The sequence below is a fragment of the Eleutherodactylus coqui genome, chromosome 1 (genome assembly GCF_035609145.1).
Source record: "Eleutherodactylus coqui strain aEleCoq1 chromosome 1, aEleCoq1.hap1, whole genome shotgun sequence".
In the NCBI taxonomy this organism is placed as follows: Eukaryota; Metazoa; Chordata; class Amphibia; order Anura; family Eleutherodactylidae; genus Eleutherodactylus; species Eleutherodactylus coqui.
The window spans coordinates 450,071,172-450,143,260 of NC_089837.1; the positions used below are offsets into that span (position 1 = coordinate 450,071,172).

The following is a 72,089-nucleotide window of genomic DNA, read 5'->3' on the forward strand; positions in this document are numbered from 1 at the left end:
AGTTTGCCTTAGCAAGTACGCTCGCTCATCTCTAGTCCTAGCAATCTGCCTTAATGTGCTATTGTGAACACAGTTGTGCGATTATTTGCCAAAATATTTCACTATTAAGCCCCTTCCCAAGCTGTGATTGATTGTAATCATCAATGTTTGAACAAAGGAATACCAACTAAACAAATGCCAGCTGGCTAAGAGGACACTCTTTTGGTATACATCCAGTGTTAGTAGTGTATCGGTACTTTAGATGTATAGGTTGAGTATATGCAGGCCTTTCAACTGTTCCGGATTCAGCGGGACAGTCCTGAATTTGGGAGTCTGTCCTGCCATCCCAGGAAACCTGCTGTATGTCCAGTGTTCCCACCGCCGGGCCCCGCTATCAGACATACGTCCACTTCCCTTCAGGGCAACAAGGTACTTCACACTCTCATAACTGAACATCTTCATTGTAATACTCCAGACTCAATGTAGTACTTCGTACTATTTCTCCAAGGTCTGCAGCCTGTCTACCTTGTGGTATCACGCACCTTAGGCGCAAACCTCATCTTACATCTCGCATAATGCAGCTGCCTCGAAGTGCCTTGTTCCCCCGCCACATTGCACTTTGCATCATCAATCTGTACATAGCATCACTCACCAACTAACATAACCGGTAACCCTAAACATGGCGTCATCACCCTTCGGGAAGATACTCCCCCAGTCGCAACTGTCAGTCATAGTCACTGTCCTTAGTGTGCGCATACTACTGTCGTTGGACTGGTGTCAAGAGCTCTTGCACTGCAGCCGGTAGCTCTCTCTGCTGAGCCATACAGGCCTCTGGACGAGTTCCCCTGCATAATTTAGCCTTGCTCCCGGATCCTGCTATCCAGTCTCTGCTCCGGCTCTGCCCTTTCCCTGATTAGGCTTGCTATATAAATCTGGCCCTGATCCCTCCTTCCTTGCGTTATTACTGTGCTCTAAGCCTTGATCAAGCTCCATTTTTGCCTGCTCCTCTGCGATTCTACAGAGAACTTCTTATACCGACTTCTAGCTTTCCTTCTGACAATGCTATCCGTCCCATCTATCACTACTGCAAACTGAGACCTCCTGTTGCTAACCCCTGGCTTCCCTTCTAGCTATTCTCCAACCCAGCGCCTGAAACTGCTACAACTGGTCTCACATGTCTAGCAGCGGTTACATCTTACTGGCGCTGAAATGGAGGCACAGGTGTAGTAGCCATACAGGTCACTGGAGAGTAGTCAAGATAGTCAGGAGTCATTATCGGAAAGTCACGGTATGCAGTACAATGGGATGAGACAGAAGCGTAGTCAAATGGAAGCCAGGGGTCAGCAGCAGGAGGTATTGGTGCAATCGCAGAGGAGCAGAAGGAAGAAGAGCATGGTCAAGGTGGTGGAGCACAATAATGACGCACTGGATCTCAGGCATGGTCAGGCTTTTATAGGAAGACCTAATTAGTAGCAGGGCGGAGCCAGGACAGGGAGATAGGAAGTGGATTTAGCAAGAAAGCATAGAACAAGGCTGGGTTTTAGCAAGGAACTGTCCAAATCCTGGATAGCCAAGGTGGAAGAGCTCCTGACTGGAGCTCAAGAAGTCCTGGGTTTGAGTCCTGACAGTAGCTTTCTTCTGCATCCTTTTGCTCTGGCTCTCCCTGCTGCAGTAATGCAGGTCCTCCTTTTAATAGTGTGCCACTGTGACGCCGAAAGCTTCCTGGGCTCCGGTCTGGGGAAGGGGCTGGGCTTCAGCCCTCATTATTTTCCTACTGGGCGGTGATGTGCTAGCTGCTCTGCTCTTTTGGTGCTTTAGAGCGCCTCTTCACCCAATGTTGGGCTGGTCACTAGCTCCCTGTTCACCTCCTGGCTGGGTCCCGGACAGGAGGGAAAGTGCCCTAAAATTGCTGCCATCGGCTACTGGTCACGAGTGTCTTTGAGAGTACCACTACACCCTTATACTGGCACCAGTGTGTGTAGTACATAGCATCCACTGCAGAAGCTGAGGAAGAGTTTGTATATTGGAGTCTAGTGGTGGTGCAGTGTAACATTAGGCGCCACAGAGGATAGTACTATAGGGAATACGTAAGGGAGTACTTTTGGGGCCATACAGAGGAGCACTACGGGGTGCCACAGGGTGGCACTATAACTTAGTGGGGGCACTGTTAGTAAGTCTGGGCTATAGAGGTGGTATTATTACTTTCTGTAGCCACAGAAGATGAACTAGCACCATGATGGCCACAGAGGGGGTATTAGTACTATGGGATTCTGAGAGGTCCATTGAGGGTAGTGGCAGGAATGGGAAAGCGTGCAGATATGAGTAGTGGCTGGAGAAAATTTTCATGGCTAGATGAGATAATAAGATAAGATAAATAATTAATTCATTGCAATTAATATTAATTGCATAATGCCAATCAGAAGCCACATGTGATCCCTAGAGGTAACTGCACTGTAAGCACCATCACTCTGTAGAACTGGTAGCTATTATTTATAGTCGGGAGAATACTGAGGGGCACTATTACCATGAGGGGGTCAATGAGGGGCACTATTACTGTGAGGGGGTCACTGAAGGGCACTATTACTGTGAGGGGGTCACTGAGAAGCACTATTGCTATGAGGAGGTTACTGAGGAGCACTATTACTGCGAGAGGGCCATTGAGGGGCACTATTACTGTGAGGGGGATACAGAGGGGCACTATTATTGTGAGGGGGTCCCTGAGGAGCACTATTAGTGTGAGTGGGTCATTGAGGAGCACTATTACTGTGAGAGGGCCATAAGGGGCACTATCACTTTGAGGAGGGGGGTGTCACTGAAGAGGGGATACAGAGGGGCACTATTATTGTGAGGGGGTCACTGAGGAGTACTATTACTGTGAGAAAATTACTGAGAAGCACTGTTACCGTGAGAGGGGTCATTGAGGACCACTATTACTGTGATGGGGTACTGAGGAACACTCACTGTAGATGGGGATACTGAGGAGCACTATTGCTGTGAGCGGGATACTGAGGAGCATTATTAATGTGAGGGGGTGGGGGGTAACTGAGGAGCACTATTTCTGTGAGTGAAATACTGAGGAGCACTATTACTGTGAGAGTGTTACTGAAGAGCACTATTACTGTGAGGGGTAACTGAGGAGGACTATTACTGTGAGGAGGGATACTGAGGAGCACTATTACTGTGAGGGGGGGTGGGGTACCGAGGAGCACTATTACTGTGAGGAGGGATACTGAGGAGCACTATTACTTTGAGAGGGTCATTGAGGAGCATTATTACTGTGAGGGGGGATACTGAGGAGTACTATTACTGTGAAAGGGTCATTGAGGAGCACTATTACTGTGAGGGGGGATACTGAGGAGTACGATTACTGTGAAAGGGTCATTGAGGAGCATTATTACTATGGGGGAAATACTGAGGAGCACTATTATTGTGATAAGGGTGTGGCTTAGCGTAAAAGTGCTGTGGGCGACTTTTACAAATGTTGTATTGCGCTGCGAGAGTCGCCCCTCCTTTTGTTGTTCAGAGGTTTGGAGGTGCGGGTATACGATGTTCGCCAGGTATACAATATTTGCCAGGTATACGATGTTTGGCAGGTTTGCTATGTTCGCCGGGTATACGATGTTCATCGCCAGGTATATGATGTTCGCTACGTATACGATGTTCACTGGGTATGTGATGCTCGCCATGTATACGATGTTCGCCGGGTATACGATGTTCGCCGCCAGGTATATGATGTTCGCCGGGTATGCTATATTTGCAGAGTATGCTATGTTTGCCATCTATACGATGTTCACTGGGTATACGATGTTCATCGCCAGGTATATGATGTTCGCTACGTATACGATGTTCACTGGGTATGTGATGTTCGCCATGTATACGATGTTCGCCGGGTATACGATGTTCGCCGCCAGGTATATGATGTTCGCCGGGTATGCTATATTTGCAGAGTATGCTATGTTTGCCATCTATACGATGTTCACTGGGTATACGATGTTCGCCAGGTATATGATGTTTGCCATCTTTACGATGTTCGCCGGGTATATGATGTTCGCCATCTATACAATGTTCGCCAGGTATACAATGTTCGCCGCCAGGTGTATGATGTTCACCTGGTGTAAGATGTTCGCTGCCAGGTATATGATGTTCACCGGGTATGCTATATTTGCCGAGTATGCTATGTTTGCCATCTATACGATGTTCGCTGGGTATACGATGTTCGCCGGGTATACGATGTTCGCCGGGTATATGATGTTCACCGGGTATACAATGTTCGCCGGGTATATGATGTTCACCGGGTATACAATGTTCGCCGGCTATACGATGTTCGACAGGTATATGATGTTTGCCGGGTATACGATGTTCGCTGGGTATACGATGTTCTCTGGGTATACGATGTTCGCCGGCTATACAATGTTCGCCAGGTATACGATGTTCGCCGGATATACAATGTTCGCTAGGTATACGATGTTTGCTAGGTATATGATATTCACGGGGTATACCATGTTCGCCAGGTATATGATGTTCACCGAGTATGCTATATTCGCCGGGTATACGTAGAGACAAAATGTAGCGTGTGCCTAATTTATGTGTTCCGCCTTTCTGTTGGTAAATACTTCAGCGAGGTGCCATGTACAGCACCCTCTGTACTCCCTCAGACAGGCACCTTCGGGGATTGTGCCGACGTCAGGGATACATGCGGGACTGGGCACCTGAGAAGCCATATCCACACTCCATACCCCGCCCCTGCCCTCACACACTTGTAGTACCCTCTCCCTCCCTCTCTGTGCCCGCTGTCGGGGCCGAGCCCTGGTATCGTGCCCGCGGGTGTCGGGAGTGCGCGGCTCCGGCCTGTCTGCTGGCGGTGATAAGGGTGAAGATGGCGCCGGGCGGATGGAAATCCTAATGACAGTCTCCAGGATCGCTTCTATCTGTACCATGGTAGGTGGCCGCGGCCCCTGCGAGGAGGGCGCTGCCTGCAGAGGGGGTAGTGCCGGGCTGGGAGGGCAGGCCGGAGTGCTGGCTGCGGGCCGGGGCGCTGGCTGTCCGGGACGGGGCAGTACGAGAGGCCGGGGATGCGGTGCGGCCTGGGACTGTGCAGTGCAGCAGAAACTTCTGGCCAGTCCTGCTGTGTGCCCGCAGCTGGCAGCACTAGGCTGGCACTGCACCCACAGGTAGGAGGCTGCAGGTGCCACCTGTGCCCAGCTGCTGCATGTTGCATGGGTTTATTAGGACACCTGTGAGTAGTGTCACCTGGGTCACCAGCGCAGGGTCATACATACAAGCCCTTGACGTGTCCCCTGTACGCGGGTGAGCAGGTTGGCAACCCCCATGCCAACTGCTGGCAGCTAGCTTTCTCACCGCTCGGGTGAGTGGTAATACAACCGCCATGCGTTGGTAGGTAAGGGGTTGTGGGAAAGTTGGGTGACTTTAGGTAGGTTTGCTCACACCCAGCTTTTCCGGACACGGATAATTCTATGCAGGTAGTAAGCGACATTGTTGGTCATGTGACCAAAGTCTCCCATATCCCAACCTTAGATAATATCCGGTCGGATCAGACGCTCGACAAAGTTACCCACGGTCACAGGGGACGGCCAGCATTTCGGGGTCCATTTAAGGTTCTGCGCAGATCTGGTATGAAATTGTGCTATTCTGCTTCCTACGGGCACCCGCCAGGCGGCCGAGCGCACCCATTATAATCTGTAGGCCCGTTAGGCGCCGTTTATAGCACTTCTGTCATTTTTACTGATCGGCTCTTATGAAGGCGCTAAAGAACAGAACTTAAAAGGGTTTGTCCAGGACTTTTACTGTCTGACCAATCCCATCGATAGTTGATTGGCAATTGTCCCAGCTTGGGATGCCCGCTGTTCGCTAGCCAGGAAGCAGATAGCGCTGTCCATATTGTAGTGGCCCGGTTTGGTACTGCTCCCACTGAATAAATTACGAGCCGTGCCAGCTGTACCAACCTGTTCCGCTGCAATGTTAACAGTGCCATCTGCTGCCAGCGTTGTCCGCACATACGGCTGACCAATGAGGAACCATCGCCGATCAGTTACTGGCAATCTATCCTGAGAACAGATCAGCAGTAGTAGAAGTCCCAGAACGCAGATGTGACCCTAGGCTGAAAGTGGCGCTTATTTCACGGCATATGCAGTTTCTGATGCGTTTCCCGCAGCCTTGTTCTTGACAGCACTGCATATCTTTCACAGTTGCCAGGTTGCCCTTATGTTGGGTAGTGCCCTAATTCATGACCGCATTGGTATGTGTCCCCTGATTCTGCCCGCACAGTTTTTTACAGAGATCTGCTCAGACCTTATTTTCCTCAATTTCCGGTCATCGCGCTTAATTTGGCATAAGAGTTTGTTGTAACGAGATACTCCACTTTATGGACTTTCTGAGTAAGTTTTCATGGACTGTTGGGTCAGTTCCTGTTCTAGTCCCTATGATGGATGAGACTAGGACCTGCAACGGGCGCTGTCCATGCATATTGTACAGCACATAGATGGGCCTCAGATTCTTGGGGGCGACTTCGCACCCATCTGAATGAGCCAATCTATCGGAGATGATCGCCTCCAACTGTAGCCGCAGTGGCCAAGTATCCTGGGAATGGAAGCCCTTCAGTAGGTGATCAGTAGTAAATCTGTGTGCCGTGATCGTGTCTCCCTCTTCTGTGGACCACTTCTAAGGTTTTGCAATTTAAATGGGCATTCGAGTCTTAATGAAAGGGGTATTCCCATCAGAATGGGAGAGACGTGGGTCTCGCCTGTGGCACCCGCATCTATCTCTGGTCCTGGCCTGGATGAATCCGGTGGTCGGGAGTTACCCAAGTAGACTGTCTTGCGCTGCCTTCTAACCCCCATGGAAACGGCAAAGCATCGCCTGCTCAGCAGTTTTTGTAGCTCCTTGCCACCGCATACAACCTGGCCGAGGGCCAAAGCTAGAGATGGATGCAGGTCCCACCTCTGACACCCATGACACCCCTTGTCAATATGCCATGGAAGTCTCCGATTGGAATATGGCTTTATCACTATATAATGAAAAGTTCAGAAACTTTTCACCGTCTTCAAGAACTCTGCTTACTGTCGGTGAATGGAACACTCTTGTTGCTGACACCTCTGTCTGCTAAAGAGGTCTTCCCATCACAGCAAGTTACCCCCTATCCATAGCATAGCTGATTGGTGGGTGTCTAACCGCTGGGACCCCCCACGGATCCCAAGATGGCAGTGGAGTACTTGCATCCAAGCATTCTCTCCATTGTCTTCAATGGGACCCCCGGAGATAGCCAAGCACAGTCCCATGGAAATAAGTGGAGGAGCGCAAAGTATAACAGAGTCTATAGGCCCAGAATGCAGCGTATGGGTGAGACTAAGGATACGTGTCTGTATACCGGCTCTATACTGGATGCATGGGGAGATGGGCCTGAGGGAGACTTACAGGAATGTCACAAGCTCTGTCAGAAGGTTGAGCAATGTCTGACATCTATTAACCCCTTTAAAACTGTTTTTTCTTAGTCCCATGTTCCAAGAGGCTTTAACCTTTGTATTTTTCCATGCGCTGAGCCCCGAGGGCCCGTTGTTTGCAGGGCAAGATGTGTTCTTTATTGGTATATAAGGTACTAGGAAATATTGAATAATTTCTAAAAAGGGTGAAATGGGCAAAAAATGCAGGTCCAGCTTTTTTCCCGCTGGTGAAGGGGTATCTCTTTATTCTGGGGGTCAGTGCAATAATGACAATACCAAATTGACATAATTTTATGTTTTACTGTGTTTATTTTTTTTGTTGCCACATTTTGGCCCCCATAACTTTTTTTTTTTTTCCCCACAGTCAACAAGGCTGTGTGAAAGCTTGTTTTTTGGGGGATGAGCTGTAATTTGATTGGCACCATTATGGGGTACACAGAACGTTTCTGGCATTACTATTTTTTTTCTTGCAGCATTCACCATGTGGGATAAATAATGCAGTATCTTCATAGTTTGGACCTTTATGGACACCGCTCTACCACTTTTTTTTCCATTGTTTTACTTTTTATATGAAAAATCAGAAAAGGGTTTCTTTTGAATTATTTTTAAATTTTGTTTTGTAATGCAGTGATATCTTGGGTGATACCTGAGTGCCTCAGCTTACAAGCTTTTTGACTTGAGAGCAGGCTCTCTCCCGAAGGTTTGCTCTGATTTAAGAGCAAAAACCTCGGTTGCAAGCCTTGCTCTCAATGGGGCCGCCGCTGCAGCCGGTGGCCCCATTAAAAGCAATGGCCTGCCGGCAATCTTATGCAGACAGCCGCGATTTGTCTGCGTGAAATTACGCGCGGAAAACAAATTGCGGCATGTTCTATTTCTGTGCGAGTCTCGCAGAGGCCCGCACAGAAATGTCACTCCCCGGCCGCCGGCTCCGCTCTGCGCATGCGCCGGCAAATAGCAGAGACTGAGGACACTGGGAGCGGGTGAGCCGCAGGCCTCTGCAGAATTCTCGCAGCGGTCTGCAGGCGGCCTAGCTGTAGTAAAAATTATATACTCGCCTGTGCACCGCGGCCGGGGTGGTGCTGAAGGATCCTTGGGTCACGGAGTTACTGGATGCAAATGTTTGTAGCTCATTCTGTTCAAGTCTATGGGATTTATGCAGCCGCCCCATAGGTGAGACCACCTATCAGACCTTTATGGTATGTACCATGGAGGACCATAAATGTCTATGGGCGAAAAACCCTAAAATAAAAAGTTCTGCATTAACAGGTTTGTCTCATCCAAACAACCAGTCCATACGTTGTGTTGGCATGTATGGTTGTCATATTCGGGGTCCCAGCTCTGGGACGGACATGAGTTGTCCGCTTATCACATGCACAGCCATTAATCTGTATCACTGCTATGTAGCGTTGTACATGCGACCGCTAATGTCTGGCTGACTCCAGGTATACACGGCAGCTCCTATATGTATTAGTTGTCTCTGGTCAGACCGCCCCTTTAAGTCCCTTTCAGTTTTAGAATTGCTGTTTGCTGTCAGTGAATAAATAATCTTCTTAGGTCTCATCTGCGCTTTTGTTCTTCATTTTAACTGTTTCCTCTCGGGAGCAGCAGGAGTTCTGTTTAAGTGGATTTTCTAGGCAGCGCCGGGACACACTGGGTTCGGAGTGGAAGCCGCTGCTCCGACCTCTGTGTAGTGGCCAGTGCTTGTAATTGCAGGCGCAGCTCCCATTGATTTCAGTGAGAAAGGTGCCTGCAGTTACAAGGGCCGGCCACTACACAGGTCGAAGCAATGGCTTCCGCTCCGACCCCGGTGTGTCCTGGTGCTGAGAGTTGGTGCTGCCTGGAAAACTCCTTTTACGTTCCCATGGATTTCAAAGGGACTCGTGCCTACAGTTCGGCTCAGATCGCCTCTGGACCATTGCTTTCCTTTTTTTGTAAACTAGAAATAATAGTGCAAGCTGTGGCGCTATTGTTTCTGTAAAAGATTGAAATCAAACGGATTTGGTTCCATTATTAATGTCCATTAAGGCCGGGCTCCCCTTAACGGATTTTGTCAGCGGAAGACCTGTGATCGTTCACGGAAAATAATTGCGAATTGTCGTGGAAGATGGCGGTTGTGAGCGGTTTTCCGTGCGGACGTATAGCGCATCGTTCATGCGGAAAAAAGATCTCTCTCCTCCCCAGTCAGCATTCCGACTTTTCTATCTATTTCCCATGAAGTAACATTTCTGCCTCTCGTACGCCATGGTAATTGCGTATGGGTGACATAACACTCGCATCCATTAACTTCAATGGAGGTCAGCCGTGCGGAATCCATGCTAAGGCCCAATGCCCATGGATGGATTATCGCTGCGGGAATCGCGGTCAGACACCTGCCCCGAATTTTGCAGCAATGACCGTCCATAGACATGTGTTAAACGATTCTACCCTGCACACGAGCGGAAATCAGCTGCGATTTTTTTTCTGCTCACGGGGGAGAATCGCTGCATGTTCTATTCTGTGCAGGAAAACGCACGGACGGCTTCCACTGCAGTCAATGAAAGCCGTTCGGCCCGCGATACTATGAGCACTGCGGAAGTATCGTGGCAATCCGCGTCACAGCCTAGCGCCAGCGTGCCATGTGCTGCACTGCGCAAGCACGTCGGCTCGCCGGACGGGACACTCCGGTCTGGACAAGTGAGTATAGGGTCACTGGGGGGTGCCGGGTCTGATTCCGCTGCCCCACAGAGACCCTATACTCCCCTGTCCAGATCCGCTACGAGTGTCCCGTCCAGCGAGCCGATGCGCAGTGCGGCACATAACATGCGGGCGCTGTGATGCGGATTGCCGCTATACTTCCGCAGTTCTCACAGTATCCGCTGTGAGTTTCCTAGCCTACAATAGAGCATGCTGCGTTTTTTTTTTTTGATGTTGAAATTTGTGGCAAAGCTGCAGCGAGTATGCCCCGTGTAAGGGCGCACGAATATGAACCCCATTCCAGCCTGTATGAAGGAGATGCAGTAAGGTGGCTGTGACTGACCCCGCGCTGCGGGTCCATGCGGGTCCTTCATACATCCATACCTGCAGAGGTTAGCAGAGTACAGCTATCGCCCCCTTCTGTTTGTTGTTATTCACACCACCGGCGACGCCTTGCATGAAGAGTATCATCTTTTATTAGGCCTCTTCCATGCTTTTCCCCGCCCTGCATTCAAAGTTGCGCGCACATTAGCGCAGAAATACTCGTCTGTAAAAAGCCGACATTTTCCATCTGTGTGCGGTCCATGGTTTTTCTTTGGTTTTAACCTTTTATTACTTCTGTATGACCTATGGTTTTAAGGTCAGAATAAAAAACAAAACTGGCTCAGTTTTTTTTTTTCTGCATCTCTTCTGGACGGCACACATACTGCATCCCATTATTGTCCATTTTTTGTATCCCTATTGACTTGACTGGGCGGGCTTCATTCCAAAATCATATAAAATGATGCATGCCGTCTTTTTTTTTTTTTTAAACCCTTTCCAATCCAATTTGTATCCTAGTTTTCCTAGGGGGCTTACTCTTTTCATGCTGTTATACAACAGTGCTGTCTGCTGGCTAAAGCCAGTACTGCATGAGGTGACACGTTAGATAGGCTCCGACAGCAGCGAGGCTCGCAATATACAGTAAGAGAACCCCGACGGACGTTTTCCAACATCAGAGCTGTACAGCCTTAAATCATAATGTCTTCAGAGGTCAGACGATGGATTGGAAAGGGTTAACATCGAAGAATATTTTTTTTCATTAGACAGCAACAGACTAAAAATCGAGTGTACCAGGGGCCTATAGAGTGTTCATAGGGCCCATGCACATGGCAGAGCGGTACAGCCACCCGGCTCCGTCACGTATAATGGGTCCTATGTACTACGCAGTGGTTTTTTAAAATTCCTTTTGGATAAGGAATACAACCTTATGAAATGAGATATAACATGGGTATAATAGAGGCCCCATACACTGCTAATAACCGATTGTGGGTCCATGCAAAATATAACCGCCATACAGCCATGTGCATGCATTATCACAATATGGTGGTCTCTGGGAGCAGACCAGCATAAAAAAAAACAACTAGGTGTTGAAGTAAAAAAAAATAGTGCCACAAGCGTGTGCGCTGCATGAATACGGCATAATAAAGCTAACCTCTAGCTGCTCCTCTGTACGTTTAAAAAAAAAACGCCAAAAACATTAGACGCCATATTACATAAGTCTCTGTAGTATGGCGCGGTGCGAGCAGCGTATAGCGGCACACGTAGACATATGTCCGCCTCCAGACTGCCCCCTGCACATGGCTCTGTAGGGTGGGTGAAGCATTTGGCTACCTTCTCATCTGTGCTATTGATTTTTCGTTCTTTGGCTCCATTTTCGGAACATCTGTCGGATCAGGATCACGAATGGCGCCTGACGGATTTCATTGCTTATAACGAGGCTTATTGGGTTCCCATCGTGCCGCCCGGCATTTTACTGGTAAAAGTAGTACTCTTTGTCTGGCAGTTTGGACTGGATTTAGGATGCAAGTTCTGAACAGAGCCTTTATAGGGCCACTCTGGATGTCTCCTATGCGTGTTCCAGTCTGATACTTATCAGACACCATCTTAAAGGGGTTGTCCAGTTGTAAACTATTGATAGCCTATCCACGGAATAGATGATCAATAATAGATCATCAGGGTTCGCCACCTGGGACTCTGCCAATTAGTTGTTTGCTAGGTCAGTGTGTTTATGCAATGATCTAATTTCTGCGGGAAGCAGACAGCTCCATTCTCACTTCAGTGGCCAGGCTTGGTATTGCAGGTCAAGTTCCCAATCTACGTTCCTGCAGAAATCGTCTCTGTGCAAAAACACATTGACCAGGGAGCTACTGATCAGAGGGGTACCAGAGAGCAGACTCCCTCAAATCTTATTATTAATCGCCTAATCAATGGATAGGCCATCAATGGTTTACAACTGGACAGATCCATTAAGGCTGAGATTAAGAGGCCATTAGAAGTGCCGTGATTTTTCATACCTTGCTGACCAGTGAAGTTAGTCTTGTTGGCGGTGACAGGTTCCCTTCCCAGCGGGGGCGAATGGCCCCTATCATTTAGCCGTTTGCCACCTGATGCCAGCATGGTTTGGCTGCACTGTGCGGTCTCGCCCGAAGGCTGCTTTCACACGGCCGACATCTTGCACGAATATGAACCTCATTTATCTGAATGGGGTTATATAAATGAGCGTTTTTCTTTCTTTCTTCCTGCATTGTAGTGTGGGAATAAATGTCAGCATGTCCTATCTTTGGGCGTTCCCTCGGAACGCATCGGCCATTGTTCTTAATGGAGCCGGAAAAAAAAATGGCCCAGCGTGCGATGTGCATGATTAGGGGGGGGGGACATAGTATATGGGGGACGTGATGATTGAGAGGGGGGACAGTATATGGGGGCGTGATGATTGGGGTATGGTGCGGAGGACAATATATGGGGGATGTGATGATTGGGGGGGGGGGGAGGACAATATATGGGGGATGTGATGATTGGGGGGGGAGGACAGTATATGGGGGGACGTGATGTTTGGGGGGGGGGGACACAGTATATGGGGGACGTGATGTTTGGGAGGGGGAGGACAGTTTATGGGGGACCTGATGTTTGGAGGGGGAGGACAGTTTATGGGCGACGTGATGTTTGGAGGGGGAGGACAGTTTATGGGGGACGTGATGTTTGGAGGGGGAGGACAGTTCATGGGGGACGTGATGTTTGGAGGGGGAGGACAGTTTATGGGGGACGTGATGTTTGGGGGTGGGGAGGACAGTATATGGGGGACGTGATGTTTGGGGGTGGGGAGGACAGTATATGGGGGACGTGATGTTTGGGGGTGGGGAGGACAGTATATGGGGGACGTGATGTTTGGGGGTGGGGAGGACAGTATATGGGGGACGTGATGTTTGGGGGTGGGGAGGACAGTATATGGGGGACGTGATGTTTGGGGGTGGGGAGGACAGTATATGGGGGACGTGATGTTTGGGGGTGGGGAGGACAGTATATGGGGGACGTGATGTTTGGGGGTGGGGAGGACAGTATATGGGGGACGTGATGTTTGGGGGTGGGGAGGACAGTATATGGGGGACGTGATGTTTGGGGGTGGGGAGGACAGTATATGGGGGACGTGATGTTTGAAGGGGGCAGTATATGGGGGACGTGATGTTTGGGGGTGGGGAGGACAGTATATGGGGGACGTGATGTTTGGGGGTGGGGAGGACAGTATATGGGGGACGTGATGTTTGGGGGTGGGGAGGACAGTATATGCGGGACGTGATGTTTGGGGGGGGGGAACAGTATATGGGGGACGTGATGTTTGAAGGGGGCAGTATATGGGGGACGTGATGTTTGAAGGGGGCAGTATATGGGGGACGTGATGTTTGGGGGGGGCAGTATATGGGGGACGTGATGTTTGGGGGGGGCAGTATATGGGGGACGTGATGTTTGGGGGGCAGTATATGGGGGACGTGATGTTTGGGGGGGCAGTATATGGGGGACGTGATGTTTGGGGGGCAGTATATGGGGGACGTGATGTTTGGGGGGGCAGTATATGGGGGACGTGATGTTTGGGGGGGCAGTATATGGGGGACGTGATGTTTGGGGGGGAGGACAGTATATGGGGGACGTGATGATTGGGGGAAGGACAGTATATGGGGGACGTGATGTTTGGGGGTGCGGAGGACAGTATATGCGGGACGTGATATTTGGGGGGGGAACAGTATATGGGGGACGTGATGTTTGAAGGGGGCAGTATATGGGGGACGTGATGTTTGAAGGGGGCAGTATATGGGGGATGTGATGTTTGGGGGGGCAGTATATGGGGGACGTGATGTTTGGGGGGGCAGTATATGGGGGACGTGATGTTTGGGGGGGCAGTATATGGGGGACGTGATGTTTGGGGGGGCAGTATATGGGGGACGTGATGTTTGGGGGGGGAGGACAGTATATGGGGGACGTGATGATTGGGGGAAGGACAGTATATGGGGGACGTGATGATTGGGGGGAAGGACAGTATATGGGGGACGTGATGACTGGGAGGGGAAGGACAGTATATGGGGGACGTGATGACTGGGAGGGGAAGGACAGTATATGGGGGACGTGATGACTGGGAGGGGAAGGACAGTATATGGGGGACGTGATGACTGGGAGGGGGAGGACAGTATATGGGGGACGTGATGACTGGGAGGGGGAGGACAGTATATGTCGGACGTGATGACTTGGGGGTGAGAGGACAGTATATGGGGGACGTGATGTTTGGGGGGGCAGTATATGGGGGACGTGATGTTTGGGGGGGCAGTATATGGGGGACGTGATGTTTGGGGGGGCAGTATATGGGGGACGTGATGTTTGGGGGGGCAGTATATGGGGGACGTGATGTTTGGGGGGGAGGACAGTATATGGGGGACGTGATGATTGGGGGAAGGACAGTATATGGGGGACGTGATGTTTGGGGGTGCGGAGGACAGTATATGCGGGACGTGATATTTGGGGGGGGAACAGTATATGGGGGACGTGATGTTTGAAGGGGGCAGTATATGGGGGATGTGATGTTTGAAGGGGGCAGTATATGGGGGACGTGATGTTTGAAGGGGGCAGTATATGGGGGACGTGATGTTTGGGGGGGGCAGTATATGGGGGACGTGATGTTTGGGGGGGCAGTATATGGGGGACGTGATGTTTGGGGGGGCAGTATATGGGGGACGTGATGTTTGGGGGGGCAGTATATGGGGGACGTGATGTTTGGGGGGGCAGTATATGGGGGACGTGATGTTTGGGGGGGGGAGGACAGTATATGGGGGACGTGATGATTGGGGGAAGGACAGTATATGGGGGACGTGATGATTGGGGGGAAGGACAGTATATGGGGGACGTGATGACTGGGAGGGGAAGGACAGTATATGGGGGACGTGATGACTGGGAGGGGAAGGACAGTATATGGGGGCGTGATGATTGGGGTATGGTGCGGAGGACAATATATGGGGGATGTGATGATTGGGGGGGGGAGGACAATATATGGGGGATGTGATGATTGGGGGGGGAGGACAGTATATGGGGGGACGTGATGTTTGGGGGGGGGACACAGTATATGGGGGACGTGATGTTTGGGAGGGGGAGGACAGTTTATGGGGGACATGATGTTTGGAGGGAGTGGACAGTTTATGGGGACGTGATGTTTGGGGGGGGAGGACAGTATATGGGGGGACGTGATGTTTGGGGGGGACACTATATGGGGGACGTGATGTTTGGGAGGGGGAGGACAGTTTATGGGGGACCTGATGTTTGGAGGGGGAGGACAGTTTATGGGCGACGTGATGTTTGGAGGGGGAGGACAGTTCATGGGGGACGTGATGTTTGGAGGGGGAGGACAGTTTATGGGGGACGTGATGTTTGGGGGTGGGGAGGACAGTATATGGGGGACGTGATGTTTGGGGGTGGGGAGGACAGTATATGGGGGACGTGATGTTTGGGGGTGGGGAGGACAGTATATGGGGGACGTGATGTTTGGGGGTGGGGAGGACAGTATATGGGGGACGTGATGTTTGGGGGTGGGGAGGACAGTATATGGGGGACGTGATGTTTGAAGGGGGCAGTATATGGGGGACGTGATGTTTGGGGGTGGGGAGGACAGTATATGGGGGGCGTGATGTTTGGGGGTGGGGAGGACAGTATATGGGGGACGTGATGTTTGGGGGTGGGGAGGACAGTATATGGGGGACGTGATGTTTGGGGGTGGGGAGGACAGTATATGCGGGACGTGATGTTTGGGGGGGGGGGAACAGTATATGGGGGACGTGATGTTTGAAGGGGGCAGTATATGGGGGACGTGATGTTTGAAGGGGGCAGTATATGGGGGACGTGATGTTTGGGGGGGGCAGTATATGGGGGACGTGATGTTTGGGGGGGGCAGTATATGGGGGACGTGATGTTTGGGGGGGGCAGTATATGGGGGACGTGATGTTTGGGGGGGCAGTATATGGGGGACGTGATGTTTGGGGGGGCAGTATATGGGGGACGTGATGTTTGGGGGGGCAGTATATGGGGGACGTGATGTTTGGGGGGGCAGTATATGGGGGACGTGATGTTTGGGGGGGCAGTATATGGGGGACGTGATGTTTGGGGGGGAGGACAGTATATGGGGGACGTGATGATTGGGGGAAGGACAGTATATGGGGGACGTGATGATTGGGGGAAGGACAGTATATGGGGGACGTGATGTTTGGGGGGGGAACAGTATATGGGGGACGTGATGTTTGAAGGGGGCAGTATATGGGGGACGTGATGTTTGAAGGGGGCAGTATATGGGGGATGTGATGTTTGGGGGGGCAGTATATGGGGGACGTGATGTTTGGGGGGGCAGTATATGGGGGACGTGATGTTTGGGGGGGCAGTATATGGGGGACGTGATGTTTGGGGGGGCAGTATATGGGGGACGTGATGTTTGGGGGGGCAGTATATGGGGGACGTGATGTTTGGGGGGGCAGTATATGGGGGACGTGATGTTTGGGGGGGGAGGACAGTATATGGGGGACGTGATGATTGGGGGAAGGACAGTATATGGGGGACGTGATGATTGGGGGGAAGGACAGTATATGGGGGACGTGATGACTGGGAGGGGAAGGACAGTATATGGGGGACGTGATGACTGGGAGGGGAAGGACAGTATATGGGGGACGTGATGACTGGGAGGGGAAGGACAGTATATGGGGGACGTGATGACTGGGAGGGGGAGGACAGTATATGGGGGACGTGATGACTGGGAGGGGGAGGACAGTATATGTCGGACGTGATGACTTGGGGGTGAGAGGACAGTATATGGGGGACGTGATGACTTGGTGCTGGGAGGTCAGTATATGGGGGACGTGATGACTTGGTGCTGGGAGGTCAGTATATGGGGACGTGATGACTTGGGGCTGGGAGGTCAGTATATGGGGGACGTGATGACTTGGGACTGGGAGGACAGTATATGGGGGACGTGATGACTTGGGACTGGGAGGACAGTATATGGGGGATGTGATGACTTGGGGCGGGGGGGCAGTATATGGGGGACAGGATGACTTGGGGCTAGGAGGACAGTATATGGGGGACGGGATGACTTGGGTCTGGGAGGACAATATATGGGGGACGGAATGAGTTGGGAGGTGGACAGTATATGGGGGACGGGATGGCTGGGAGAGTGAGGACAGTATATGGGGGACGTGATGGGTGGGGCGGGGAGGACAGTACAATTCTGATAATCGTATATTAAGGAATTGCTGTTCACACGATTCCCTTATATAAAGTCTTTGCATTATTGACTTTAGCAAAAAAAAAGAATATTTGAGTTTAAAATAGAAAAAAAATGTAAGAGTTTTAGGCAACTATGCTAGCCCTTGTGTCAGGTAACCTTTAGCACAGTCCCTTCATTGGCACGGGTCACCTCCTTCGGTCAGCTAGTTGTCTTGACCTGACAATCAGGTGGTTTACAATGCAAAGTAGATAGGAATGTGGCCTGAATATTTATAGGGGGAGAGCAGCACAACGTCCTTCTTACTTCTAAGCTGGTCATAGACCGCTAATACATAAATTGTTAGCAGAATATATATTAGGCTTCCGTAATACGAATGAGTATCACAGCTTGACCACAGGTATCCTGACCCGATCTCCGAGGATTCCCTCATACGGATGAGAGTCCCAGCCTGGATGAAGTTTCCTGACCTCATTCTTCCAGATGTTCCAAACAGTCTAATGGGGGCTTCATCAGAGAAAGGCTGTGCAGGGATCGGACTGCAGAGGACTGGGGGTAAAGCTCTGTGCTCTGAGGAATTCCCCTTCAGACTTTTTGGGAAATATGAAGATATGATTTTCTGAAGAAGAGATGAACATCGCTGCCATGAGTCTGGTCATGCCATCCGCAAAGCCTCCTGAGGCCACCATGTGTGGCGTGTCTTTTCATCCGAGGAGGGGGCTCACTCACACCGCCATGAATAAAGAATGGTATCTAAACATCCCCCAAGACTAACTTCTCCCAACCATCCAATCTGGTGATGAGCAATGCTTGTTGCAGCCTGATGGACACCATGTCACAAGACAAATGGGACAACTTAGTGGCATGGTGAACAACATTATTAAAATTTTGGGTCCATGGCCAGGAAACTCCCCAGATCTCAATTCCATTAAGAACCTATGGGCAATCCCCCAAAAAACGGGCGGACAAACAAAAACAAAAATTGTGATAACCTCCTAGCACTGATTAGACAAGAGTGGGTTACCATCAGGCAGGATTTGGCCCAGAAGCTGATATCCAGCATGCCGGGGCGAATAGCTGAAGTCTTCAAAAACACTGTAAATATTGAGTCTTTGCCTAAACTTCATGTCTTTGTCAGTAATTTTTTGGGCTCAGCTGTATTTTGCTGCATGTAATGACATTGCGTACTTGCTGTGTGCTGACGATTGCCTGTACTATCTTGGCGCACATGCGTGTGTAATACGTGTCGAGATACATTATGCTGCGATTTTTGGTGTGCGCGGCAACATAGCTGCATATGGGAGATCGGTACAGCGTATGCCATCCGTAAAAGCCTGCATGTGTAATACGCTATATTAACATGGTTGTGTGAGCCCAGCCATAAAAGCACCTGACTAAGGTCTCCTTCACACTGGCGGGGGTGATATCAGGACATGCTTCACGGCCCAATATCACCTCGCAGTCCTGAAAACCCCCGGACGCCAGGCGTTTTCACATGGAAACCGCCTCGCATCCCTACGGGGTTCCCTTCATCCCCCCCCCTTGCGGGAAGAGATTGCCATCTTCTCCTACTGTTTTCAGTGGAGCGGCGCTGCCGCACGCCCTGTTGGGGACATGTGGAAACCCCTAGATGCAACAGCCTCATGTCACTACAGGGCTGAAGGAATCCCCCACCACAGCTGTCACACCTGCGGCAGGGAATCACCATCTTCTCCCATTGAAAACAATGGGCGATATTGCAAGAAAAGAAAAAAAAAAAGCTGCAATATTTTTTTCACGTAGTATTGCAGGAATGAAAATATCGCAAATGAGAATAAAAACCATTAAAATTCTTTGTTTTTTTTTAATCCTGCGTCTTCAATCACGTGATTTTTCTCGCCAGTCTGAAGCCGGCCTAAAAGATCTAAAAACCCTGAATAAGCCCTCAGGCCTTTTAATACAGCAGCTTGTATTCTGTGAATGAAGAACAGAGAATAGGCTGAGAATTTGACTCCCCGCTGCTGTCCATCTCAACCAGTTGGCGTTGCTTAGGCTGCAGAACTGCAAAGAGTGAAAACTGCAGCAATTTCTTGGCAAATCTGCATGTAAGACGCACCTACCTGCTCTTTCTTTCGCCGGCTGTACTACGAATGGGCCACACGGCGAGCCATTGGACGTGCGCAGTACGTTTTTTTAATTTTTTATTTTTTAAAATCCCGACTTTTTCCTACAAAGTGGATAGGCCATGTCGTGCAATCCGCAACCTTTCCACAAAGCCCTTGCAGAAGGGCTGCGGGTCGGACTGCTTCCATTAACTTCAATGGAAGCCGTCGGGAGGCGGACGCCCACTCTGGATTCTGCAATGCACAGCCACCCTTAAGATGGTGATGCCAATAATACTGATTCTGCCAAATCTAATGTGTAAACGGCTTCCAATGTAGAACTGATGGATTTTGCAGTTTTTGGTTGTATAAAAGAAAACTCTAATGTCTGCGGAGCTCGTTGGTATGAATGCATTAATGAGCCCGGAGTCTGTAAAGGATTCTGCATCCATCAACTGGGTGACATTGTGCTGGGAACATTGATCAGCCGCCTTAGTGCCCAGCGCTCGCTGTCACACATAATAGATGGCAGGAAACGAGATCAGCCGGCCGGCTTGACTGAAGTAGGGCACAGTTGACGCTCTTGAATTCTCTCGCACTGACAAATTCACATGGCATCAGGGAAGCTATTTGTGTACGCCAAATAACGATTGCACCTCTCGCTGTGCCTCGGCCGGTGGGCACCGAACCAGCGCCTGCATCGTTCTAGTGTCTGGTGTTGTGATGCCAACAGTAGGAGGGGAGAGAAGTAAGCAAAAGCACAATAACCAAGAATTGGATCCCTTTAAACTTTTATGAAATAACACAAAGGTTACACATAGAAACGGACATATTTACCAGCCCAGTATATGCTGCAGACATATATGTTTAATATTGTGCTTTATGACTAACCCCTATCCCGTATCTGATAGCGGTCAGTCTATGGGTATAGTTCTATTCGCATGTGTAATTCAGCCGGTCAGCATGGAGGGGATGATAAAATAGTCAAAAAATAGTAAACAGGGCGCATGTTCCCCATAGAGACTAATATCACCAGGTACGTTCTCCTAGCTGGAGGTACAGGGAAGCCTACAGAGCGCTGCCTATAGCATCCGACTAAATGGCCTCCTCCTCAGAACCTGCCGCACCGTCGTCCAGCGTATAACATGAAGGGAAGCTGAGCAATAGCAATGCCTCAAAGGGTTAATAGCATGGGATAGCTGCGGTCTTATCCTGATAGTAAAGGATGGCACGGAGCTCTCCCAACATGTTTCACCACCTAGGTAGCATCTTCAGGAGCGTATATAGCAGCTATAGACTATAGGAGCAAAAGAACGGAGTTCATATTTGTGCGTCTCGCAAAACGTACAAATCTCGCACGATTTTGACGCCCGTGTGAAGTCGGTCTTAGTGGAGAGACAGACAACAGAGAGAATTCAAAGCAGCGGCTTCATTCGCCATCGCCCCTGTGGCCCGCTTTCTGGCCCGCTGGGCTTTTATCATCTTGGTACAGCAGCTTTTACATGAAAAGATAATCTTTCAAAGGACTGAAAGATTTAGCGATCTACTTGCATAAAGTGTTAATGGCCATTACACTTTATCAGAACCTTGTTTGCAGAGCCCAGCATGTGTTTAAACACACTCCCAGTTGTGTAAACCGCTGTGAACACATTCCATTGTGGCAAGTGTCAATATACCACAGGGAGGAGAACATTCTCCAGTCTATTGAAAGACCAGTGAAATACATTCAAATGTTTTTGCTCAGTCTTTCAACGGCTGAACGATGGATTTTAAGTGAACTGAAATCCATCGTTCAAACAAAAAGTGCCTGATGCCCGCTCACATGTGACGATTATCGCTCATTTTCGGCTGTTTGGACAAATTTGAGCAATAATCATTGCATGTAAAGGGGCCTTTAGACTCTGCATGCTGCTCTGGCTGGCCAGCACCGCTTACCCGCACAGTGTCTAACATGTGGCCTCCTAGACGAACGATGCAAACTAATGTACAGTATGCGTCAGGCAGTCAGATAGTTTGTCCAGGATTGGGGAGTCACCTTAAATGTTCCCTAAACTTTTTGATCAGTGTGTTTTTTAGTAGATTTTTCCTTTTTTTTCTTCTTTGGCTTGTCTAACCTGAATTAGGTTGCCCTGGGTGCAAGCCTCGTCCGGGACAACGGCACCAAGAAATTCCTAAACCTAGTTGGCATTACTGTTGAGTCGATATGTGGGAATACAGAGATGTAGGCATAACTACTATTTACCATCATACGTATAACGTTGCCGTGGCGACTGCTTTTTTTTTTTTTTTTTAAGTCGCACACATCTGCATTTTCAGTAAAATCTCTTAATAGACATTTCTGGGTCTCAGCAAGATTAAACCCTCGTCAAGATTAAAAAAAGGAAACTGAACCTTTTTTTATGCTTGTTAATCCCATGAGCTTGAGTTGCATCATAACCATCAAAGCTGTCATCATGTATATAACCCGGGCCCATCAACGCTTCCACATCTAATCGGCCTCTACCCGATCCGGCCATTCTCACATCACCTGCTTAGGCTGCATATATTCAGCAATGGGAGTCGTTTATCTGTTTGGTGTTCTTATCAGTTTTTAGTCTATTTTCTGTAGCCCTGTGTGTATTGTATAAAATTATACATACATGCATATTGTATTTATCTGACTAGAGGACTCAGCTTTCAGCCAGATAAAACCTTGCTGAAAAGTGTCTGTGCCTTATCATCCAGAGGCAGGGGGGTCTGGTAGACCTAGAGGCCCCTGACCGCTGCCCTCATGATCTGGCAGTGCTCTGATCGATCATCGGGAGAACTCTGCAGCCATGTGTGTGTGTGTTTGTGCATGTAGCACAGTTGTATGAGCGTGAGTGCAGCGTAGCTGTGTGTGTATAATGGGAACGAATCTGCTTGCTCCATTGTTTGAACGAACACACTTGGTTTAATAGGAGCTGGCTGTTCACTGTTAACCACCTTTTCTATACTATAACGCCAAAGGTAAAGACAGTAGCCCCTCCACTTTGTTAGCCCCCAGAGACTTTTAAATTAGTATGAAATATTGTTTGTTTTCTACGGAGCATCTTATAGTCAGAAGAATACAGTATGTATAATTTTCTCTGTCAGTGGCCGAAATCCACGTGCAGAATTTTGATGCGGAAAATATCAAGAAGTCCATGTGAAAAACTGCGTCAAAAAGACGTGAATTTTAGAGGCGGAATTCACAATGGAGTTTTCCGATGAATTCCGCATCAAAATCTGTGGTTTTCGCTGCATTTCCGCAAGTGAAATTTGCCCTTCAGGGCTTATTCAGACAACCGTATATCGGCCGGGTATTCACGCCGGCCGATATACGGCATCTTTCTCTGCAGGGGGAGGAGGCTGGAAGGGCCGGGAGCAGTGCTCTGAGCTCCTGCCCCCTCTCCACCCCCTCTCCACCCCTCTGCACTATTTGCAATGAGGGAAGGCGGGATGGGGCAGAGCTAATTCTCGAAATTCGCCCCGCCCCCGTCCCGCCTCCTCTCATTGCAAAGAGTGCAGAGGAGGTAGAGAGGGGAGGGAGCTCAGAGCACTGCTCCTGGCTCTTCCAGCCTCCTCCCCCTGCGTGAATACGCGGCCGATATATGGTCATCTGAATAAGCCCTCAGTTAAAGTTCTGCACCAAGAAGTGACTTCCTTTCTTATTGTGTAAACACTTGTTTCTGCATCAGAATTTCACGTGTGGATTTTGCCCTTTTAAGGCCGCCTGCACACGGGCGGAAATCCCGCGGCGGTATTTCCCGCGGGATTTCCGCCACTGAACGTTTGCATAGGAGTGCATTACAATACGCACTCCTATGCCGACGGCCGCAGTTTGGCCGCACGAAATCTCGCGCGGCAAACAAACCGCGGCATGTCCTATTTTTGTGCGGGGCTCGCACTCACCAGGCCGCCGGCTCCGGTCTGCGCATGCATCGGCTGCGCGGCAGCCGGCACATCAAAGAGCCAGGGCCGCCAGGCGCGGGTGAGTACGTGCTTGTCCCTGCAGGCTCTCGGGTCGGGTTCCGCGGCGAGAATTCTCGCCGCCAGATCTGACCCGCTCGTCTGCAGGCGGCCTAAGGCTGGGTTCCCACAGGTCGTATTCCCAGCAGAAATCTCGCTGTTTTGCCACAGCGAAAAACCACAAGATTTCCGCCGGGAAAGCACAGCTTCGAAACCCGCGGGTTTTGGAGCAATCTGGCCGCATGCTTTTCCGTTGTGGCTGGCGCTCTCATAGAGAGGAGTGCAGCCGCAACGGGAAAAGAAAAATAGACCTGCCGCGGCCGGGGAATCCGCACGACCGCATCGGATTGGCCGTCCCATGTGATTGAGATTTTTGAGACATCTCGTCCACATGGCTGGCTAATTCCGGGATTAGTGGCCGCAGGTGGATTCGCCGCAGACTTTGCCCCTTAATATTGAAAAAGTGTGAAATCGGCTGCAGATCCGCATCTGACGCGGAAATGGTGTGGATTTCCTGCTACGGAACATCTGCAAAATGCTTGCTACGTAAGAGTGTACCTTTCACCTCCTAATGAGTGGGGTCCTTGATGATGTAGCCTGCTAGTAAGACTAGTCTGACTAATTGTACTAGACTGTGTACAGTCCTCAGTGTGGATCTGATACGGCAAGCTGGTCTATCGAGTCTTTCTTGGCGTTCCCTCTTGATACACCCAGCATAGTGGTTTTCTCTGTCTCAGGAGGCTACTTCGCACTGGTGGTTGCCTTAGCATTGCCCCAATTAGTGGCCTGGGACTTTCACCTAATTAGATGAGAGCACATATGTCTTTCCAGCAGAGCTCCCTCTGCTTTTGGCTTTTTCTTTGAAGTAATTGTCTTACTTTTCTCCTGAGCACTATCTAACTAGTTCTTTCTTGACATGCTGTGCCTTGAAAGACTAGTAATTCCATGCAGCATAATTGGGTCAGGACAGGGTTAATGAAAGAAACTGGTTGGAGCATAATAAGATCTGCAAGAGGACCCCTATTGTATTTCATGGTTGCTATTTATGTGATGGAGAAGAAGTCCATAGAAACCATCAGTTTGGTTCTTTTCCTTAAAGCAGAGGTTGACCTGCTGGCTGTGATAGGTGTCAGAACACACAGGGCATCACACGGGAGGGGTGGTGGTAGCGGCAGACTCATCCCCATACACTGCCGAAAGCCCCTAAGATGGGCAAATGAGCATCAGAACTGGACAATAGAAGAAGGTGACCTGGTCTGATGACGACACCAGGATGGGAAGAAGACAAGCTGGCTGAGGCAATGTTATGCCCTGGGAAACCTTGCTTCCTGCATTCATGTGGATGTTACTTTTGACAGGTACCACCTACCTAAACATTGCTGGAGACCCAGCACACCCCTTCACAGCAGCGATGCTCCCTAGTGGCATGGCCTCTTAGTAGGGTAATGCACCCTGCCATACTGCCACTGCGATCGTGCCTCTGTTGGCCAAGTCACATCCGTGGAGGCCCAGCTCTAACAACTTACAAGCCATAGCGCATCGGCTACTTACGTCTGGCTACCAGGTGCCACTGGACACATTCTGAAGCCCTCTGGAGTCCATGCCTCGACGGGTTAGAAATGTCTTGACCCCCATGAGGGAGGTCTGGTCTACATCATGTTGGTTAGGTGGTTGTAAAGTTCTAAAGGCTCTTTTAGACGGGACGAAAGTCGGGCAAACAATTACCGACACTCGTCCCCACACATACTCGCTCTCGTGCTGCTGCTATGGGGCTAGTATTTCTGGCTTACAACGGGGAGGCTGCAGGAGATTTCTCCCCTCTCGCTCCCCCACCCCTCTCCATTGACTTAACATAGCGGCCGTTCAGTGCTGAACGGCTGCTATTTACACTGAGCGATCTGCTCATTGTCCATCGTTTATGCTGCATAAATGATGGATGATGAGCTGAACAATGATCGTTCAGTACTGAACGGCCGCTATGTTATGTCAATGGAGAGGGGCGGGGGAGCAAGAGGAGAGAAATCTGCAGCCTCCTTGCCCCCCCCTACTGGCCGCTCTGTGAGTGAGCCAGCGATACTAGCTCCCGTGTGACAGCACGGGAGCGAGGACACACGGACAAGTGTCGGGCATCGTTTGCCCGACATTCGTCCTGTGTAAACCCACCTTAAGTGATTGGTGTGTGTGTGTATATAATGTATGCATGTGTTATATTTCTGGTGAACTGAAGAGGCCATCTAGGATAAATACGTACAGACGACATGCGTGCGGACACGCTCTGCAAACCTCACATATAATGTACCCAGTGTGTTGCTGGGCTGGGCACTTGTATACCCGTGTAGCATGACCTCCGTGGATCTGCTTTGTTCACCAAATTAAAACTGTTGCCGCGTACATGTCGTGTGTTGTCCTAGGAATGGAAAACAGCAAAGAGCGAGAGCAGAACAAAGGTCTGATGGGGAAAAGGTTTCTCCTTGAGGAGAGTGCCTTATACTGTATAGGCCGTGCAATGCTCTCTGGGAAAAATATATGTAAATAGAGGATAGAAAACAACCTCCACATCGCCACCTATTGAAAGTTGGTTTCTCTAGAAGTCCATTTTTAACCTTTCAATAGACCTTGACAACATGACTAACATTATAAGCCAAACCGGAGTCTTTTCCTGAAGGTTGGATTTTTTAAAACCTTCACGGCCACCTTTTGACTCTCGTTGTGACACCATTGACTTTAATGGCAGTGTGAAGTTGCAGGGCTGCACAACGATCTTTGTTTGCCTGGCTCATAACACTGGTTTGGCAGACCGCTACCACACCTGACACCCCCAGGCACATGCATACTCAGTTTGGCCAAGCATGCGTTATGAATGTTGACAGAGTGGTAAGCCAATGCCAGACTTCTCATTGGTGGCTTGTCTTCACAATTTTCCATATTTTCTTGGAGGAAGCCAAATATTAGTCACCCAATCTTCCCATAACATCACCTTTCCTAATGCCCATACTGATGAGCAGATAGTTCCACGTGGGTGGTAACAGCCCATAGACGGGCGCTCCCGCGTGGACGGCGGTGACAGCCCATAGACGGGCGCTCCCGCGTGGACGGCGGTGACAGCCCATAGACGGGCGCTCCCGTGTGGACGGCGGTGACAGCCCATAGACGGGCGCTCCCGTGTGGACGGCGGTGACAGCCCATAGACGGGCGCTCCCGCGTGGACGGCGGTGACAGCCCATAGACGGGCGCTCCCGCGTGGACGGCGGTGACAGCCCATAGACGGGCGCTCCCGCGTGGACGGCGGTGACAGCCCATAGACGGCAGCTCCCATGTCCTTATCATCTGGAGGAATCTGTGCTTTCTGCCTACTACAATCCATACTTCTCCCAGATGACCATTCTCTATAAGCCCTGGATGGCCGGCCCGTGGGTCGGTGCCATTACTGGGTGGATGCGTTTACATGTTGCTTTACACCGATCGTTCCTGCAGAGACATTATGGAAACTCTTCTATAATATTCCACTCTAACAATTTTCATTCAATTACTTTATTTGTGATAAACCGAGAACGACGGAGAATGGAGCATTAAGGTTATGATGTCAAATTGCTGTTTTCTATTGTCAGCCGATTCCCAAGAGGAATAGTTTAATAGGCATTTAACCCAATGCCACGGCATGCCTGTGTTTGTGTGTTCTCCCCATGTTTGCGTGGGTTTCCTACAATTTCCTCCTACACTATGAAAACATATTGCTATTATTGCGCTTTTCATAGTTATTGTGATAATGCTTTATAGTTAGCTTTCGCTGTTCGCTGTGGTTCAGCTCCTTTGTTTGCCTTCTCTTCCCCCAATTTTATGTTCGTATTGGGGGAGAAAATGTTCGTAATGGAACAGCACAAAAACTAAAGATGGCTGCACACGTTAAGGCAAATGTTAGAAGAAACTGAGAATTTTGATGGGACCAGCTGGCGTTATAAGTATGTGGGGGTGTCCTGTCTTCCCTCGATGGTAGATGTCTTGTGGGCAAAGAAGGATCAGGCATTTGGACTTCAACATGCCCAATCGTTTTGTTCTAAGGAGATAAGCCTCCATCGGAGGAGTCTTGCAGCGGCTTATCCCCCTCTCTATACTGGGGGCTCCCAACAGCATCTTCGACGCAGATGTGAACCTGACCTTAACCCTTTGCAATCCAATTTTGGATTCAGGGTTTCCTAGGGGGCTTTCTCTTTCTGCCATTATTCAATGGCGCCATCTGCTGGCTAGAGCCAGTACTGCGGTATGGGACATGCTGGAGCGGCCCCCCAACAACAGAGCAGCCAGTAATTTACAGTAAGAATACCCTGCCAAACGTCTTCCGACATCGGAGCTGCGCAGCCTTCAAGTAGAATGCCTTTAGACGTCAGACAGTGGATTGGAAAGGGTTAAAGGGGTATTCCGGAACTTTTACTACCGATGACTTATCCTTAGGGTAGTTCAGCATTGATTTCAGTGACAGAGCTGGAAGTGTATTTCCAGCCCTGCTGCTCTGACCCCAAGCCTGAGGATGGGCAAGGATCCCGAGCGACGGGTCCCTACCGATCTACTATTGACGACCTATCTTGCATATGTAGGTGTGCGACTTGCGCATGGCAGGTCCTCTCTAAAGAGGTCATATGACTTTCTACAGCTAGTGCTAAAAGTGACACCTATAATTCCCCTTCTTCCATGAACCCAGTGATTGCCTATATAACAATCCTTTAAGAGACCTCTGTTTTATCTCCTTCCAATGTATGGCAAAGTAGAGGAATGGGACGTGGCTTACCTTTCCTGCAGCAGAAATCCCCACAGCTTAGAATAAAGGGTGAAATATTTTCCCTGAGAGTTATATTCAAGACTTTTTCAATGGGAGCCTGCAATACGAATCCTGGCCACTGCAGTGGGAGTGGAGCTGTCTGCTTCCTGCAGAAATCGGCTCAGTCTTTCAGCATAGCAAACCAGAAAACGGTTGATTTGGCGAGATTACTTTACCGACAAACTGCTGCTGATCTATTATTGATGACTTCTCTTGAGGATGGATGGGCCATCAATAGTTTACAGTTGGAGAATCCCTTGAAGGCCCATTTTCATGAACATGGGCAGATTTTCTGCGTAAAACAAGCGCCAATTGATGACCTAGCCAGTCGGTCGACACACATTCAGCTCTATGAATATGCAGCAATCATCAGCACGTTTTTGTGTAATTGCGAAGCGTACTGTGTATTTGCGCACCTCCTATAGACTTCTATGGGGACCCCTGGTGTGCAAATATGCAGTAAAATAAAGCAGATACCATATTTTTTTCTACACCGGCAAAAAGGGAAATAACAACGAACCCATTGAAATTAATAGCTTGTATTTTTTTTTTTGCGTATTGCAAATTTTACACGTGTAGCCATCTTTTAAAAGATGCGGTCAAACCAGTGTTTGCTCATTTGAGCGAAGGCTAGTTCACAGGGGCCAGTCCTCAGGCATGAGCGTTTGCCAACCGAATAATTGGCCCATGTAAAAACTTTCTAAAAGGGTTTGCCCTGGGAGTAAATTTTTCTTTTTTTCTTAATTTTCTCAAAAAGGCCCAGGTTCGTTAAATAGCATACAAATAAAAAATACTCGCCACCCCGCTGATCTTCAGTGATGATGAGATTAGAATTCTATGACCGCTGCAGCTTGTCACTGGCCAAAGCTAACTGGTGATTGGCTGCAGGCAGTCACATGTCCCTGGTGCCGGTGATGTCATCGCTGACTCACTGCAGCAAGTGGGGAAGATTGAAGTCAATGGGATTAAGCTGCGATACTCTCTAGAAGTTGAATGACCTCTGTGGCTCCTTCAGTCGGCTGATTGGTGGGCTTCAAGGGCAGCAGACCCCCACTGATTAGGTATTGTTGGCCACCCGTTGCAACAGCCCTTTTAAGCTTTATTTACCCCTAGCCCGGCAACCTGTTTGTTATGTTGGCACTTTTGTAGGAGTGTTTCCTGCGTTCCATTCTGCTTTATGGAGCGGTAAACATAGAGCTTGTAATTAAGTGCTTTCCGCTGGGATCTCATTACCGCGGTGCGTGCAGCCGGTGTCCTGGAACAGACTGCTTGTCGTAATGAACCTTTTGTGTTCCTCTGTATTCCCATCACTGATAGGGTTGTGTATTCAGCTATCTGCACATTTACCTGATGGGAAGGGCATATCTACAAAAGGAGCACAGCTATCTTTTAGATAGTCGCTCCGAAAAGTGGCTGCAGCGTAGGAAGGGCCGCTGCTCCAGCGCCTTTATACGGAGCACTGATTGTTCATTAGGTTATGTTGGGGGGGAAACTCCATGCTAATTCGTTGCAAAGTCCCTCCCATTCCAACGATTACTACTTTATTGCAAGAGACTTTTGGCCAAGAAGAGTTTTTGTTACTGAGCTGATACTAAACGACTAGCGAGTAAATTGCGGGTTGGGTTTACACGGAAAGACTGTATTCCTTATTTTGAGCGATTATGCGGATGACGGTCCCTTGTAGAAGCCGTTCTAAGGCGATATTCACACGCAACAGATTTATTGCTGAAATTTTGGCAACTAAAAACTTTGCGACATATCTGAATCCGATTCTTTTGGCGCCAATCGCATGGATAAGGCCGCGCTTGGACGCTATAATTTGCGGCATGCCACCTGCAGGAGACGTGTACTCAATGACATTGTGTGCTTGCTGCGCACCACTATTCGCCACCTATGGCAGATTGATACAGCGTATTCCGCGCACAAAACCCACACGTGGAATATCCTGTACCAATACGTTTGTGTGAAAGAGGCCTATGTCTCATGCCCACGGCCATGTCGGATTCCGCAGTCAGACTATTGCAGCGGAGTCAGACACAGCGCCCCCAAAGACCCCAACTCCCCTCTCTGGATCCACCGCGCGAGTCCCATCCTACGAGCCGGCACGCATACGCTGTGACGCGTTATCACATGATACTTCCGCTGTGTTTACAGCGGAATTATTGCGTTATGGACAGCTGCCATTGACTACAATGAAAGCCAGATGTGTTCTTCCGCTGCAATCACATTTCTTTCACACTGTGGAGTTCCGTGGTAGAATTCCGCAGCGTGAACATCGAAAGACGGAAAGCTATTAGGCACAATAGAACATAAAAGCTGCGGGACAACACTGCGGATTTTCGCAATAGCCCTTAATGGGATAGTGTCATAAAAGGGTGGCTGAGTTGGGCTGCACTGTTGTGCGGGAATGGTGGCTGAACTAGGGCCCATAGGCTCCGCCTCCTTGTAGTGACCGCTTTATCGCTCCTATCTGAAAGCACAAGAGCGATAATCTTTGAGCCGACTGCGCTCACCAGCATGCGTTTTCACGGCGATGCAAGGCCGTTTTTCGTGCAAAAACTGCTGCAATCCCTTCTGTGAAGTGGCGACCCCCCAGCACAGCATTGGAGAATATCCAAGTGTTTCCCATTGTCTTCAATGCACTCGTATGCATGTTGCACGCCACGCGATGTGTTCTACTATTCCAACAATTGGCGACGCTTTCCAAGGAACTTGAAAAGATAAGGGATCATATTTGTGCGTCTCGCAACGCACGAGTTTCTCAACCGCGTGAAAGTGGCCTAATTCTATTTTCATGTGGGCCAGTCCGAGCCCGACGACAACCGTATTGGTTTCCATTTGCTGACGGCAAGCAAGGATTTCGAAACTAGTCAAATTTAAGCACAAAGTATATGACAGAATTCCGATAAGTGATTCATTTCCATAACAAGTTTAAGCTTCCATGTTCTAAAACCTGATATCTGCCTGAAAATCCATGCCAGCAATTCATTTCCAGCCTCGTAGAGCGGATAGTCCTTCTCTGTAGCTGACCAGCCACCCTCATCATCCTCCAGCGAGGCCAGGATTAGGAATTGGCTAAGGAGGACGGTTACAATTCTCTTACATACAAACCTAATCCTCCGGAAGAGACATGTTGGCGTTGACTGGTTGTAGGGAGCGGCCATGTTTGCGGGAGATGTCTAGACGGCTCAGCAGCTCACAACAGACTCCTCCGGAGCCGTATACATTCGTGACCACATCCAGAATTTTTTTCCTTCCTTGTGTAGAAATAATTTATCTCCTGCCAGAGAAGAACTCTTTAAAATTTCTAGTGAGAGCTTTCGCAGCTTTGTTCACCGTTGCCTCACAGCGGGAAAACCATCAAATGATTTAGCGCTGGCTTTGGAATTGCTTCCTTGCTGAGATCTAGGTGATTACACGGATATACTCTACGAAGGCTCTCCGCAGAAGCCAGTGTCATGGAAAGTGTTCGCTAAATGACTTTAATGTTGAACAACAAGTCTCAGACGGCCTTGAGCCAAACCACAAATAGCAGCTTTGAATTGTCACTAACTCCGTACGTAGAAGTCCTATCTATGCCGCTCTCTAACTGTGCGTTCTTTCCTCTCTAGGGCGCCAATGCCTCGGCTTTAGAGAAAGAGATTGGTCCGGAACAGTTTCCAGTGAATGAACACTATTTCGGTTTGGTAAATGTAAGTGCCCGCTGTTTTTATATACCGTCACTGAACTTGTGGGAGGGGGGGTGTGAAGAAGGGTAGCATTCAAGTACACTTCATTTTTAGTCATCGTTAGTTGCTATTGCGTATGGACACACGGTTTGGCCAAGCTTTCAAATGTTCTCACAGGTAAATAAGCCGCTGCCAGACCTCTCTAGCGATGGCTTATCTCCTTTCAGAAAGAAGATCAGGCATGTTAAAATTCAACATGCTCAACTTTCTTCCCTATGATCTGCCAAATGAACATCGTTGAATATCTTATACACATGACATAGACAGACGGTCTTCGATAGCCACTTAAAATGAGACGCCAAATTGATTTCAAACCCTAGATCTGACCCCTGTAATTACCCACTTTTTCTCATTCCTCAGCTCCTTCAGTACAGCAAAACCTCTAAAATGCCTTCATTATTATAAGCTTTATACTTATTTGTTCTGCATTAGGTTGTGTTCACACGTCGCTGATTTGCTGTTGATGCGCAGCATTTTTCACCGCTTCAATTTGAATTTAAATGAAAGGGTGAAGTCTGCACCAAATGCTGCAGCAAATTAGCAACGTGTGTATGCAGCCTTATGGAGGTCCCATTCCGTAGAGACCTATTAAAGTGACCAGAACTTTTACTGGACCGTCCTTTTTGTCCCCACATAGGATGGGTTAAAGGGTTTTTCCAGCTTTGGATTATTGATGTACTGTCCTTAGCATAGGTCATCAATAGCTGATCAGTAGGTTCCACTGACTAAGACCCATGCCAGTCAACTGATTGTCAGGCTAGTGTATGGAGCTGATTTGTCACCAGAAGCCTTAGATTGTGTTATAGGCATAGTTCCCATTCATTTGAATGGGAACTATGCCAGCAATAGTATTCCAGACCACTACAGTGAGTAGAAAGCTTTGTGTTTTTGGCAACACATGGGCTCCGTACGGCCCATCGATCAGCTGATTTGGCGCGGGTGACAGCTGGCAGACCTGTGACTATCAGCTGTTGGTGACGTATCCTTCTGGGTGCTCTCCCTAAGGAGAGATGTTACACCTCCCGACTCGCATCATAGGCCTTTCACTAGCCTAGCCAGAAACCTACTGCACACTGATGAGGGGCATACACACCGAAACAGCTGTCTGTGTATGGATTCTGGCTTTGTTTTCCATTGCCATTGATTGCTCTACAGACCTGTATAGAGGGTCAAGCATTGATTTGAAGGAATGCTGCCATCCAATAGGTGGTGCTACAGACATATTGTTCCATCTTCCTTATTTGCATATTACCAAGAGGAACATGGATGGCCTTATAAGTCTTCTCACTCACCTTCTTGGTGCTCTCCTTAATGAAAGATGTTACCCTCTCCTGATTTTCTTTAAACATTGGCATGGTCAAAAAGAAAAAAAAATGAGTACACGCCTTCCTTCCATTCCTCTACGGAACAGTTTTGTGGGAGCGTCTCCTACTACTGCCCACCCAATCAGAAAGATACTGCCACGTAGTCACCGTGACTCTCGCCAGCAGCGGGCTCACAATTGACCCTATGCACTATTGCTGTTGATATATTAGTATTGGGATTTATGGCTTCGGATGTGGATGTTTTACATTGTTTCGTGAACTACTCTTTGACTGTAGAGCCTCAGATATGTAACTAGGCTCAAACTATGTAAAATGCTCCAAATATAGTAGACATTTGTCTCCTGTCTTCCCAACTTTTCATCTGAGGGGGGCAAAAAAAAACAAAAAACACCAAAGCTGAAATAAATCACCCAGACTCCCATGAGCGGTGGCAACGTTCCCAAGTAATAAACTTTATTTCTCTGAATTCCCCCAGAATGCAGCTGCTGATTTGCACCTTAAATAGTTTTTCTAGGTTTATATAAGAAGCGCTGCCCGGAAAGGCCTGACAGCTGGATGTCGGCTGACATTGTCGGAGCGGTTTAAAGGGGTTGCAGACCTTTAAAGCCGAACTTCAACCCCCTCTGTTATATGTTCAAATGGAAATATACAGTGGAATTCCTTTAATTTGACATTTGATAACATGCCAAGTGTTCCCAGCACAAGAACTACCCTGTAATGTGGAACTTCACAAGGCCAGAGGAGAACCAATCGGAACATTCTAATAGACATTTTATATACTTTTCTTTCAACGGCTGGGACCTGAATGATGATCATGTTCCCAATGTCACCCCCTTACCTCTGTATTCCTGTTCACGCTGTGTGTATTTCCCAATGTATACTTTTTGTATGGCCATATGTTGGTCATGGCCCACAATACACAAAAAAAGGGGAAAAGTGTACTTTTTTTTTTTTTTTCTTTTCCACCGTCACCCTACTATTTATGAATGCTCACCACATTCCCTGCTTGTACTTGATCCAAAACTGAGGTTCCCTCCCATAATTTCATTTAGATGGAAGGCCGAGGTAGGTGGTGATAACTATTTAACCCTTTCCAGTCCACAGTCTGACGTCTGAAGACATCCTGATTGAAGGCTGTACAGCTCTGATGTCGGAAGACGTCCGGCAGGGTATTCTTACTGTATATTACTGGCCGCTCTCTTGTCAGGGGCCTCTCCATACTGCAGTACTGGCTCTAGCCAGCAGACCACTCCATTGTGTAATGGCAGAAAGAGAAAGCCCCCTAGGAAACCCTGAATCCAAAATTGGATTTCAAAGAGTTAATCTGATATATTGTGGATATATATCCCGCCATTGATTACCCATGGAAGGCTGATCATAAAAACTCAATGCAGTTGTTGTAATTCAACTAGGACTCAAGTGCTCCAAGGCAACAAGGACGTCTATCACAGTGCAATCAAGTCACTATTTTTTAATTCATGTAGAAGTGACCATTATACCATCACAGAACAAAATGACTGTTTAGGGCGATTTCACTCAGGCGAGAAAATCACGCAATTTTATCGCAATGCGACAGCGCTACAAATCACATGTATGTGAAACGCATGTTTTCCAATGGGTTCCTTCACATTAGCGATGTTTTGTAGGCTGCTACATTGCGAGAAATAAAATTGCAAGTTGCTAAATATTGCCGCGATTTGCGAGGTTTTGTAGCCCATGTTTCGCTATGGAGCCTTCCTTTCTGTTGCATCGTATTGCATGAAAGGAAGACCTATTGTTTGTTCCTAAACTAAGCCCTGGCTGCATTGAAAAAACAGTTTTTTCGCAGTTCTCCTTGCAGGTCCCCGGCAGTTTTCTGTCATCACTTCCTGGATTGGAGGTTTAAAAACCCCGCCTCCAGGAAGCGCTGGCTCTGATTGGTTTGCATGACGTTGTAGCACCACGTGCAACTTTATAGCGACACAAAATTGTGATATGGCAGTGAGAAAACACAGCGCTAGCGCACAGAACACCAATGCGATATTGTGACGATATCGCTGTCGCCTGTGTGAAAGAGGCCCTAAAGTTTGCTTCTTTAGTTGCAATCCTCTTTATCCCCAAATAGATACATACAATTGTGGCTCTTCTTCTTTTAGCTGCTTGTTTCCTTGATTTTGATCGCGGCGTTCTACTGCAATTTCACTGTCTGTTTTTAACATCCCCTATCATTGTGGTGAGTTGCGTTAAAAATTGGGAAAAGGGAGCAAACGGCGCTCGAAAATCGCTGCATTAGAAAGTGCCACGTTCGAGGGCGGGTCTATGAGGCCCCATTGAAATCGATATGAGTATTCTACTGCAATTATGGCGATGCTCAAAACGTTGCCGTAGTCGCGATAGAAAGAGCATGTGTGAGAGTGGCCTATCTGAAAAGTTTCTTTATCATCTTTCATACATTGGAACGGTACTAATATAAAAAAGTTACAAAAGTTGACATGACCTTTAGAGGGGTTATTCAGGGAGGGATATTCTTACCCAATCCAGTCCGGGTCCAGCAGTGCAAGATCTTCAGCATGATTCTGACACCAGGTCAGATTAGTCTTCCTCTCCTTCTTGCTGTGAGTGACATCGTGGTAGGGGGGGCTGGCTGACTGGCTTATTTTACTAACTAACCAGCCCCTTCCCTGTCTCTGCATTGGCTGTGAAAGAGAAGGGGAGGGGCTTAGTTATTGTAGTGAACCAATCAGGCAGTCCTCCTGCCATGATTTTACCATCCATAAGATGGGCAGGAGGACTGCATACCATGTAACCTGATATTGGAACCAGTCCTGAACTAGAGGTTCCACCACTGGACCTGGGCTGGACCGGTAAGCATTTCTCTTTCCTGGATAACTCCTATCTATTACAGATTTCCTGTTGACATTGCAGTGGATGTAATGCTCCGGTTTAGAGAACATGGGTTTTGTCCAGTTTTGCAGCTTGGCTCTATTGAAGTGAGCGGAGATAAGCCAGAACATCACACAAAACCTGTGGCACTTGTTTTTTTTCTTTCTGGACAATCCCTTTAAGTGTGACAATATGGCACCATCAGCTAAGCCAGCACTCGCATGCCTTGAGTGGACTTCAGCTTCTGAGTGAACCTTGGCTCCTAGTAATACATGTTAACGTCTGTGTCCTTTCTTTTGCATCCTCAGTTCGGGAACACCTGCTACTGCAACTCTGTCCTACAGGCACTTTATTTTTGCCGTCCTTTCCGAGAAAAAGTTCTTGCTTATAAAAGCCAACCCAGAAAGAAGGAAAGTCTCCTCACCTGCTTAGCCGACCTCTTTCACAGTATAGCCACACAGAAGAAGAAAGTTGGAGTCATTCCTCCAAAGAAGTTCATTACCAGATTGCGGAAAGAAAATGGTAACTATACTCATCATCTTCCACGCATCGTCTTGTTTGCATCCCATGTTGAGCTGGTTGATAGATATTTAATGTTTAATATTAATGGCTTCTCCTGGGTAGCAATATAATGTGTATGGAGGCAGGCATGAGGAAAAAGAAGGATTGCCAGGTTGGATCTGGCTGTGTCTGATTGTTTCTTCCATATCACAAGCTGCTGCCATGGGTGACTATTGCAGTCTCCCCGTTGAAGTAATAGCTGTCTGATTAGTATGGCCACTATAAGATGTTGGGTAGTTCTAGGCCTTATGATATAGCATGTATAGCCATGCCCTTAGATATTAGATGTACCTAAGCAAACATTTTGGTAAGACCTTATGCACACTTATGCCAAAAAAAAACGTGGCGGAGATCTCTCGCTCAACTACGTCGCCCTCCGAATCTTTTCGGACGAGCAGGCAGTTACTCGAAAATGCTGATGCTCGCTCGAGTATTTTCCTCAACCGAGCATGCTCGCTCATTTCTAAAAACGTTTTGTAAATTAGCAAGCCGGAGTATGAGTAAATTGGGTATCAATGAGACTGTACACATCAAGATTCAGTATGTCCAAACCACATCCTTCTTCCTGTCTGGCAACAACCGTGTAATGGCTGTAAATCAATTGCTTGTTTGGTTTTCTGCTATGTATCCTGGTTCCATCATAAGCTAGCTCAGCCGTGTCGGATTGTTTATTTTAAAAGGGGAGAAGAGGCTAAGTTCCTACAAGACACTTCTTGAAATCCATCATGCCCCATCCCTCTTTCCTTTGACATCTGCTATAAGGAAACAGTCAAGAGGCAAACTTATATCAGAGCTTAAATGGTCATAAACTTTTCAGGACTTTTCCAAGTACTTGTGTTTATGTGACAGACCATGTAATAACTAGCAATCACTTAGACTTACTTAGAATGATGATTTTGGTGCTTACAAATAGCACCATTACAAACATGTCAAAATCTTCTGCACAGGAACACGCCGTGTGTGAAAGCACCCTAAAGTCCGGGACACTAAAGGTGAATGCACATGGGTGGATTTGAATTGTGGAACCTGGAGCGGGCGACCGCCTCCGGATTTCGCGGCAAATACCGCCCATAGCACGCAATGCAAAAATAAATCTTTATGCACACAAGCGGAAACCAATTGCGGTTCCGCTTGCGGATGAAAAATTGCAGTATGCTTCATTTTCCTGCGGATTCCGCACGGACCCTTTTCACTGAAGTCAATGGAAGCCGTCCGACCCGCCCACAATTGACAATGCGGACGGACCGCGGATTCAGTGGGAGTTTAAAAAAAATCTTTAGTACAGAGAAGAAGAAAACAACACAGGTACGCGCGGATGCCGACTGGGCACAGTGTTGGGTTCCGCAGCGGGTTCCCCCATGCAGAATCCAACCCGCCCAGGTACATGAGGCCTAAAAGTCTCCCTTCCTTCTAATTTGTTGCCAACTGTCTTTTTCCATGTAAAGTCCTTCTTCTCTGGTGAAAGCGGATGATAAATAAATCAAGCTGCCCATGGAAGTCTATGGAGGAGGGACTAGGAAGACACTCGCACAGACATGTTGCCGAAGCTAATGGTGGTTACGTTAGTAAAGGGACATCTACACTGCTTAGTATGGATGCAAGTTCTCCATGATGCTTTTTATTGTGAGGTTGTGCCACAGAGTGAGATAGGATACCCTGCTGTACTATGTGTGCAGTGTATATTAGACCCATCAGCTAGTCTACACCCACCAGCTCAGAAGGAATGGAGAATTAAAGGGGTTTTCCAGGGAGAATACTACTGATGGCCTATCCTTAGGTCATTAATAGTTGATCGGTCGGGGGTCGTCGTTTGGGACCGTTCAGCTGAGCGGACGCATGCTGTTAGTGCTGCAAATACACAGAGGTCGGAGCGGAAGCAGCAGAAGTCTCTGTGCCGACCTCTGTGTAGTGGCCGGCGCTTGTAACTGCATGCACGGCTCGCATTGATTGCTTAAATATTCTAAATTTAAAACCCTGGTCCTTAAGGGGTTAAGTCAGCAGAAGCTACTGACTCTGAGGTCTGTAGGCCCTTTATAGGGTGGTACCGGGGTGTCTGTAGCTGTGAGTTATTTGACCTTATTTTAACTTTTCTTGCTCATTGTGTGTCCGGCGGGGGGTGAGGGTGTACGCTCTCCTCCGTAGTGCCGTAACATAAAGTCTCCGTCTAACTTCAGCGTCTAATCGCCCGATTAGACGCGCTTGCGCAGAAGGGTCTTCTGCCTTCGGCTCAGTTCGGCAGCAGCGGCGTTCTGGCTCCGCCCCTTTTACGCATCATCGCGTAGCTCCGCCCCCGTCACATGTGGCGATTCCAGCCAATCAGGAGGCTGGAATCGGCACACGTCATGGGACGGAGCTACGTGATGACGCGTTCAAGGGGGCGGAGCCAGAACGCCGCTGCTGCCGAGCCGAAGGGAAAAGACCCATCTGCGCAAGCGCGTCTAATCGGGCGATTAGACGCTGAAATTAGACGGCACCATGGCGACGGGGACGCCAGCGCAGGGAAGGTAAGTGAATAACTTCTGTATGGCTCATATTTAATGCACGATGTATATTACAAAGTGCATTAATATGGCCATACAGAAGTGTATAACCCCACTTGCTGCCGCGGGACAACCCCTTTAATATTGATTTGTGTCCCAGTTCTAGGCTTTTTTTGAGATTTCATAGCTTCACTATGATTTTTTTTCTCTAACAGAACTTTTTGACAACTACATGCAGCAGGACGCCCACGAATTCCTGAACTACCTGCTGAACACCATCGCGGATATATTACAGGAGGAGAGAAAGCAGGAGAAGCAGAATGGGCGGATCCCCAACGGGAACATCGATAACGAGAACAACAACAGCACGCCGGACCCCACCTGGGTGCACGAAATCTTTCAGGGAACGTTAACTAATGAAACCCGATGTCTTACGTGTGAGACGGTGAGGAGTTGGGGTTTGCGATGTGTTTGTGGACGGTAGAGTCATGGGGATTACAAGTATCGGGGAATTCGTTACACTACTTGCAGGCCTGCACTATAGGGCCAAGTAGCAGTTGTGTAATCCACAGCAGCTGTCATCTGTAATGGTTGGGATCAGCGTTTAACTCCAATCCCAGCCATTTAACTCACTAAATGCCATTGAGTAGTTTACACTGACAAGGAGTAAACGGCTGCAGTGTGCCAAATGGGAGGCCATGAGCGCCAGAGGCCATTTTTGGCTCCTACCTCAGGCAAGACCAAATAGTCTGACCCTAATAGGCTAGCTGTCAGCACAACATTGGAAGGCATAATGCACTGCCTTAGGCCTCATGTCCATGGGTGGATCGGATTCTGCATGCAGATTTCCACAGCGGGAGACCTGCGGAAACCATTTGTGGGAGATCATAGGTGTAATGGTTTTTCCGCACAGAAATAAATCCACAACCCCACCTCCCAGCCTTTTCACCATCTCCCTTATTGATTTTTAATAGAGATAAGCGAGCGTACTCGGATAAGCACTACTCGCTCGAGTAATTTGCTTTATCCGAGTATCGCTGTGCTCGTCCCTGAAGATTCGGGTGCCGCTGCGGCTGACAGGTGAGTCGCAGCGGGGAGCAGGGGAGAGCGGGCGGGAGAGAGGGAGAGAAAGATCTCCCCTCCGTTCCTCCCCGCTCTCCCCTGCAGCTCCCCGCTCCGTGCCGGTACCCGAATCTTCAGGGACGAGCACAGCGATACTCGGATAAAGCAAATTACTCGAGCGAGTAGTGCTTTTCCGAGTACGCTCGCTCATCTCTAATTTTTAACCTTCAAATCCGCAGTCTACCTGCAATTGTATTTTTGCACCTATTGAATTCTATTGGCACGGAATCCGCACTGAAATGGAGCATGCTGCGATTTGTTCTCCACCCCAAACATTCCACAAATAAAATAAGCATGCTTAAATTCAGTTGCGTATGCCAATGCTTTCCTATGGGCACTTTGAATTGCGGATCTTTCGCATATTAAGCCACCCATAGGAATGCATGGGTGTCCGCAAATTAAAAAACGCAGATTTGATTTGCAGACCTTCTGGTCCGGAAAACAAATCGCAGAATGCTCCATTTCTATTGAAGTGAATGGAAGTCGTCTGTTCCGCGGGACAGCCACAGCTGACACTGCGGACGTGCCGCGGATCCGTGGGAAAGCAAGAGTGAAAATAAAAACTGTACTGCGCATGTCCGATGGCGAGCCGTGAGGACTATGCGCAGTACAGCAAACCTGGAAGTGGAGAGGTCCGCGCGGACGGCGCTGCCGGGGAAATACAGGTATGCAGGGCTCACCAGCCACAGACAGAATCTGACCTGCCCGTGGACATGAGGCCTAACAGAACCTTTCTATAAAATACATCCATGAAAGCAATCGTATCGCTCCCTACGTTCATATTATTCTAACTCCACCTTTGTTTGTTCCGTGTTCTTCTCTGCAGATAAGCAGTAAAGATGAAGATTTTTTAGATCTTTCTGTAGATGTTGAACAAAATACATCAATCACACACTGTTTAAGGTAATGGTCATGTCATTCGGGATGCCTCGTTCATACTGTGCTGTTGTCTTTTCCCTCCTTCATGTGATTATAGCTGAAGGTCCTTTTACACAGGTTTTACACATCGTTGGTCAATGTAAACATGTCTGCAGTCGGCCAACAAATGGGCAAACACTTGTTTCTTGGCTGATTGCATCATCTATGCAGACAAGAAACAGCTCGTTCGTTGGCAGCACACCTCCCAACGTGACCTGGGGATGTGCCGCCAACAAACAATAGTTCGTCCCCATACAAAGCATCCTCTGCTGCCCCTGAATGGCTGTAATCAGCGCTCATCTGCATTCTATATGGTCAGTCGGCACTTGTACATCTGCCATGTAAAGGCCCCTTTTTTTTTTTTACTAAAGTATGTTAATCAGAAGTTCATCAGGTCTCCCCATTGCTATTTATTATATATGTCTCTCCTCTGTACTACATTAGAGACACACATATTTGCCTGCACAGTGTCCTTTTTTAGGTCTTCACATGCTCTACACACGACTCAGGTTATCACTGACACCAAAGTCTATAATGTAGCATGTGAAGTTAAATAAAAAGGCTCTCCAGGGTTAGGAAAACAAGACTGCAATCTTCCAAAAGGGAAAAAAGAAACAGCGCCATGTCTATCCACAGGCTGTGTGTGGTATTGCAGCTTAGCCCCATTTGCTTCAGTGCAGCGGAGCTGCAATTCCAGACCAGACACAACCCATGGATAAGAGGAGTACTTTTTCTGGAAAAATGCAGCCATGTTTTTCTAATGCTGTACGAATCAAGTTCATCTATCTGGGTGCCGGTCACCATGGGAATTTGTACTTCATTTTTGTCTTATCAAAGATGTGTGTACTCTTTTAACTCTATTTTACAAATCGGTATATTTGCCTAAAGAGAGAGATTTTGTAAATTCATTATATTAATTTTCTAGTAGGGATCATGCAGTAAAGCATTTTACAGTGTTGAGCATTTTACCGTCTGCAGAGCTGAAATCTTCCCACATTCCTTGCTGGCTCAGTATCTGCACAGATTTGTTTCAGGGTGATGTGCATTTCATGAAGCCGTATGCTGATACAGCTAAATTGTTAGATTTGTTTCTGTAAACTTGTTTGTTTTTTCTTGTAGCATCAGGCAGAATTGTGAATGCAGCTCTGGGCTTTAATACAGGCAGTGCGAAATACGTAACGCAATGTAATTGTAATACAACATTTTAGGGTCACTTACTTGTAAACTGGAAAATGATGTTCAGAAGTCAATAGAACTCCTAAACTACATTTTCCTCGGGTCTGATCGTGAATGGATCACAACTAATTTTAAGGGGTTGACCAGAAACCCTTTAACCCTTTCCAATCCACTGTCTGACCTCTGAAGACATTATGATTTAAGGCTGTACAGCTCCTATGTTGGAAGACGTCCGTCGGGGTTCTCTTACTGTATATTGCCAGCCTCTCTGCTGTCGGAGCCTATCCAACATGTCACCTCATGTAGTTCTGGCTTTAGCCAGCAGATAGCGCCATTGTATAACGGCAGAAAAAAGAGTAAACCCCCTAGGAAAACCAAGATACAAATTGGGTTGGAAAGGGTTAAGATGCCTTTTGTTTATTTCTCCTTTCTATGCTGTATTGTGTGTCTTGCTGGTAAGCTGTACGTACCCCGCAGAGCTGCAAGAATGCTTCTGCGTGCTTTCCATGCGTTACAGGGACTCTCCTAACAAGGTTCTCTATTCGCCTGCTGCATGTCAGTATGATGGGGGTATTTATTTTTCTGTATTTTTAGTGATTATTTGTCAGTCATCACTCTTTATTTTCAATGATTTTATTCTTTTTAGGGGGTTTAGCAACACAGAAACCCTTTGTAGTGAATACAAGTATTACTGTGAAGAATGTCGCAGTAAACAGGAAGCACATAAAAGGTAATGTATTCTGTAATACCGACTTCGGGACTGAACAAAGACCATATAATGTTCTCTTAGGATGTTGAAGTGATGGCTGATAGACGCTTGTGTCTTCTCTTGTTATAGCTATACACGGTGACCTTCATCGCTGCGTTTCATACAGATCTGTAGAGATGTATCCATTTAATGCAAGATGTTAACATTTATGGGACTTTTGCTTTGTTCACTCTTTCATCTGCTCGTTCTATCCAGGGCTTTCCATTATACATGCTGGAAATAGTAATGCCGCATGTTATGCTATTTCTTATCCCCAGTACAATGACAGAACCCCTGAAGGTCACCCATTATATTCAGTGGCTTCCGTTATTTTAACAGATCCAGCAGAAGTTTTTTTTGTTTTTTTTTTAAATCACCGCAGGCTGATTTTTGCAAATTTTTTTCAGCTGCCCGTGGATGAGACTTTGAAAATCTCATCCACTTTCCTGCTATTGTAGATGCTGCAGATTTTCTTTGTGACAGTATGAAAAGTCCTCAGTAAATCCGCCCATGTGAACATAGCCTTGTGGTGAAGGATGGGAAGGGGTCATTAAAGAGGCCACCTCTGTGCTTTATCGTTAACCTCTCATTTCCTAACTATCAGAATGCAGATCAGCGCTGTTGTATCATCTACATATCTTGTATCTGTCAATTGCAGGATGAAAGTAAAAAAGCTGCCTATGATTTTAGCTCTTCACCTAAAGAGGTTCAAATACATGGACCAGCTGCACCGATACACCAAACTCTCCTACAGAGTAGTCTTTCCTTTAGAGCTTCGACTTTTTAACACATCGGGAGATGCCACCAACCCAGACAGAATGTATGACCTGGTCGCTGTGGTCGTCCACTGTGGAAGGTAGGAGAACATTATGGGGAAACTCAGATGGGTTCTGATGCCTTGGGTAAAACGACATAAATATACCCTAATGTTGTGGTACATCCCAAAACTTGTATACGTTCCCTGCCGTACTTCACCGATGACTGGAGATGGTATGTAGTCTTTCATAGATTAATCGCACAAGTGCTGCCTTCTATTACTTGCATAGACTGCACCCTTATCAGTCAGGGTTGTACGTACCACAACATATGCCTGGTATTGGAGCCTCTGGATAAAGCACCGCCCAGCCATAGTTGGCCCCATTCCCTTTGCTACTGCATGGCATGTCTCTCCTATCCTGAGGAACTACATTATCAGCGGACAAGGGGTTGAGGAAGTGGCCCAAGAGTCATTAAGAGGGCGATCATCACTTATGGGTGGCCAAATCCAGCAGCATAGTGGGGGCCCATCTTTGATACTGGGCCTCTTTCCTAAGTCCAGAGAGCCTCCTTCATACCTGGGATGACCCTGTATAATAGCATTGGTCCGTCTTCTCACTCTGAAAGGTTCAACTTTTATTATTACAATTTTTTTTCTCACCAGTGTGTGTATGTAATGTATTTATTTCTAATGTAACTCTAGAATGTACAATTTTGGTAATATAGTTGCTTTGGTTTATAAAGTCATACTCGTTATTTTTTATTATTACATCGTTGTCTTTAATTACTTTTACTTTTTTTTTTCTCCCTCATTTTAACAGCGGTCCAAACAGAGGACATTATATTGCAATAGTGAAGAGTCATGACTTTTGGTTGTTGTTTGATGATGACATTGTAGAGGTAAGTCCTTTGTTTATAGAGTTCTTGCTTCTCTTTAATGCTTATTTACACTTTGTAAATGTTTCTTATTTGCAACTAACTGAACACGGACAGCGCTCTGACCCATTAACCCTTTGCAATCCAATTTTGGATTCAGGGTTTTCTAGGGGGCTTTCTCTTTCTGCCATTATACAATGGCGCCATCTGCTGGCTACAGCCAGTACTGCGGTATGTAACATGCCGGAGAAGCGCTTCACAACAGAGCGGCCAGTAATATACAGTAAGTATACCCTGCTGGATGTCTTCCAACATCGGAAGCTGTAAAGCCTTCAATCAAAATGTCTTTAGGCGGCAGACAGTGGGTTGGAAAGGGTTAAAATCTGTGGGCCTTTATATGCGTATGTTTTTGTTTTTTTACACGGACCATAGCAAAGACAAATGAGCCGTAAAACACGGTTGTCTGTGGAAATCCCCATTGCATACACAATCCGCGTTATTGTGGGGCGCTGTCACGCTCTGCGCCTCCCGGTAATTACATTGGCGCTCCCGTGCTGTATACGGGGTCCTAAGTGACCTAGATCTCCTCTATTAATCTCTATATTATCTATTTCTACAGAAAATTGATGCACAAGCTATAGAAGAATTCTACGGGTTAACGTCGGACATCTCGAAGAACTCTGAATCTGGGTATATTCTCTTCTACCAGTCTCGGGACTAAATGAGAACTGTGATGACGAAAGACATACATTCTGCCTCATTTCTTCTTTGTACAGTCGGAACAAGGAGAAAGCACTGATTTACTAGATATGTATATATGGATACACATATATGGCTAGATATGTGTATAGGTGACATATAGAAGTATCTCAAACTACAGACAAGAGAAGAAAAAAAAAATACATGGAGTACTGGGAGCTCAGGGGGGCATTAGCGCAGTTTGCACACGCCGAAGCAAAGAACACGGATCAAAGAAACTCATATCATGAGAATTGATTTATTTGCTCTCAGGAATCACGCTCACCATACAGTTCCATCACTACTACTGCTAAAACGAGGGCGGAGGCGGTCTCCGCCATCAGTGGATTGGACTTCCAGTCATTGATTACTGTTTGTCATATTAAGTTAGCTAGCTATAAGATACGCGGAGTGTTCCTGAAAACACATACAGAAGCCTGTGCATTTCCACACTGACCATTCTACACCACAAGCAAAAGTGAAAAAAAAATTAAAAACACGTAAGCTGTTGTAAAGACAAAAAAAAAAAAAGATATATATATATATTTATATATATTTGCGCCCAGCAACCGCAATTGCCTTTCTTTAAAGGACAGTAGAGATGAGCCCAAGTCAGGTTGTTGAACGCCTGGAGAAGCATATAGGGTATGTTCAAATGGTAAGCTTGGGGTCAGTAATGGGAGGGAGGGGGGCGGGGTGGAGGTGCCAGAAGTAGTGATAATTTATTTTCGCACAAATGTTGACTTTGGCGCCTGTGGTTGGATCCGAATTCTGATTTTTCTTAGCTCAAAATACAGTCACTAAATTTTAATGTAAATTTGTTTAATTTATTGGTCATAGTATGCCAGAGAAACATCATAAAACGTCACAAGAAATCCTATATATACATACACACGCAGGAAAATTCCTTTAATACGACTTAAAGAGGACCTGTTCACTGTCTTGACATGTCTGTTTTAGTAAATACTAGTATTTTTAATACTGGCGCATCTTTTATTGGGATTTTCCATTATGCCGTTCCTTTGTTACTCCTCCTGGAAGGGGTTTTACCAGATTTTTAAGTTATTTTTTATCTAAAGGATAGGAAATAGCTTGCTGATCTGTAGGGGGCTCACAGCTGACACCACCGCTGATCTCCAGAACGGGAATCGTGTGTCTCGCTTTTTTGGCGCTGCGGGGGTTGCTTCTTCCCCCGCAGTGACGTTGCCCTGAATGGAGCGCTGGCTGCATGTGCTTGGACAGTGTTCCATTCGTTTCAATGGGGCTGATGGAAATACCCAGCGCTTATTCAATCTCCTCCGTGCTGCAGTAAGGAGGATGGGGGACTCGGGACCCCATTTCTTGAGATCGCCGTGGTCTCAGCTGTGAGACTACTTACTGATCAGCAAGTCATCGCCTATCCTGTGTGTAGGGATAACTTACGATTCTGGTACAACCCTTTTAATAAGTTGACACGATAGTGTTAACACCACAATCGGGCATGTCCTTACTGTCAGGGGTACTTACTAATGGTTGTGCGCCTGAATTCTGATGTAGAAAAGTTGCAGATTTTGGCACGCTTATGCAAAACTTTGCAACTTTTCTGGCTTCTGCGCTGATTTTACCACTTTTGTGAAACTAGTGTAGATTATGCCAGAAATGTAAATCAGGTCAGATCTGACACACATTTTTGTGTGGCCACATGGAGATGCCGAGATGCGCCTAATACATGAAGAGGTGTGCGCCTCTTCATGTATCCGGTACATGGTGCACCAGGGAAAATTATACTCGGTTGGGGGAAAATGTCCAGTTAGTGATACTGTGTATTGATATGCCATAAGGGGAGTGCTAGTGCCCAGTTGACATGTTAATCATATATTTCCAGGAAGACTAACAGAGGAAAAGCACAATACAGAATTTTATGAAAATGCGCTGTGTTCTTTTATGAAGATTGAGGAGTTTGCAAAATGGATAATGGTTTGTTCACATCAGCGTCTCTGGTTCCGTCCTGAACCTCACTAAATTCTGTTCAAATACAGGCTGAAGTAGCGCCGCACGCAGCACCACTTCATCCTGTAAAGTGACAAACAAAAAACTGAAAGGATAATCAGTGGGTCCATCTGGCACCCTTTGGTTCTGCCATATGGAAGATCTGTTTGGCCAGTGTGCGACTTTCCTGCTGTCATAGCGGAACAGGAAAATGGAACCTCTTAGCGCAGATGTGAACAAGCCTTAAAGGGGTTTCAATAGATCTTCTATCATCTGGATAGGTCTTTAGTAGTTGATGGACAGAGATCCCCCTCCGTCACCTGATCACCTGGCCCACTGTCCAGACTACGTAATCTGTGGTAAGAGGAAGTCGGAGGGCTGGCTTCACTCCAATAGAAATCAGTGGGAGCGACACGCTACTGTTCCACTTTCTTCTTCTCTCCTGGTCAGGACTGGATAGGACATCTTGGCCAGGAAAGAAGCAGAAAGTGAAGTCGGCGCTTCAATGATTACAACATCCGACCTGCCTGACTGGACAGCGGGCTAGATGATCAGCTGATGGACAAGGGTCCTGAGCGGCGGTCCTCCGTTCATCAACTACTGATGAGCTATAAAGAGGATATGTTATCTGTTGAAAAGAGGGCAGACAACCCCTTTAAGTCAGAAGAGTGAATATTAGTCCTTAACTGGAAGTGGTGGGTAGAGAACCACAAAGATGGTGGAAGCTAACGTTTTCTGTTTTGATCAATGTGTGCGCTGTTCTAGATTACTCTAGGTAATGACTTTATGCATTGTGAGATGCTGTTTCTTTGCTGAATTAAGTACCAAAGTTAGTTGTCAGCCTTTATCACATCAGCTGTTACTAAAATCAGCTCTGTCATATGTAGCCATTGGTTGTTAATGCTGGGAGGTGCAGTTTAGTAGAGCTGCAGCGCCGAAAGCCGAATTCCCCTGTAGTGACTGCATACTGTTGTTATGGTTCGTATTACGTTACCATTGCATAATCTGTTTTGTTCTTCCTCTTGTCACTCCCCTTGTACTTTGCAGCCCGTGTACATGTAAGACCATCACTTCAATGCAACAGGAAGCATGAGAAGTTTTTGCAATGTAGCTTTAAAATTAATTTCTACCTTTTTATCATTCGGTCCAAAATTCTGTTTAATCAAAACAACCGAGGTAGAGCGCCTTAGACGCCAACTCAATGGAAGACAAGACTCCCCGGTCCGGAAACCCTCTAAGACAGAATCGTACAAACAGAAATTATCTCAGCAGTAGGCCGATAGTCATTCATTACATCTCTAGTGACGAGTCATCATGTAACTTACGGAATCCCTTACAAAACACACAGTCCTTCTAGTACTGTAGCCGCTGACATCTTATGTCAGAACCTCACCGGACAGCATTCGCCTTCCTCTGACGCGGTCCTTGGATAGTCATTAAGGTCTGCTATTCCACCATTTCACCCTCCAAGAAACGGTACAACTGTGTTTCTGAGGGACTTTAAAAGAACAAAAAAGTCTACTCCTCGGGCCGGAAGAGGCTGGAAAGCAAAAAGGGTCAATTAGGCTCCTAATTCAGGCACCTGTAAAAAGTCTTTGGTATGTGAGAAGACCTGTCTCAGGGATTCCATGAGTTGCATGATGACTTGTCGCTGTAGATCTAATTAATGACACTTTAATTGCCCTTTGCTCCAAGATCAAAATTTGCTTAGATCGTTTCCTAATCTATCTTTGTAGCAGCTGGAGTTGCATAATTCCATTTTTTTGTTGCTTGTTGGAGGTGAAAATCCGCTCCATAGACAAACTTTTCAATAACATGCTTCTTACTTGAAGGTGCCACTGAAAGGAGCTTACTGTATGCTGTGCTCTCATTGAGTTCAATATATAACTAGTATGCAATAAGCTCTTAACCCATTAAAGACAAAGCGCGGTAAATATATGGCACTTGGTCCTGGACTTTAATCCTCACCAATGGCAAAAATACAGGATTAAAGCCTCTGTTTCTGCAACCAAGCAGGAGCAGGTCGGGGTCTCAGCAGTTAGTCACAGCTGAGAAGCCGTAGGAGAAGGGGAAGCAGTTTTTAACCCCTTCTGCCTTCTCCTTTCCTGGGTACATAACGCTCAATGAGCACCCTGTACTAAGAAGTGAAAGTGGAAGTCTTTCTTCCACTACACGATCCGGTGATCACGTGACCACCAGGAGCCCCTGGCACAACAGAGTTGCAGGGTCCTAGCAGACCAAGATCAGCTCTGCTAGTGACTTTTGTCACTTCAGGAGGATGTTTTCCTTGTAAATGGGGCTCCTATGGATGCCACAGCTACATTGTAAAAGTTTTTTTTTAGTTTTTTTTCTTAGCATTTTAATGTGAAGGACCCCCAGAGATCTTATGTGACATCATGGGGTCATACTGGTAAAAAAAAATAATTACATAAATAAGTAAAAAAAATAATGAAATTACAGAATAAAATATATAGAAAGAAAATGACGCCAACCAAAACTGTCACCATATGTGCCCTGTAATCGAAAACTTTACATGTTAGTGTTAATATACTAATAAAAAAAAAAATAATGTTAAAAAAAAAATTAACTTTTTACTCCCAATAAAACTAAAAAATTGGAGAAAAAAAAGTCAGGGAAAAAAATATTTAAAAAAAAAATCGCCCTATATGTCACGGAAAAAAACGCAGCAAAAATAATTTTGGCAGCTGAAGGAAAAAAAATAGGGCAGTAAAACCACCACATGAGTAAAATCCCTAAAAAGTGTCTGGTCCTTTAGGTACAAAACAGCCTGGTCCTTAAGGGGTTAAAGGGTTTGTGAGAAGCGCATAACCCCTGTTCATGTGCCCTACTGGGGAGTATGAACATCAAAGAGCGAGGATCCCCCCTCTGTGCCTTTAGAACAAAGAGCCACACAGTAGAGGGGCTCCCATACTGGTAGACCTTTAGGATGGCCGTTCGTGTGAAGTGTGTAGCTAGCCGTGGATTGTCGGAGGTCCCAAGGGCGAGCCTGGAGTGGATCAGGCGAGCCTGGAGTGGATCATCTGTTATCCCTGGGGCTTGTATTCTGGGAGGGTTTGTGCATTTTGGCACAGCCCTTTTTAACCTTCTTTTAGTGGCCGTTGCAAGAAGCCAGCATGTTACTTTTTAACTGTATGTCTGTAAAGAGGATTTGTAGTTCTATCCAAGAAAAACGGAGCTCCAACTACTATAAAGATCTGTTCACTCCAGTCCTCCCTCCCCATACATATTGCACATAACGTAAGTTTTCCTTGTTCCTTCACATTTTTCAATCTTCTAATTCTTGTTTCCTTTTCTGCCTTAAATTAGACATCCACCCCAAAACTCCATCTTGTCCCCTTTCAAACTTTAATGAGTTACAAATAACTGTTTTAAAAAAAATTACAGCCAAATGGGTGAAAACCATAACCTACACGAATACTTACCTTCCTCAACCCCGGTGATCTAGCTCTGTAGACCCACAATTCACTCAGTTTCTTGTGGTAGCTGAAGTTCTCCTGGCATCAAGACCCATCCTGGGCGCCATGATCGCTGCGGCCTCTGATTGTGTTACTGTTTTCATCTATTTGGCTGTACATTTTGAAGTTAAGTTGTAACCAGACAACTCCTTGATAAGGATTGTCCAGAACTTTAACTATTGGTGACCTTTCCTCAGGACTGGTCATTTGTCTGCATTCTGCTGTTCTGGATCCCCGCTGATCGCATGTAACACGGAATTTGTAAATCCGCAGCATAGAGTGACAGGATACAGACTGTAGATCTGCGCTACAGGTTGAATCATGCTGCGGATTGTTTCTGCGCCGTGCGGATGAGATTTCTGAAAACCTCATCCACATTGTCGCTACTATAAAATACTGTGGATTTTCGGTAGCCAGTTCTGCTGGGGAAAACTTGCAGCATTTCCGTTATGGGTGGACCTAACTTTTTAAAGGATACGTCCAGCCAGATGGAAAACCTCCCGGCGGAGCATTTTCCATCCAGTATGGATGTACCCTTAAAGGGGATTGTCCAGCATTATAGAATAGAGGGTCTACTTAAAGCTAACATGGTACCGCTATGACAGTGCCGCATTGTAACAGTTTTTTTTCATACCCCTTGTGTATAGTCTGACCGTGTTTTGAATGTAGCTTGCCTGGAAAAGTGGGTGAATTTTCAGCGAAATCATTGTCCGTTCAGCTTTGATCTCCTGCCTTTACCATTCCTTCTTTCCATAGTGCGGTAAGACTTTAAATTTTGAGGATTGTGTTGTAAATAGATCTTATTTTTGGCCCGTTGGCCGCATTAACTAAAGACAAATGATTCTACGGTATGATGCGGTGAAGTCTGTTTGCTGTTAGTCTGTGTAATAAGATAGTAGAGATCGCTGCTGCTAATCATTCTTCTGATTTAACATGAAACACTTATATATTGGCTCAGGAACCGCCCTTCTATAGTTCTGGTCCAACCATTCCCAGAAATGACATTGAGCCTGCAGCCCAACTAGAAGCTCTGATGAGGCTGAGACAATCTCTCATCTACAACTAGAAATATTCCACACTTGTACCTCCAGAAGCATGGAGAAACTTTTTTCTGCTTTTCTAGTTTTTTTTTTTGTTTTTTTTTTAAACCGGGCTGTAGCCCAAAGACATTAATGGCTTCATGAGATCTGTCAGAAAACTTAAAGGGGACCTGTCATCCACTTCAAGCACCATAAACTTAAGTTATGGCGCTTATAGGTTCGGTGACGAGGTGCCCGGGGAGCGGTGTCTCATACTTGCCCAGTCCCCCATTCCTCCGATGAAGTCAGCGTGCGGACACCGGCTTGACTTTTTTCAGAAGGCTGCGCATGCATTCCCATTCATCTCTGTGGTAGTGCGCTCACAGCCTTTAAGAAGAGGCAAGGTGGTGTGCACATGCTGATCTCGTCGGTGGACACCGCAGGAATGGGGTACGAGTATGAAGAGACTCTCCCTAGACTCCACCTCACCTAATCTATGAGCACCATAGTTTTGTGGATGGTGGTTCCCTTTAAAGGCATTGTCCATATTGAAGACAGATTTTTAGAAATGGATCAAAATGCATTGAAATAATAAAAGCAGCGGTACTTACCCGTCATTTTCCCCCAGCACTACAGCTCTCTGGTCCTCCTGGACTTTGTTTAGGAACGGCTACCACTTAACCGCTGCAGCCAATCAGAGGCTCTAGTGGTGACATGCTGTTCTAGTATCACTGCTCAGATCTTGGGAGCCTTGATGCCAGGAGAAGCTCAGCTGACTGCCACAGCCTCGGTCTGCCTGCAGCAGTCAGGTGGTAGCGGTTTCTATAGAACAGCCAGGAGTGCTGCAGTAGAGGGAGATGGGTAAGTACTGCTGTTTCTTTGTTGTAATGGCTTTGGATCTAGTTCTAAAATATCTTGCACCCCGAGAACCCCTTTTAGGGGTGCCCTTTAAATAATTCGTAAAGGTCCCTTGTCAAAGTGGTATAGCATGTAAGATCCACTAGTAGGGCATATGCTCTGTCGATGCATCTGGTGTAGGCTAAAGACAACTCCAGGTCAGACCGGTTTTTGCTCTCCCCCCCCCCCCCACTAATAATGGTGGATAATGTTAGTAAATGAGCCACACTTGGTTCAGTTTGAAAGCCCGCCCACTTTTCTGACATATTTGCATGTGACTGATATAGTGTTAAAATTGGTATAAATAAATTGATTTGCCCAATATTCTACATTTAAAGATGGAGCTTTTTTTTTAAATTAGTACAGAGAAATTTGTCCTTTCGCGGTCAGGGATCTATACGGAATGTGGTTGTTGTTTTTTTCTTTTTCCTGCAACTCCATGCTTTTTATGCTAAACTAAGAAAAAAGGTGAATTGTTTGTTTTCAAAATATTGTGGTTTTTATTTTTAGTTTTTCCTCTTTTTAAGATTCTCATTGAGTTGGTGCCATGGCTTCCATTCACTAAGCAGTCGTGACCAGAATTACTGTTCCGTTTTCAAATGGCCCACACAGGATTTGGCCGAATGCCATTGATTTCTAATAGGGTCAGTCACAGTTTCGGTGTCTTTGACAAAGACAGCGCTGCCGACTCCGCTGTTCTTGTAATCAAAAACACTAGAACGCTGATAGAATGGGGGGGGAGAGGGTGTTTGTAAGGCTCTGTTCACATCTGCAGTCATGCATCTGTTTAACACTGCCGTAAATGGATCTGTCCTATGATGCAGCAGAACAGTCCTAGAGGGGTCCCATTGACTACTATGGGGTCTGTCAGGCTTCTTTTAGGCTGTCCTGAATAAAGCTGCACTCTTTCATCCAGGATTTTTGGACTAATTTCCAGCAGTGGCCCCGAGCGAAGCCTCCCACACAGATGTGAACAGAGTTTTCAACTTTGAATTTGCCGATTTTGTTGATTTTAACGGTGTTCTGTAGAATTAGAAAATCTGTCTGATTTTATCCTGAAACGGTGCAACTCTCATCTATGGGCTTTTTTATGAGCTGCAATACCAGACACAGCCTATGGACAAGGGTGGCGCTGGTTCTAGGAAAAAACAGCAGCCCCCTTTTTTTTTTTTTTTTTTTTTCTAACCCTGAGTAACCCCTTTTATATAAAACTTGGCTATTTAACAAAACGGAGTTGATATCAGACCAGCTTTCTACTGAATGGATGTTGCTTGAAGAATACCATTGATTTGAAGTAACTGACATTTTTTCATCTTATCTTAAAGCGTAATTTCAAGAATTAACACCAAGTTTTCTTTGTTTCTTTTTTGCTGATTGGGTTTTATCGTTTTACAGTGAACGTTCTTTTTTTTTTTTTTTTTGTTAAGCCTGCAGAATAAGTGTTCACAGGATGGTTTTATTTTTACATCATGTTTGTTGCCCATTTCATAACTTTCGTAGTTTTTTTGTTTGTTTTTTTTTACTCTGAGGTGATGGTTCTGAGGTTTTTTTTGGTTTTTTTTTAGTTTTGTTTTTTTACTTCTAGTGCAGCTGAAAAAAAATCTTGAAATGTTAATATCAGAATTTAGCAATTTATTAAAAAAAAAAAGAATAAATTATATTAACCAAGCAAAATGACCAACATATGAAGCATTATAGAATTATTTTTTAGGGGTAGTCGAGACAGGGGAATTTTCTGTTGTAAATAGTGGAACTGATTGCTGTGTAACTATATAATTGTCGATTTAAACAGCAGTTCATTATTTTGTATATTGGAAAAAAAAATTTATTAAATATGTATGTTATTTGTTAACATACGAGATGTATTAAACAACCTATAAATTATGAAACGTTGCACTTTTGATACAGATTTATAGATGTTTGGCGGGTGTATTAAAGGGCTTGCTTGAAATAACCATTTGTGTTGTTATGATTTCCTGTTCTAAAGAAATAAAAGTGTAAGCAACACAAACTGCCGAATGTGCGTGTCCTTACTGGCCAATGAGTGATGCCGTTACGCAGCATTGGACAACTTCTACGTATGTGAAATCCTGCAGCCTTTTCCTTTTGGACAATTCACCGTATCATGTACTGAAAAACGTAAAATCACAATTCCGCCATCTTATTACCATTTTGGGTTACAATTGACTTTTAGATTACTTTTTGCAAAAAAAAAAAAGAATTCTTGGAGACGGGACCAAAAGAGTGCAATTCTGACATTGCGTAACTTTTTTCCTGGTGGCGCTCACTGTGTGGGATAAGTAATACGTTATTTTAAAGTGGTTGGCCAAGTGTAAACTATTGATGGCCTATCCATAGTAAATTGTCTTAGCTCTTGGGCTGATTTCTGCAGGAAACAGACAGCTCAGTTCCTACTGCAGTGGCCAGGCTTGGTATTACGGGCATTAAAGTGAACAGGAAATGGGCCTGCAATACCAGGCCTTGCCGCTGTAGTAACAATACAACTGTCAGTGCTCATGCACTGAGCTGGTTTCTGCAGGAAGCAAAGGCCCAGCATACAGTTCATCAGTGGAGGTCCCAGGTGGCAGACGTTCGCTGATCTACTATTGCTAGCCTAACCTAAGGATAGTCCATCAATAGTTTACAAACTGGACAACCCCTTTTAATCTGACTTCTTTTATGGACATTCCAAGGTTTTTTGTTTTTTTTTACTTGATTTTGTTGAAAATGAAAAGTTGTTTTTTTTTCCCTCTGCTTTTTATAATCTTCAATTTTAGCAATTAAAAAAACTACTTTTTTTCAGTTGAACTAGTGATCATTTTATTGCCTTTATAATATACTGCAACACTTCTGTATTGCAATATATTGTATTGCTGCAGAAATTCCATTAAGCCATGCCACAGGCACAGCTTAATAGGCAGCAATTCATGGCAGCCCTGAAGGCCTTCACAAGGCCCCTGGCTGCCATGACACCCAAACAGTATTCTGTGAGCTCATTGCCGAGGATGATTCAGGAGACCGAGTTGGCTCCCTCCCTCTTTTGGGCTATTACAATGTCTCTGTCAGAACTGACAGCAGCATCTGGATGGCTAACAACCGCAATCAGTTATCTGTGATTTGCGGCTTGGAGTCGGCTGTCAAAGACAGTCTATGTAGCAGACCCAACTCCTAGGCCTGCTTCATTCAACCCCCATCACCAGAGGGATTACATGCACATCCTTTTGCTTGAAGGGGTTAAGCGGCTTTGATACATAGAGTAAAAGCCTTCGTTAGTCAGGAATCGTCATTTCTGTTAGTCATTTCTCCTTTGCAGGAGAGGGGATCACACTGATGGAAATGACAATCAGATCCTTGGGAACAACTACCTGGTGATAACATAGAAGGAAGAATCAAGAAATTGGATAAGAGTCGTTAAGGGCAACCTAGACAAAGGTTGTCCAAGCCCATTGATCTCTACATCATCAGCTGGCAGTCGTATATGTAAGGGGAGTCTCACAACCTTTTCCCCATCGAGTGATGCTGGGGGAATAAGAATCAGGCATGTTAAATTTCACCGTCTGGTCTTTTTTTGTTCCCTGAGATAAGCCGCCACATGCCAGAAGTTTTGATCAATATATTGCTAGTTCTACTCAGCTCGGACACCATGTTCAACAGCTTCCCTTAAAGTGACCCTCTGATCCTGGACAAACAAAGATGGCCACACCTGCCTACCTAATGCACACGGTGCACTAGTATGCGTCAATACTGTAGGACACTACACGCTACTTTATTGCCCATTTGGAAGAAAAAAGTCTGCTGAAACAGTGCCACTCTTGGCCATGGGCTGTGGTGGTATTGCAACCTATTCGCATACATGACTGGGTGTATTACAGCTAAGCCCCATTCACTTCCACCCCCAACTGGTGGACAGCTGTGACACTGTTTTGGAAGAGGGCGGCCATCTTTCTTTGATTCTGTACAACCACTATTAAGCTAGTTTGTCTTTTATCATTAGTTTCTATGTATGTTTTTCCTCCCCTCATTCCCTGGTGTATACGCTAAAATCACGAGCTCTGGATCGGTTACATGTTCACCGCCTGCAATTTACAGCTTAAAACTGACAGAAATTATCACTTAGGAAGTGAGGAAAGTAACAAAGTTGGCTGCCAACAGCACATAGCAAGAAGCAATCACCATAATAAACTACTGTGAGACAATGTTACATGCGGCTGAGGTACGAGCATCGCATCGTGGTCCATAAGCGGATTAAAAAGGCAATTAAAAATAGGTTAAATTAATTATTCTGATTCTATATAGAATATAATGGCAAAAGAGACAAACATCCGGATTCTGGCTCAACGCTCGCACTGATCTGTTCCGTATCAAGGTAATATTTCTACTGTGCCTTTCTTGGAATGAGAAGCATGTAAGTCATCGCAGCACTAACAGAGATTCATTAGTCAGTGCATGTAATCTTAAAGGCAACGGAACCATGGAATTCCTTGAAATGCAAAGTCCACAGCTCCTGCCACCGACTAAAGTCTTCCATTCACATCGGCACTTCTAGGACAGATAAGCTATTTGCTTTATTTGGCCCCAATACCTGAAGACCTGTTAAGTGACAACTCAAACAGCATTTCCACAGGAGAACAAGATACTAGTTGTAAAGCAAGCATAATGGTGGAAATATTTTGGTCTGGTTGGTAACCTCATGTGCAGGGTGGCTCACCCTCATCTGCTATGAAGTCAACATTGTATCAAGCTCAGCTGAAAGACGACCTTGCAACATGAGACCACAGGATAGGTGATAGGTCTGATTGTGGGGTTTTACTAGTAGGACCACCAATGAGGCCATAAATAGGGTTCCATGCGCCCCCACACCCTGCCCTCTTCTCACTGCAATCGCTGCGGTGAGGAGGGGCTTGAATGGAAGAGGGGCTTCATTCAACTCTATGGGACTCAGAGATACTCAAGCGCTTGTAAACTGGATAGGTGATAAGAGCCAAAACCTGAAATCAGCAATATCCCAAATTTACAAGAACTAAACTTTATTGCTAAAGTGGTGCAATCACGTGATAGGGGCTGTACAGTTGTAAGCCATTGACTATTCTTTGTATTGTTGACTTATTCTTCATATTAATGAGTGGGGGAACCGCTGCTTTGAGTCCCCGCTGATTACCTCCTATCGTGCCGACTGTCATTGTGGACAGAAATGGAAGCAGATAGCTTTGTTCTTGGCCTAGCAGCTCTACTTTCGGTTCTGTCCGCTATGACAGCAGGCCTAGCGAGCAGCTGATAAGTGGGCATCCCAAGCTACAGACCCCCACTGCTCAACTATTGAAGGAGACAAGAAAATAGAGTAGAGCTATCCTGAGATGTAGGCGAATAGATAATACTGCTTGGTGTGTCGAAGGGAGTAGGATAAAAAATAATCTACAGAGGTGCTGCCCAACCAGGTTAGTGCTGTGATGATGGCAGGCGTGTAGGGAAATGCTAATGATAGATAAAATTAGTGCAACCATCCTGAAATAAGGAGCGAGTTGCAAAGAATATATTTCCACTTCTCGTGTATTTATTTGAATAAACCAACAATCAGACTTGCAGATTTCCAGAGCTTGAGTCTATTTCATGCACAATAACACAGATGCCATTAGAGCTCATGGATGTGGTTAAACTAAGCTGTTTAATCTGTATCATAAAAACCATATAGGATTATGCTACTGATTTCTGGACCTACAGTAAATAAGATCTAACTAGGGGTGCACAATCATTGAGGCAGGTGGAGCCCCTTGCCTAGGAGGCAGCACCTCCTAGCAGGAAGAGAAAGGTCAGAGAGAAGTGGAAAGGTTTTTAAGGACTTGTGATGATGTGGAGAGGAAGCCCAGACAACCATGGCAACTTCTTCCAGCCATAACTTGTCACTTTTCCAGCACCCCTCCTCCACGATTTCTTACACAAATTTCCCATCCTGCTGCTATCCCCGATTTCTGTGCCAGTTGCGGCCCTATAGTGCTCTTATTAATTAATAGTGCCCACTCAACAGTGGCCCTTAGTGCTCTTATTAATAGTGCTCCTCAATATTTCCCTTATTAACTAATAGTACCCTTGCTGCTCTTTATGAGTATTGCACGCTTAATAATGTCCTTATTAACTAATAGTGTCTTTAGTGTCCCCTCCTAAGGCTAACTTCACACAGGCGAGTGCGATATGGGTCGTGAATTCTGCCCCCATTTTGCGCTTGCCATCCATATGAAAGCCCTGATGGGATACAGGGAACCTCTACTGCGGCTCTTTGCAGCAAACAATGGAAGACATTGCATCGCGTGCACTTTGCACATGATGCGATGCTGACGCCGGCCCCATTGAAAACAATGGCCAGTACGAGAGCATGCAGAAAATAGGACAAGCCTGCGATTTGTTTTCCGCATCGTGGTGCCATGTGGGGAAATGACGCTTATGTGTATGACCCTATTCAAAAGAATGGAGTTCATATTTGTGCATCTCACAACTCGCAAATTTCGCGCAATTTTATTGGCAGTGTAAAGCCGGCCTAAATCATTTATGGTGCTTCAGTTTTTAAAAAATATATGTACTTACCCCCATTCCCACGATGCAAAGAGTTCCAAATGGTATCTCAGCATGGGTCGACCCAATGTAATGATGTCATCGCAACGGCCTGTGCAGGAGATCATCCACATAGGTTCCATGCACAAAGAAGCTTGCAGCCTGTGAGAGGATGGTGGAGCAAGGAGCTAATAGCTCTGTAGTTTGCCATAGTATTCGACCACAGGACCCAGATGCCATCGAAGGTGGCAGTCACTCGGAGATCAAGGGCACTGGGCAAAAGATTAAGGATTTACACCCCAAATACCCAGAACTAGCAACGTCCCTGATAGGTCAGATGTTCTATTTGTCATCGTATCTAAACCTTCCTCTTGGAGAATAGGTAGACAAAACCCTACAGCCCTCATAAAGTGTTCAGCTGAAATATATAGACTCTTTAAGGATATATTTACACGTGACGGATTTGTTGCTGACTTTTCTGCAGCTGTCCCAATCGTTGGAATGGGACCTGCAGAAAACCATGTGCTTGCCGCTAAAACCCCTCCATTCAGATAAATGAAACTGATTTTCAGTGGCAGACATGTTTGCAAGAAAGCTGCTAAGTGTGAATATATCCTATATGGAGCCTTTAATGGTGGCGCCGAAGTCTGGTCTTTAAACAGACCAGCCCAACTGTGAAAGCGACTATGGATAGGAATGCAGAAAATAAGATTAAATAGCTCAAAATCAGTACAGAAGAGCATGCAGAACTTTTTGTACAGAGTTCGCCTCTGGTCCCACTGGCTCCTGTTTATGACTGGCACCGTAAAACTGTAACAAAGTCGTACTGTGACTGATCCAAACTTCATCCAACAACCCCATTAGCTCATACAGGGGTCTTGCATGCTATTCAGAAGTGCTGGAATCCCCAACAGAAAGCAGATGTGAACACAGACTAAATCATCAGCTGTTACAAGCACTATTCCTATGTGTGACTAGCCTCCTCCGATTCTCCTTATGATTCAGCTTCTAAATCAGTTTGTAATAAACAGAGCTGCTTTGATCTCAGGAGACTTTGCAGCGACTTCACCTTCTTATGTGAACACTTAGAATATTACGTTCAAGCTTCCATCACTTCTTCCTTCTCTGAAGTAACTGCCCCTGTTTCTGGATTACCCAATCAGTCCAGGACACCATTTATTATTTCAATGAGCGCTTGGACTGTTCTCATCAGATCTGATCATGGTATAAAAATGTCTTGGACTGTTTACTTTGCTGAGATCTCACTGGTAATAGCACCGAAGGGCTAAGGAAAGCATTCTTGGTTTCTCAGGACTGATGAAATTATGACCATAAAAGAAGGGTTTGTATGATAAAGAAGAGCAGTACGCAGCATGAGGTCATAGGCCAGATTTCAGGATAGACTAACTGAGAGATAAACCTTCCACCGTGTGTAATGCTCCTGTCTGCTTGTCTTGAAGAAATACCATTAAGGAGCCTTGCAAATCAAAACAATGTGCGTACATGACATGTCATGCACTAAATAGATTATGTTTTAGACACTTTTTACATCTATAAAAAAGTTTTAAAGGGCACTAACTTTTCAGACAGGGTATACTCATCTAATAGCCTGTGTGTGTCTCATCAATCTTGTAATATACTGTGCTTTTCATTAAAAAGTTGTTGTTTTACCACTGTAAATCAAGTTTCAAGTGGCTGCCACTAGGGGTCTCCCTTCCGGCTTCTCTGTAATCCACTGCCTGTTGCTAGATTTTAAGCTTCTGTAGTTATTGGGAAGCCAGGATGTGGGGGGAGGCTATATTCACAGGCAGATACTGTGTCTATAGTCTCTGCAATCTTTGCCTCTCCTGCTGTTACTGCATGTGTGTGTGTACATTAGATTGGGTTTGCTAACTATTTAGCTAGAATGTCTCTGAATGGCCAACCTACAGACAACTGGTGAGTGGGCATTCAAATACTGCCTCCCTGCTTATTGGACTAAAGACAGAACAATGTAGCATGGGAAGTGAGAGAAAGGAACTACAGGACAGTGTACTACTGGCAGAATGCTAGGCTTGCTACATGCCCCCTGCCTAAAAAGTGGATTGTAAGCAGGGCAGCAGAAAGACGTGAAAGACCAACTGAAAAATCACATTTTTTTGGTATATATTAGACATTATGTCATCCATAATACCTCGTTGTTATGCTGGTGCACTACTTCCTTAAAGGGGTTGTCCAGGACTTTACTATTGATGACTTATCTTCAGGATAGGTGATCAGCAGTAGATTGGTGGGGTCCATCACTCAGGATCCCTGCCAATCAGCTGATTTCAGGCCAGCTATCATTGCTGACAGTGGGAATCAGACAGCTCTATTGTTAGTGCAATGCCTGGTTTTGTAATACAGGCACAGCTCCCCCTGAAATCAAGGAGAGTTGCACTATAGGTAGAACTGTCTGCTTCCATCCATGACAGTGGACTTGGCAAATGGTTCATCAGCAGGGTTCTTGAGTAGCGGATCCCCACCAGGTCAAGTCTTGATGACCTATTTGTGGCGCCATGTTGAGATATTGGTCACAGTGCCCATGTGGTTCAAAGGGGATATATAGAAGTCCTGTACTTGTGGTGCAGTTAGGGCTCCTTCACACGGGCATATGCACATTTGCTTGTGTGAAGGAGCCCTTAGCAAGTAAAGGCATAACAGATAGTGATATTGAGTTAAGACTGTGAGATACCCAACTGAGGAGTCATAATCTGCGAAGGTTAAGAGCAATGTCCAGTTCTTGCCTGAAAGGAACACTTAGAGAATGACCGGGTGTAGCGCTGGAGCCAGTAAGGTTGCCTTCACACTGGCGATAAAATCATGCGAAATTTGAGTGTTGCGAGAAGCACAAATCTCGCACAAATATGAAACCTATTCTTTTGAATGGGTTCATTCACATTTGCAATGTTTTCTTGCATAGCACCGCGTTGCGAGGCGATGCAGAAAATAAATTGCAGCATGTTCTTTCTTTTGGCAATATCGTCCATAGTTTTCAATGTGATCGGTGGCAGCAGCACTGACCTCATTGAAATCAATTGGAGAAGATTGTGAAATAGTCTCTGGGGCTGAAGGAGTTCCCCCATAGCGAAGAGAGAGAGGGGGGGAGCTACAGAGGCTCTCCTAAGGTACCCCCATATTTAGAGAGATAGGGGGCGGGGCTACAGGGGGTTCTCATAGTGATTCTTCTTTAGCCAAGATGGGGCAGAGCTAAAGGGATCCACCCTCTAGCCCTGCCCCCTATCACCCCCGCTCTAGGAGATCCCCTGTAGCTCTGCCTCCCTCTCTATGGGGGATTCATTCAGTCCCACAGGGGTGCGAGACTCGCATCCAGGGGTTTTCAAGATTGCGAGGGCGATATCGGACCATGAATCACTGCCCAATATTGCCCTCGCCAGTGTGCAAGAGCCCCAAGGCTACTGTTATAAAGCAGCATTTCTCCTTTGCAAAATGCAGATGGAGCTCCACTGATTGTGGCCGATACCTGGACTGGTCACTTCAATCACTGTTATGGCCCCAGGTATGGAGCTCTGTCTGCATTTTGCAGGACAGAAATACTTTTATAGCAGCCTAAGAGTATAGGTCTCCAATACTGAGATCCTAATGCACTGCAAGATGAATAAAACGTCATGATGAATAATACAGGACCTTTATTTTCTTACAAGAGAGGGAGTCCAGACGCGTTTCCCGTGCGGTATGCTAATTGGTGGTTAACTGTTTAGTGGGCGGTTCACTCCTAAGTGGTCTGGTCTTTCTCCCTTCCTCTTCCACTAAACACATCCCCCTAATTGCTGATTGACAACACCAGTTCTGCCTGTTGAGGATGTCATCCGTTCCTCTTATGGCGCCTCTGCACTACACCGAGGATGGTACATGCATGTGATGTTATTCCTGACCGACACACTTCACACGCCCGATCCCTAATGGCGGAGCAGGTGTTTCCAACAAGATGTCCCCAACGACCAGAGCCAGAGATGTCAATCAGCAATCAAGGGGAAGTTTTTAGTGGAAGAGGATGAAATAGAGCCTGGACCGCTTTGAGAGGTGAACTGCCCATTGGACAGTCCACTACTAATTAGCATAGGACTTGGGAAGTGCTTCTGGGGCTATATCTCTGGATGGAAGCCTGTGTGCAGGAAAATAAAGGTTTAGTTTTACTGATCATGAAGTTGCACCTCTTTAAGTAAATTGGGTTTACAAGGCTAAAATACCCTAGACGTCCTTTAATATCACATACTAAACTGCATCCTTCTACTCCGAGGTACATAAAATAAATAGTACATACCTTGAAAGGGAATTTTTGTTGCATGTTGTTCTGGTTCATCAGCGGAGGGGCCAGACCTGAAATGTTTTTCCTGTTCCATTCTGAAGGATTTCTATTCTCTTTCATTGTAAACATATGACTACGGCAGTGAATGCCACACATAGCAGGTCTCACGGAAGGACGTAATAAAACAAATATAACACTGGAGGTAGAAAATGGCAATCACTGACATGACATTGACACAACCCAAACATTGAGCTAATGAGTATCTTTGTTGGCACAACTATGAGGGTGTCATCAGTAAATACTTCTGTGACATGTTTTTATCCAAGAGACTTCTGGTAAAGAATGCTTGCTGCAACGCAGTTTACGTCAGGCAAATAATAAGATGCCTGGCTAAGTTCAGAGACATCCAAAGAAGCTCTAGAGTTCGAGAATGTATGTGTCTGTAGCTTAGAAAACCCTAGCTGGAGGAGGATGTTTACATGAAAATTTCAGGAACTTCCAAGGAATCTCCCTGGAACCCAAACAATTTCTGACAGTGTTTGTGGCCACATTTCCTAATTAATGGCCCTCTTAGACAGAACAAGAATCTCACGATTCTTGTTTGCCTGAGCGAACGAACTGGTGATGTCATCACCAGCTCCCTCGCGCTGGGAGAGCCTGTTCAAACTGCATGATTCTCGTTGCCAATCATGCAGCTCTCGTAGAATCATAGAATGGTAGAGTTGGAAGGGACCTCCAAGGTCATCGGTTCCAACCCCCTGCTCCATGCAGGATCACTAAATCATCCCAGACAGATGCCTGTCCAGCCTTTGTTTGAAGACTTCCATTAAAGGAGAACTCACCACCTCCCGTGGTAACCTGTTCCACTGATTGATCACCCCCACTGTCAGAAAGTTTTTTCTAATATCTAATCTGTGTCTCCTCCCTTTCAGTTTTATCCCATTGCTTCTAGTCTTTCCTTGTACAAATGAGAATAGGGCTGATCCCTCTGCACTGTGACAGCCCTTCAGTTATTTGTAGACAGCTATTAAGTCTCCTCTCAGCCTTCTTTTTTGCAAAATAAACATTCCCAGATCCTTTAACCGTTCCTCATGGGACATGATTTGCAAACCGCTCACCATCTTGGTAACTCTTCTCTGAACTTGCTCCAGTTTGTCGATGCTATTTTAAAGTGGAGTGCCTAGAACTGGACACAGTATTCCGGATGAGGTCTGACTAAGGAAGAGTAGAGAGGTAAAATTACCTCACTTGACCTAAACTCTATGCTTCTCTTAATACATCCCAGAATTGTGTTTGCCTTTTTGGCTGCTGCATCACATTGTTGACTCATGTTCAGTCTCTGATCTATTGGTATACCCAAGTCTTTTTCACATGTGCTGCTGCTTCGCCCAATTCCTCGTTCACTTATCGTTCAACGTTTCACATTACTATGTAAATGGGAAGATGGAACAATTCTCAGACATTGTTTCAAGAGTACTTTACAAAGTCTGACATTGACTTGCAGTAATACTGCCTTCCAATAGGTGGTGCTGCAGAGGTATTATTCCATCTTTCTATTTGCATATTTCCCAGAGGAGCATGCATGGCCTTATAAGTCTCCTGACACACCTTCTAGGTGCTCTTCCTAAGGAGAAACGATACCCTTCCTGACCCACATTCCAATGTGAAACACTGAACGATCAGCGTTTAAACTGCCAGACAAGTGAATGAGCTGACGTTGATTTTTATGATAGCTGAAACGATTCTCGTTCATCGTTGAGTCATTGGCTTGCATTTAAACAGAGCAATTATCCTTCACTTTCGTTGATTTGAACGATTTTACAAATGATAAACGTTCCGTCTAAATGCACCATAATTAGAGATGAGCGAGTATAGTCGCTAAGGCACATTACTCGAGCGAGTAGTGCCTTAGCCGAGTATCTCCCTGCTCGTCTCTAAAGATTCGCGCTGGCCCCCGAATCTTTATAGACGAGCGGGGAGATACTCGGCTAAGGCACTACACGCTCGAGTAATGTGCCTTAGCGAGTATACTCGCTCATCTCTAACCATAATAGCAGGCGTTGAGAGCAAGGCCTATTGTAGCATCAATCTATTGATGAAGCATCTCTCTAGCCACATGCCACTAATTGACAGATTTATCCCTATTTCTGTACATAGGAAGTAATCTGTCAATCAGCAGTAGAGGGCAGGAAGAGCCTGCATATCATGAATACACCAACTCCTGGATCACAGCACTCACACTGCTGCGAAGAACTAAATGTATCTTTGGGCAACCAATTTACCTATCGCTGCAACTCTGGCGCCATGTCTGTTTTAAATACCATCTACAGACTACTGTTTCCCCAATTTTGCTTATTTTTTCTAATTCTCTTTTCCCACCGGTCTGCAACCTCCTGTATTTCATTGATGGAAAATTACTAGACTGAAACTCCCACGTAAGTTCCTCTTGCGGGGCCAGCTGATGACATGGACCTATTTTTGTTCACAATGCTGTCCTCCACCGGAAGAGGAACTACAGGCACGCCAAATATTTCACTTTCTCCGGTCTCTTCTAAATTCCCAGACAAAGCTGGGTCTTACTTTCCTTGAACGATATTGTCTGTATAATGCCTCTGATAAAGGCACATGGTCACATATCTGCAGTCTCCTTCATGAACACTTTTCTGACACCAAGTTGGGCTTTATGTCTGAATGGAAACATGACTTAGAGGGGAAACTTATCCTCTGACACCTGATGCCAGAGTTGCATTATTGGTTCTAGGAATCACTCATCAAACCTTCATTGCGGGTTTTGCATAGAATATATATAGTGCCCCTGTAGTAGTGTTGTTCATCCTGATCGTCCATAATTTTAGCAAAAATAGAATCGGTAAGTGCAAACTGATTTTGGGCAAAAATAACAGAAAAATCAAATTACAGATAATGCCTGCTGCAGAGGTCAGCGTGCAGCCAATCACCTGCCAAGATGCCTTGATGATGTCACCACATGAGTCCTCCATCTTGCATGTGGGCAGCAGTTTCATTGGAAGCCTGCTTCACATGACTTAGGGCGAGCACCCACTGGCGTTTTTTTACCTGCGTTTTGCGTTTTGCGTTTTTCCTGCACAGGCATAGAGATAACATGTGTTCCTGTCCACTGGCGTTTTTTTTTGCGTTGCGTTTGCGTTTTTAACATAGGAACTGTCAGTTGCATATGTGTCCTTATTTTTCTCCTAATGCACCCATGAAAGTCAATGGAAATTAATGGAAAAGCCGCGAAAACGCCGCGAAAAACGCGCGGAAAAATCGCGGGAAACGCGGCGAAAACGCTGCGTTTTTTCCCCGCGGAAAACGCGAACGCCAGTGGGTGCTCGCCCTTAGGCACAATGTAACCAGGCATAACATAGGTATAACATAGGCACAGTGTAACCAGCAGCTACCTTACAGTTTAGCACAGGACAAAGAAGCTGCATCATGTTTATATGCCTATAGAAGGGCTCTTACACACTTGCGTTTTTCTTGTGTGTTGTTTTCATGCAATATTACTGTGTTTTTTTCATGCGAGTGTCAATGGGACTTTCTAATGTTAAAAACGTATTGCAAGTTTGTGCTTTGCAATTTTTGTGTGATGCGTTTTTAACATTAGAAAGCCCCATTGACAATCTCGTGAAAAAAACGCACAAGAAAATGCAAGTGTGCAGGAGCCCTAACACTTGGTCTGTTGTTAGGGACAGATATTCTACAAGGATATATTACTGCTGGTCTGGAAGCTTGCATACCAGCAGAGAACTTAAACTTAAACTTGAAGCGAGCAGAGAAAGTTGCTGCAACACATTTATATGCCTATACAAATGGTGGTCTGTACATTGGGAGAGGGTATATTTCTGCTGCTGTCAAAGTATATAACAGAGAAGCAGACAGACAAAATACACTTTAGGGCGAGCACCCACTGGCGTTTGCGTTTTCCGCGGGAAAAAAACGCAGCGTTTTCGCCGCGTCTCCCGCGGTTTTTCCGCCCACTTTCCGCTGCGTTTTTCGCGGCGTTTTCGCGGCGTTTTCGCGGCTTTTCCATTAATTTCCATGGAGAAAAATAAGGACACATATGCAACTGACAGCTCCTATGTTAAAAACGCAAACGCAACGCAAAAAAAACGCCAGTGGACAGGAACACATGTTATCTCTATGCCTGTGCAGGAAAAACGCAAAACGCAAAACGCAAAACGCAGGTAAAAAAACGCCAGTGGGTGCTCGCCCTTAGGCTGCCTGCAGATGGCAGGGTCGGATCCCTCTGCGAGAATTCACCTCTCCCACGGCTCCGGCTCTTTGATGTGCCGGCTGCCAGCCAGCCAGCGCATGCGCAGAGCAGAGCCAGTGGCTGGGAAGTGACATTTCTCTGCGAGCCCCGCATAGAAATACTGCATGCTGTGATTTGTTTTCCGTGCATGATTTCGCGCGGACAAATCGCGTCCGTCTGCCTAGGATTGCGTTTTCTAACGTAATCCTATGGCAGCTTCCATGGGCGGAAATTCTGCAGGAAATCCCACCGTAGAATTTCCGCCCATGTGCAGGGGGCCTTAGCAGGGGGAATATTGTCGTTCAAAGTTGCCAGTCCAGCCACTGCAAATTATTTGCAGGCCTTATGCAGCTAACAGTTTGGTTTGCCGATACGGACACAATCTGATTATTCCACTAACCGCTCACCACTACTCTTAGACCACTTTCACACATACACTTCTTACCTCGATTACCGCAGCGTTGTGAACGCCGGGGTAATCGCAGTACAACACTCCTATTGTTTTTAATGCAGCCTCGTAGACCCGCACTTGAATGATTGGGTGCATTAAAAAGCGCCGTTGGAACGCAGTAACGAGCGTTTGAAACATAGATAAACATCGCGGTAAAAACAGAGTGGCCTTAAGGTCTACAGATCTTACCCACTCGTACTGCCTTACTGCTTTAAACAATGTGGTAATCTGGGTACCGTTTTTCATATATGGTGGACCTGTAGTAAAGTGTGCAGGTTATGGAGTGACATAAGCCATGTGATTGCTAAGATTCTAGGGCGATCCATAACCCCGCAATCTACTTGTTGGGGGAGAAGCCCCCATAGCCAAACAAATCCACAGTACAAATTGCTTCAATTGGCCACTTGAACACATATTGAGACTGATGGAGACAAATGGAGACTGGCTGTGGCCAATGGGTGAATCAGATCCTACTATGTGAAATGATTCGGGCTATTGGTTCAGATATAGAGATGAGCGAGTATACTCGCTAAAGGCAATTGCTCGAGCGAGCATTGCCTTTAGCGAGTATCTCCCCGCTCGAGACTGAAGGTTCGGGTGCCGGCGCAGGGGAGCGATGAGTAGTGGCAGTAAGCAGGAGAGAGCGGGGGGGGGGGGGGGGGGGGGGGGGGGGGAGGAGAGAGGGAGAGAGATCTCCCCTCCGTTCCTCCCCGCTCTCCCCCGCAGCTCCCTGCCCGCTGCCGGCACCCGAACCTTCAGTCTCGAGCGGGGAGATACTCGCTAAAGGCAATGCTCGCTCGAGCAATTGCCTTTAGCGAGTATACTCGCTCATCTCTATTCAGATACTAAAGATCTTTTTGGTAGAATATGGACAGCCTTGATAATTGCCACTCCACCCCCCAAATTACACCTACTACCTGTCCCTCTAACAGTGTACCATCAACAAAAGAAAAATACTTTGTTAGCGACAGACGTCTATTCTACTCTGCATTTATTTTTACCATGGAGCAGCAAAAGCTTTTTGTGTCGTAGTTCCCTCTTGAAACCGGAACTCTTGTCATTGTTCTTCTTTTTATTGTTACAAGGAAATACGGTTATTGTTATATGCAGTGCTAATATCTCGCTTATCACTGTCGGATTTATCTTTTTCATCATAGCTCATCTTTTTCATTCGAATGCAGCATGTAATCCGCATACGCTGATGAATCAATCTCTTTGTTCTTATACCCTTTTTTCCTTTTATTTCCTTCTGCTAAAATTCAATTAATACTTTGATACTTTAAAGAATGGAATGTAAGTTTGGGCCAAACTACAATATATACAGACATGACAAATGCACTGATGACACCAGCACGCCTGTCACTGCTGCATGCTGCTCTCAGAGAAGGTAGTATGAAGTAGGTGACAAGTTCCCTTTAAGAGGTTTCTAGTTAAATATTGTCAAGATCAAAGCAAACCGGTTCAAAAAAAGAATGGGTGGGACATTGCTGATCAGGACCATCTGTTTTCACTGATATACAGTAAATTTTCATATAGATTTGAGGCAATGGTCAGAAGTTTAAAGGGGTTGACTATCTGTGCTTTAAATGGTTTGCACCGTGTCTGTTAATTATTGGCTGTTGTGCCATTAAGGGACAGGAACAGAGAAGTAGGGATGAGGAAGTTCTTAGGCAGGATTGAGTGGAAGTGAGAGAGGAGTGCCTTGTGGCATTTGGAAAGTTTCTCCTGTGAGCATAAATTCCATCGGGTCCAATGGATCTTGGAGCCACCAGCAAAGCTTTTAAAACAACTACTGTGAATCCAGGTTACCCGGATAGTTAAAGAGACTGCCTCCTCTGTTGTCTCCTGTTCAATATTGCCATTTTCCAAAACATTAAGACCCTTGAGTTTGTTCCTGTTCAAGACGGTTCCAGTTGGTTTCCTAAGGTGGCTTCCCAATTGCCTAATGAAACATTTACCCAAGCCCCTCAGGTTATCCTGAGCAGCTGGGCACATGTCCAAACCAGGTCTACCATGGAACGGGTCTGGTCCGAGCCAGAGGGGGAGTTAGTTGCCCTACCAGTAATGATCTTGGAGGAGAGATCTCAGTCAACAAGCCAAGGTAAGCCCAAGCAAAGGGTGCCTACACCGACCAGGTCCAGTGGGCATATAGCTGAGGAACCATCCACTACTGGTCCCACTTCATGTCCACCTCTTAACTACTGATCACTTATCCTGAAGATCAATCATCAATAGGTGATTGGCAGGGTGTAAGCTAACTGCAGGCTAGTGGAGATAATGCAAATTTAGAAAGTCATACCGGACATGGCTGATGACTCATTGGGTCAGACAAGATGGCGGAGTAAAATAACAGATAATGACAAATGTTCACTCTTCATATACTACTTCAGCAGCCTTTACTCAGTGGGCATTCATTCTTCCAGGAAATTCGGTCCCACCCAGGCAATGGAAAGCACTCTTAGGCTGGGTTCACACAGGGCGGATTTGCCACGGAAATTCCGTGCAGGATTTCGCTGCGGCAAATTTGCCTGTGGACGCTAATACCGAGATTAGCCAGCCATATGGATGAGATTCGTAAAAAATCTCATCCACACGGGACGGCCAATCCGTCGTGACAAAGCCGGCAGAAGCTGGCGCTGCGGCGCGGATTCCCCAGCCGCAGCATGTCTATTTTTATTTAATTTTTTTCCCCTTGAGGCTGTACTCCTTTCCATGGCAGAGATGGCTGCAATGGAAAAGCATGCGGCCAAGACGCTCCAAAACCCCCAGCTAGATGCTGTAAGTTTTTGAAGCTGTGCTTTCCCGGCGGAAATCTCACGGTTTTTCCCTGTGGCAAAATCACAAGATTTCCGCCGGGAATATGACCCGTGTAAACCCAACCTTAAGGGTAATACACCATAATACTTGTTTCATCTGCTCTCTCATCAACTGCAGGACTCTTACATGGGAGCACACAGCATCAGCTCCTCCGCAACATGCGCACACTGCACAACTCTGCTTATTGCTGTCACAGCTCAGCAACCACTCCTTTGCACAGGAACCCACTTCTTATAGCATGTCCCCGTGCTCCTGGTGCAAACCATGCCTCCTCACACATGGACACTCCTGCCATGCAATGTTACAACTTTGGGTAAAGACAAAATACCATAAATAACTTTGGAATAAAACTTTCTAGTTAAATTTCACAATATTAAAGAGTTTTGACAACTTTGACTCTGTCCAACACTTTTTAATCTGGGTGAGTTGAATGTACAGGTCCTTATGTAGATGACTGGGGAAGGCAATGGCAAACCACCCCGCAAAAACAGTCTGTCAAGAAAACGTCACGATATGACATCACCCTAGGAG

The 72,089-nt window shown here is 46.4% G+C and overlaps 1 protein-coding gene across 1 annotated transcript; it reads left to right on the forward strand.

Moving 5' to 3' along the window:
* Window positions 1-4,791: 4,791 nt before the first annotated feature.
* USP12 (ubiquitin specific peptidase 12) lies at window positions 4,792-55,140 on the forward strand. The gene is made up of 9 exons (XM_066583393.1): window positions 4,792-4,917; window positions 32,148-32,228; window positions 36,760-36,973; window positions 39,708-39,937; window positions 41,441-41,517; window positions 43,355-43,438; window positions 44,115-44,312; window positions 45,034-45,112; window positions 45,708-55,140. Exons 1-9 carry the CDS (start codon window positions 4,870-4,872, stop codon window positions 45,807-45,809), a joined length of 1,113 nt encoding a protein of 370 aa, XP_066439490.1. The 5' UTR covers window positions 4,792-4,869; the 3' UTR covers window positions 45,810-55,140.
* The last annotated feature ends 16,949 nt before the right edge of the window (window positions 55,141-72,089 follow it).

Excerpts from the sequence above, each read along its gene's own strand:
- USP12 (XM_066583393.1), top strand. The coding sequence starts at position 4,870 with ATGGAAATCCTAATGACAGTCTCCAGGATCGCTTCTATCTGTACCATG. Across the intron at positions 4,918-32,147 it reads TCGCTTCTATCTGTACCATG|GGCGCCAATGCCTCGGCTTT; the intron begins GTAGGTGGCCGC and ends TTTCCTCTCTAG. Across the intron at positions 41,518-43,354 it reads TCAATCACACACTGTTTAAG|GGGGTTTAGCAACACAGAAA; the intron begins GTAATGGTCATG and ends TATTCTTTTTAG.